We start from the raw sequence: 70399 nt of genomic DNA, 5'->3' as shown, positions 1-70399 counted from the left end.
TGTCACGAAGGTAAGGACACATGCGCACGTGTGCGTGCGTGTGCATGCATGCATGTTGGAGACACCGGGCCCTGTTGCACCGTACCGGTTACACCAGGATCCGGAACCCACAACTGGTGGGTGGGTGTATGTTTTAAAAATTCTCGGAAGTCTTAATCGAGAGACAAATCTCTAGTGACAGAAAATTGGCTGCATGAAGTCTGCACAACTGGAAAGTGTCAAATTAAGCACAACTATCCAAGAGAGAGAAGAATGAGAACTTTGAAACATCTGGAGTTCCCTCCACTGTACTTGCAGTCTTACCAGGTGTTAAAATGCTTCTCCCATGAGCTGCCATCCTGAGCCAGATAATTGCTATTTCCTCTGCTGGGGAGTTGTTGGCGGGGGGAGAAGAGAGTTAGGAAAGAAATCAGCGACAATGCTTTACTTTTCCTTAGTTAACACCGGGGATGTCCACAGCATGTGTGGATGTGCACGCCTATCAAAAAAGTCAAGATGGCAGCTATGACCATGTGATTGAACCTCTGGGCCTTTGTGATTCATATTGCACAAGAACCACTGAGGTTAAAAAAAAACCCTATGATTTATGAAATCACTAACTGATAACACGGCACTATCCTGGTATTTATTTATCCCAACTCTCCTTCCATGAACGTTGCCACAATTTCTAATGTTGGATTTCCCCCCTTATCAGAGGGCGGAGTACTGTGAAGCTGTTAGCATGGCAACTCCACAGCGCTGTACGGTAGAAGACATTTTAAGGCAGTACACTAGGAGCCATTTTAAGGCACAACAGGCTCTTAACCGAACACACACCCCAAGGGGTCTTAGGGGTGTCTTACCCACCACAGTATTTGTTTCCAGGGGGTAATTAATCAAGTTTGGTTGAAATTGCTCCATGTGTTTTAGACATATGCTGGAACATACACAAACACACACAGCCATTTTTATAGATAGATAGATTGTGTGAACCCAGAGAACTGTGGCTTATTCAGAAAGTTTAGTGTGAAGAGCAAATAAGGTTTTGTAACAATAATATTGTTTAAAAATGCTCATAAAACTTATTGGTGAGAGAACTAAGCCAAAAAGAGGACCTGAATGTAGATCAAATGGGTTGGATACGGACCCATGTTTCCTAGCTCACGTGACCAAATTTGTTCATCAACAAACAAGTAACCATGTGATTAGAAGGACCTAGAATTGAGTGGTGGATCAGGGGCCTTACAAGGAGAAGGTCTTTAGGAGAAGGTCTTTAGTTTCAAACCTCACCGTAATATTCTTGATTAATGGGACTCTTGAGATAGTTGGGCAGGGAAAGGCTGAAGCCTCAGACCTTGGACAGCTGCTTCTCATCAGGACCAGGGCTAGTATCACATTCAAAAGGACAGCAGCCCAGCCTGCCCCAACCGGTGCCAATTTCCAGGTGGGTTACAATACAGTAGAATGGCTCTCGTGTTGGCCACCTCACCCATACTGGCAGCAGATGCCAGACTCCCAGGAGAAGGTCTGAGGCATAGGCAGAGTTCTGATTTGAAGCTCAAGCAATGATAATGGATTTTGCAGTTCTGCTGTCAGTGCTTTGAGTTTGGTTGAAAAGGGATAACGTGGGGTGAACTGGAAAGCAAGACAGCTTGTTTCCCATTCGTTTCCCCAAACTCCAAATTGGTGGAAGGACTCCTATATCTTCTCATAAATCTATCTCAGTCAGGACTGTTGCCTTATCCCTTTCCCCGGGCCCGACGCATGGCTGGACTTTTTACACGTCAGGCACCACAAGGTTGTGCCTTCTGCTGTTGATCCCCTGCTCATCCTAGGGAAGGAAAGCCTAAACCCCCCACCCCACCCCAGACAGTGGTGAAATTCAAACATTTTTACTACCGGCTCTGTGGGCGTGGCTTGGTGCGCATGGCAGGGGAAGGATACCGCAAAATCTCCATTCCCACCCCACTCCAGGGGAAGGATATTGCAAAATCTTCATTCCCACCATACTCCTGGGGGAAGGATACTGCAAAATCTCCATTCCCATCCCACTCCAGGGGATGGAGATTGCAAAATCTTCATTCCCACCATACTCCTGGGGGAAGGATACTGCAAAATCCCCCTTCCCACTCCATTCTGGGGCCAGTCAGAGGTGATATTTGCCGGTTCTCTAAACTACTCAAAATTTCCGCTCTCCAGAACCTGCTGAATTTCAACCCTGCCCACAGGGCTGCCAAGCCCAGCACCGGGTCACTTGGTCCCCCTTCACCTCTCGAGCACCTGGGGCTGGCGGGAGAAGGCTGGGAAAGCCCTGAAAAAACGAGGGTTCCCCCCTCCGCTCGATGCATTGTTATTGGCGACTCTCAGACACCCACCCCACCCCTCCACCCCCCAACCCCCACGCGGGCAGACACACGCGCGCACCTACGATTTCCAGAGGTTTCAGACCGGCTTGCTATTGCGAGGACACAGGAAGGGGCTGGAGCAACCGATGGTGGTGCTTGGATTTGATGCCGAGAGGAGAGGAGGGGGAGGCAGGAAGGCGGGGAGGCGGAGGACCATAAAGAAAAGAGAGCCAAGAGCCGGACTCGCGCTGGTGGGACGGGGCTGCCTCCTCCCTGCCCACGGCCTCGGGCTGCCTCTCTCTCTCGCAGGCGGCAAGCGAGGGGGGGGGCTTCCCGGTCCCCCTTCAGCATCCCCCAAAGCCCGGGAGCTGCGCCAAGACGGCCCGGAGGGAAGACCTGGGGCCGGGAGGCGAGAGATTTCCTCATTGTTTGAAGGGCTGGAGTCGAGATCCTCGAGGGACCTGCAGCCGAAGAGGAGCAGGTAGGAAGAACGCCTGGAGGGGGAGAGGAGACCCGTGGGGAGAGACGAGGGAAGCGACCCTCTCCCCATGGAGCAGCCTTCGCTCTTCGCCCTCTCCCCGCCCCCTCCCACAATTCTCCCCATACACACACACACCGGAATGGGCGGAGGGGAGGGGGGCGGTCGATCAGCGCTTCAAAGAAAGGGGTCGGTGGGATCAGCCAGGATCATGACGGAAGAACCCAGGGAAACTCCGGTAGGAGCCCTCTTCAGGTCCCTTCTTCCTTCCCGCCCTCAATCGAACAATGGTCCAGCCCCCGCCGAGGGGAATTCGGTCTCCTTCAAAAGTTTCTCTTTGGAGAGCTGGGAAACAAGATGCCTTGAAGAAGCCCCTCCGCTCGCCGGGGCCAAGGTTCCTTTGTGCAATTCTGCACAATTCTGCATGTCTCACTCACACCTGGATCTGTAAAGGTGTTTGGAAAATGCAGAAAAAAATACCCCAAGGATGCAGAACAAGCCTTACGTCTTAATTGCTCTGAAATGTCTGCTATTTTGCACTAAAGATGTGAGGGAGAAAGACTGTAGGTTGATAGGATCCTGGTATTTTACAGAAATTCCTCTGGATAGCTTTGGATTCTGACCTCTCTCTCTCTCTCCCTCTCTCTCTCTCTCTCTCCCTCTCTCTCCCTCTCTCTCTCCTTTATGAAATGGGAATAAGAAGTGATCTCCTTCACCATCCTTTCTGAGATGGGAAGGACCCAGGGATGAGTTAAGAGCAAGGGGAACTAAACTGATGGAGGATTTAGTCCAGTTTTTAATAGAGGTAGGTAATTACTGCCAGGTATTTCCCTTATTTCCCTCCAGCGAGTCCCTTGGATTGCAAGGTGATCAAACCGGTCAGTCCTAGAGGAATTCAACCAGGACTGCTCTTTAGAAGGCCAGATCCTGAAGATGAAACTCAAGTACTTTGGCCACCTAATGAGAAGGAAGGACTCACTGGAGAAGAGTCTAATGCTGGAAAAGACTGAGGGCAGAAGAAGAAGGGGACAGCAGAGAATGAGGTGGCTGGATGGAGTCACTGAAGCAGTAGGCATGAGCTTAAATGGACTCCAGAGGATGGTAGAGCACAGGAAGGCCTGGAGGAACGTTGTCTGTGGGGTTGCGATGGGTCGGATACAGCTTCGCAACTAACAACAACATCATTTCCCTTATTAATAAAGTTCTGTACAGTGAGGTGATAAAGAATCTACCTATATTCTGTCTTAAATCAAGAGACTTTTACCTTTTTTGCCATACCCACAATAGCTAAGGTTGCTTTGTGGTTCCTCTGAATTTTTTATTTTAAAGTTCAGATCTGATTCACACACTATGATTAATCAAATGTGATTTGTTTGATTTTGGCAAAGCATGTTGTACGTTTTTTTTTTCAAATAAACATTGATCAACAAATCATGATTTAGAATGTTTGGAAGCCAGCCATCTGCTTCTGGAGGAAACAATTCTTGATGTGGACTGATCTCTCTTTTTTTCCCCAGGCATATTCATTCATTAAAACAAACCTCCATAATTGTCTGTGACTGCTTGCCTGGCATTTTCAAAATTATTCAGAGCCAAATGTCTTTTTTAATAGAAAATATGGCAATCTTGGATTAGGCCTTTGGAAATAAGGGATTCAATATATAAGGTTGATATAGATAATTATACATGTGCAGACACAAACTACGATTCAATTGTCTGACGCTCTGCTTTTTAAATCCCATTGTATGAGGATCAATAGAGGGAGAGAGAGATTTGGGCACTAGTTGGTCATTTCTAACTCCCTTGTATCAGGCAAAGAATAAAAACTCTTGAAGGGGACAGACCCTGGTAATCTCCATCACTATTGAAGACACTTCAGTATAAACCCCTCCCCCATAGACTTCTTGCTATGGTATTCATTACCTAGGCCAGTGATGGAGAACCTATGGCACGCATGCCACAGGTGGCACGTGGAGCCATTTCTTAGGGAACGCAATTCTTTGTCCTTTAGAGCCGAGGTGGTGCAGTGGTTTAAAGCTGAGGTGGCACAGTGGTTAAATGCAGCACTGCAGGCTACTTCAGCTGACTGCAGTTCTGCAGTTCGGCTGTTCAAATCTCACCGGCTCAGGGTTGACTCAGCCTTCCATCCTTCCAAGGTGGGTAAAATGAGGACCCGGATTGTTGTTGGGGGCAATATGCTGACTCTGTAAACCGCTTAGAGAGGGCTGAAAGCCCTATGAAGCGGTATATAAGTCTAACTGCTATTGCTACTGCTATTGCTATTGCCCTGTCAGCTGCAGCACGCATGTGCATGCTGGCCAGCTGATTTCAGCCTTCATTTTTGGCCATTTTTCACCCTCCGGAGGCTTCAAGAGGTTTCCCTCAAGCCTCCGGAGGGAGAAAAACGGCCCTACAGGCAACCTAGAAGTCCGTTCCTGAACCTCCGGTTTGTGCGTTGGGCCATTTTGCATCTTCTGGAGGGTGAAAAACAGCCCAACATGCAAACCGGTAGTCGGAAAATGGACCGTTTCCGGCCTACGGAAGGTCTCGGGGGGGAGGCCGTTTTCACCCTCCCCAGCCTCTGGAGCCTGGGGAAGACAAAAAACGGGTCCACCGTGCCTTTACGCGCCAAAAACGGTGGGGCGTGCACGTGCATGGGGGTGGGCGCATAAAATTATTGGTGTGGGCCCCCACATGCACGACCCCCCTGCACTCTCCCTGATTTTGGCTAACCATCACTGACCTAGGCATTTCCTTGTATGCTGTTTTATGGCTTAGCAAACGGCTTTCTTCAAATCAGGATAATCCTTAAGTAAAAGAGAAGTAGCCAGGTTTTCAGAACTGGGAAAGATATAGGTAGTTTTGTGTTCATAAGCATGTTAGACCTCTTGATTTCTCATGGGCCAATTTACCTGAAGGTTGATTAGAATGAATGAAATCACTGTGTATGTTGTCTGCTGAGTTGATAAGGAGTTTTCATCGGCTATGATTTATGTCCAATTGTCATCACTTGATGGCTGACTGGACCATCATAAGGTCTAGTCATAGCTTAAAGGATGGATTAAGGAAGCCTGCTGCTTCCTTTGATGTGTTGGGCTGCTATTCCTCTCCTTCAGGTTGACTGGGAATTAAAGGCATTATTATCTAAAACATTTGGAATGGCTACTACAAGTCCAGGAAGACTTTCATATTGCAGGTCTGTTCTTCAAAGTGGAATATGACACCATTGGAAGCTTGAACCTGAGCTAAGATACCGCCAAGATTTATCACTAAAAACAGCAACTTTCTTTTGCAGGGACTTGAGTACGTTTTAGTTCTTCCAGAGCTTTACCTTTTGGAACCTGGTCATGATTTTCACAGCATCCTCAATTCATTCTGGGGTGGCAATGTATAGCAAACTATCATTAACTAGACAATCCTTACTTGTTGGTCCAATGTTTCAGATATGTCCTTATCAGATTCCTCAATATTCCCAACAATGGCAGAACTTCTAAAATACTTGAAAAGTTCTAAAAAAAATAGGGAGATATTCAGAGATATACCTGTTTTTAAAGTGGCCCATGTTGAATTACACTGTAGAGTCAAACATCAGGAGCTGATCACAGGAAATGTTTTACGACATTTTATATGATGTCATAAAGCACTTCATGGTGATTTTTATATCATAAAATATTTTTATAAAATTTGCCAAATTTCAATCTCTTAGGAGACACGGGTCCTGGATTTTGGATGCATTCAGTAAGTTGGCTTATTTGATGTACCTTGGTTGAAAAAGAGCCGAGGTGGCACAGTGGTTAGGGTGCAGTACTGCAGGCCACTTCACCTGACTGTTATCTGCAGTTCAGTGGTTCTAATCTCACCGGCTCAAGGTTGACTCAGCCTTCCATCCTTCCGAGGTGGATGAAATGAGGACCCAGACTGTGGAGGCGATATGCTGACTCCGTAAACCGCTTAGAGAGGGCTGAAAGCCCTATGAAGCGGTATATAAGTCTAACTGCTATTGCTAACTGCTAAAAAGTGTTGCCCTATGATGCACTATTTCACCCAGTTAAAAGTTACAGACATGAGAATTTTGGTAGTATATAGATTTACTGATTGCTATCACTGATGTTGTTACCTAGTTGGGTAATGAAACGTTTGAAAGAAAACAACCAAACTCAAAGAACACCAAAGACTCCACAGATATACTGTTGATACTTCAACCCAAATCTTTGCATCTCATCCGAGCACTGAAATCAGGGCAGAGGTCCAATTCATAGGAGGCAGGACTCAAGCCTCAGAGAACCCTAAGGCAGGGGTGTCAAACTTGATTTCATTGAGGACTGCATCAGGATTGTGTTTGACCTTGGGACGCTGGGGTGGGCGTGGCCAGGGTGGGCATGGCCATCTTGATATCACTCGTGTTGGGGGTGCCTGTGGTGGCCTGAGCACTCTGCCAGCAAAAACAGAGCTCTGTTTTCACTGGCAGAGGGCTGCGGGAAGTTGTTGCAGCCGAAAACGGGGCCTGCGAGGGCTGAATGTAGTCCTCCCAAGCTCCATTTTTACTGGCAGAGGCACCATGGGCCGGTCCTTCACTGTTTCCAGGTCGGTCCCAAGGGCCAGATAGCAGTTAATAGCAGTTAGACTTATATACCGCTTCATAGGGCTTTCAGCCCTCTCTAAGTGGTTTACAGAGTCAGCATATTGCCCCCAACAACAATCCGGGTCCTCATTTTACCCACCTCGGAAGGATGGAAGGCTGAGTCAACCTTGAGCCGGTGAGATTAGAACCGCTGAACTGCAGATAACAGTCAGCTGAAGTGGCCTGCAGTACTGCACCCTAACCACTGTGCCACCTCGGATCTAAGCATCCCGCAGGCCAGATCCAGCCTCTGGCCTTGAGTTTGATACCCCTGCCCTAAGGCATTGTCAGATTCACTTCCTTATTCCCTGCCCAAATGGCGCTCCACATCTGTGTGAATGCAAGCAAAATAACCTGCAAAAACATCTCATAGCAGCCTGGTTACTCTCTTGCTAGGTAGAATGTAATGTCTAGTTCAACATCAGTGATGATTATGAACAGACTGAAGATAGGCTCTATTTTCAGCATATTCAGAATTAAAAGATCTAGCATTATCTTACCTCCATAAATAACTCCAACAGAACCAAGTGAGTTGGTTCTGATAATCCAGACGAAAACAAAAAGTTAGTAACTGTATTTTAAAAGACATTGTGTCCTGACTTCCAAGGGAGTGCTATTGCTGTTTTAGTTATTGCATTTCCCCGGTTATTAACCATTGCCAGAAGAAAAGATTGTGATGTGTCAATGGTGTGAATAACATTCTTCTTGTTTTAGGAGCTGGTTCATTGTCTGGAGGTGACTTGGGACTGAATGATGGAGAATCAGTGGCTAGTTGTAGATCCTAAGCAGAAGCCTTATAAAGAAACTCACCAGGAGGCCTGTGAAACTCTAGTGGCACTGAGTAAATATAATTTTATTTACTTACTATATGTATATATAACCAAAGGCCCATGGTGGTGCAGTGGTTAAAATGCAGTATTGCAGGCTAATTCTGTCAGCAGTTCGATCCTGACCGGCTCAAGAGTGACTCAGCCTTTCATCTTTCCGAGGTCGGTAAAATGGGAACCCAGATTGTTGGGGGAAATAGGCTGATTCTGTAAACAGCTTAGAGAGGGCTGTGATGCACTGTGAAGCGGTATTTAAGTCTAAGCGCTAATGCTATCAAGATGTAGAAAGCTATGGGGCAACTATTACTGGGATTGGACCTATAAGCCATCTGGTAATTAGTAGGTTTATGGGTAAGCATGTTGTGTAAACTTGGCCCATCATTAAGTCAGGGGAGTGATGCATTTTCTCTGGATGAACAAGGAAGTGGTCCCTGGGTTGATGTAGAAGCTGCAGCTATAGAGAAGAACCGTGACCCGTCAAAACCACGCTCGACTAAGCCGCGCCCGATTAAACCGCGTCGCTGATGTCATCAACAGGGCGACAACAGCCAGCACGGAGAAAGAAGGGCGCTTTAAATAGCGCTTTGAAAGCAAGCCGATTCAACTTAAGGTAAGGGTTAGGTTTAGGGTTAGGTTTAGGGTTAGGTTTAGGGTTAGGTTTAGGGTTAGGTTTAGGGTTAGGTTTAGGGTTAGGTTTAGGGTTAGGTTTAGGGTTAGGTTAAGGGTTAGGTTAAGGGTTAGGTTAAGGGTTAGGGTTAGGTTTAGGGTTAGGGTTAGGTTTAGGGTTAGGTTTAGGGTTAGGTTAAGGGTTAGGTTTAGGGTTAGGATTAGGTTTAGGGTTAGGTTAGTTTTAGGGATTAATTTTAGGTTTAGGTTTACAGCGTGCTTCTGTCTCCGTGCTGTTGTCGCCCTGTTGATGACGTCAGCGATGCGGTTTAGTCGGGCGCGGTTTAGTCGAGCGCGGTTTTGTGGTGGAACCGAGAAGAACAAATCAAAAAGAAGGATGGAATCAAGCAAACCAGCAAAGTTAATTAACATATTTTTCTTCTTTCCTTTTCAAGCAGGATCTTCAAGCTCCAAACCCAGTGAGATTTTCTTGGTGAAGGAGGAAGAGGAATCCAGCATCCTGGAGACTGGTAGTAGGGAGAACCCAAGAAGAGCCAATTTAGGTGAGGAGAGGAGTGGGGGGGCACCCAGGTAGCAGATCTCAGCTTTTCTCTTCAATATGTTTTCCTTCACACTTCAGTGGGTCCATGGGAACATGAGCCTTACCTCCATTTATGCTCCAGTCTGACATGGATCGAGTCAGTGGCCTGGAACAAGATTTAGGCAAGAGTACAGAATAGAATTTCTACACTCTCTGGCCCAGTGGGGAAATTCAATTTTTTTTTACTACTGGTTCTGTGGGCGTGGCTTGGTAGGCGTGGCAGGAGTAGAATATTGCAAAATGCCCTTTCCCACCCCACTCCTGGGGCCAGCCAGAGGTGGTATTTGCCAGTTCTCCAAACTACTCAAATTTCCACTACCGGTTCTCCAGAATCTGTCAGAACTTGCTGAATTTCACCCCTGCTCTGGCCCCTCAAAAGGTTAGAAAATGATCAAATCTGGGTTGCAAAAACCAAAGGAGGGATGGTGAATGAGTGTGTGTGTGTGTGTGTGTGTGTGTGTGTGTGTGTGTGTGTGAGAGAGAGAGAGAGAGATGCAAAATATTTTTCAAAGCTTTGCAACACAATGCATGTACATACTGTAAGATCTCTCTCACAAATATATTGCTGAAAAATGGTTATTTAATTATCACTTGCTTATTTGTTTTATTTACATCCCATCTTTTGTACTGGAGTTGAAGCCAGGGTACATAATACTATCTCATCCTGTTTTTCCCTATGGTAATACTTTTATGGACTTAGAAAGAGTGACAGGCACAGGGTCACTGTGAGCCTCTGTGTCTGAAGGTTAGCCTAGAATCCACCTCTCTCCTCTTGTAGTCCTAATACTCTTTCCCCACTAAACCAGATGGGAATCTTGAGGAACTGGAGATTCAGACATTTGGTGGAGGTGCCTTTGATTTGAGAGATAAGCTGTGAAATGTGGCAGTAATAATGGGGTGTTGTTGTTTTTTTCAAATTAAAAAGAGGTAGATGAATGGGGGGGGGGAGAGGAAATTACAGCTTCTGATCCCTAACTACAGTAGAAAAATGCCAGTTTGTTACCGGTTTTGACTTGCAAATTTATTTAAGTTTATCCTGCATTTCTGCTAGCTAAAATATATATATTAGGATGTCACTTGACTGGAGCTGACCACAACAGGAGCCAGAAGGTTGGACAGCAATAGCAATAGCACTTAGACTTATATACCACTTTACAGTGTTTTACAGCGCTCTCTAAGCGGTTTAGAGAGTCAACCTATTGTCCCCAATAATCTGGGTCCTCATTTTACCCACCTGGGAAGGATAGAAGGCTGAGTCAATCTTGAGCTTGGCGAGATTTGAACTGCCAAATTGCAGTCAGCTGGCAGAAGTAGCCTGCAGTACTGCACTCTAACCACTGTGCCACCACGGCTCATACAAGGAGGACTCTGGAACAAAACCTTGCATTGCAGAAACAATGTCTGACCAATCGGCCTTCGGTTACAACAGGGGTGGGTTCCTGCCAGTTCTAACCACTTCTATAGAAGAGGTTCTTCAAATCTACAGTGCCGTTTAGAACCAGTTCCAGCTCCCTCCCTCCGCCCATCCGCACATCATCAGGATGAAGAGCGAGAGGAGGAATTCTGGGAGTTGAAGTCCACAAGTCTTAAAGCTGTCAAGTTTGAACACCCCTGGGGATTTTTTTCTAAAGGGGTGCAAAGGTCTTGTAACTTGACAACTTTAAGACTTGCACACTTCAATGCCAGAGTTCCTGAGCCAACATGACTGGAGGAGGAATTCTGGGAGTTGGAGTCCACAAGTCTTAAAGCTGTCAAGTTTGAACACCCCTGGGTTTTTTTTTCTAAAGGGTTATGGGCATGAGGGTCTTGTAACTTGACAGCTTTAAGACTTGCGTGCTTCAAATGCCAGAGTTTCTGAGCCAACATTTTGGTTGCTAAGCAAGAGCGTTGTTAAGTGAGTTTCACCACATTTTACAAGTTGGTCACGCCCACCCAGTCACATGACTGTCAAGCCACTCCCACTTGGTCACATGGCCAGCAAGTCACTCCCACCCAGTCACATGGCCGGCAAGCCACTCCCACCCAGTTGCATGGCTGGCAAGCCACTCCCACAAAGCAGGCCACACCCACAGAAGAGGTTCTAAAAAAATTTGAAACCCACCACTGGGTTACAATCAATATAAACCTGATCACCTGTCAGATTATTTGCTGTGCCCGTTCCTGCAGTTTTTCACTTGGCATTCCTGAGGCCGAGATGAGGATGAAAAATATGGCAGTCCCTTTGGTTACTGCCTTGTGTTAGGTGAAGGAGGCGCCTTGTTTGCTGTGGTCTGTTTACAGGACAAGAATAGGGATTGAGAAGTAATGACCCGTACATTTCCTTGTTGCCGATTCCTTTATCCTTTTGTAACCACCAAGTCTCACAGCAAAGCCAGAAAGGGCGGGAAAAGAAAATGGCCGAATGCTTGCTAGCAAAGAATACAATTTGAAATAGGCCACCTCAGGGTTTAGAGCCCTTAGCAACTGAAAGCTTTGATTTGAACAAACCTTAAAGAATAGGCCCTGTACTCCAGGTTCTGGCCATCTCTTCAGGATACAGGTAGTTCTCCACTTACGACCGGTTGCTTAGCAACTTTTCAAAGTTATGACGGATTCCCTCCAAAAGCTACTTACACCATGGCATTGAAGAACCAGTGTTCAGCTCCCTTCCCTGCTGTCACGTGACCCCATTTTGTTCACTCCACAACTGGCCCACATTTACTGCCATTTGCAACGCCCTGTGGTCACATGACTGCAATTTATGGTTTTGCCAGAATTTATTTCCGGTTTGCTTAACAACCGCCACAAAAAAGGTCACGAAATAGGGTCTGGTCACATGACGACTCTCTTTTGATGACCATTATGAGTTATGACTGCCATGGCAGGACACAATTACAGTAGTAACTCGAGGATTATCTGTGTGGTCTATGGGAGATTGAGAGATTTGAGATTGAGATTTAATGAATTTGTATGCCACCCAATCCCGAAGGACTCTGGGTGGCTTACATAAAAACAAGTTAAAAATATTAAAAGAATTTAAAATACAAAGGCAAAGGAGTTAAAAGAACACAACGTACACTCAATCTTAGTGGGGCTGGAGCTCAATCAAGGATCAACAGCCCCAGGCATGCCGGAACAGCCAGGTCTTAATAGACTTCCGGAAGGCCAAGAGAGTGGGGAGGGTCCGGATCTCAGGGGGTAGATCGTTCCATAGGGCCAGGGCAGCTACAGAGAAGGCTCTCCCCCGAGGAGCTGCCAGACAACATTGTGTAGTCGACACACCCGGAGAAGGCCCACCCTGTGAGATCTTATCGGTCGCTGGGAGGTATGTGGCAGGAGGCGGTCACGGAGATATCCAGGTCCTAGGCCATGTAGGGCTTTAAAGGTGATAACCAGCACCTTGAAGTGCGTTTGGAGACCAATCGGGAGCCAGTGCAGCTCACGGAGGATAGGTGTAACATGGGTGTACCTCTGGACACCCAATATCACTCGCGCAGCTGCATTCTGGACCAATTGTAGTCTCCGGACACTTTTCAAGGGCAGCCCCATGTAGAGCGCAGAGGGAATATTGGAAAGGTGATGGCCCTTTGTGTTTTCTTCCTACCAGGTGAGGGGATGGGCAGTGAGGAAGAGGAAGAAAGTGAAGAGGAAGAAGTCCCACAGCAACACCAAGCAGAGCTGCTCAAGCTGGACGCCAGGGTGGTTTCTGGGAACTGCAAGAGCCTGCGCTGGAGGGTGGTGCAGCCGTCCAGCAGCAAGGTCCTGGCAGGGGAGGGGCCCCCCATCCTGGTTCTGCAGAAGGGCTATGAATGCGAGGACTGCGGGAAGGTCTTCAGCTGCAGCTCGCACTACAGCAAGCATCGGCGAACGCACACAGGCGAGCGCCCCTTCCATTGTGAAGACTGCGGCAAAAGCTTCAATGTCAGCTCTAACTTATATCGGCATCAGCGGGCACATGCTAGTGCCAACACCACCACAGGAACTCCCTCCCCGGCCCTCCTGCCCACCCAGGGCTTGCCCTACCAGTGTGCCGAGTGTGGCCGGTGTTTCCGGCGCAACACAGAGCTGGTGACTCACCAACGGCTTCATACCGGCCGGCTGCCCTTCCAGTGCAGCGACTGCGGCAAGAGCTTTTCCTGGAGTTCGCATTTTGCCCGGCACCTACGCATCCACACCGGGGAGAAGCCTTATCCTTGCAATGAGTGTGGCAAGCGCTTCAGCCGTAGTTCCCACCTCTACCGCCACCAGCGCACTCACGGCACCAACACAGCTGCCAACGTCACCCGTGCCTACATCTGTACCTACTGTGGGCGCAGCTTCAGCACCACACTGCACTTTGACCAGCACCAGCGTACCCATCGTGGCCGCAAGCCCTACAAGTGCACCCTTTGCGGTAAAGCCTTTGCTGATGGCTTGGCGTTGGTGAAGCACCAGCGTCTACACTTGGTTGGAGGGGACCAGAACCACCAGTGCTCAGAATGTGGACAGAGTTTTGGGGGACGGTCTCAGCTGGCCCGCCACCGCCGACTCCACGGCACTGCCGATAAGCCCTTTGGTTGTGGGGAATGCGGGCAAAGCTTCAGCGCTCGCACTCAGCTAGCTCAGCACCGGCGTCTTCACATCTCCACCGATAAGCCGTACCACTGTGGGGAGTGTGGGCTCAGTTTTACGTGGAGCTCCCACTGGGAGCGACATCGACGCATCCACACCGGCGAGAGGCCCTACTCCTGCGGGGACTGCGGCAAGTGCTTCGGGCGCACTTCCCACCTGTATCGACACCAACGCACCCACGCCGGGGGCCAGCCCCACATCTGCCCTGACTGCGGCAAGAGCTTCAACAGCACCTTGCATTTCCAGCGCCACCAACATGCCCACCACCACAACCCCGATGGTACTCAGCTCTCTGCCCACCCGTGTGGGAATTGTGGCGAGCCGTTTGCCGATCCCTCCGCTTTGCTCAAACACCAGTGCGTGCATGTGGAGGAGAGGCTGTATCCCTGCCCCAAGTGCAAGCAGCACTTCTGCGGGACCTCGCGCCTTTACCGGCATCTCAGAAGTCACGCCCGCCAGGCAGAAGAGACAGTACTGGGGTTGGCTTCCCCACAATACAAAGGGGTTGAACCGTGCTAAGGAGACAAGGGTGGAGGGGCTAGAGAGGTGTCCATGACTGTCTAGTGCCAACTGTCTAGTCTCCAGGCTAGGCTTCCCCAACCAAAGTCCAATGTAAATGATCCTGTTCCGATGGGTCTTTGGGCTTGATGTTTCTGAGGCATAAAGGAAGAATTAGATCCTCTAGAACAGTGTTTCTCAACCTTGGCCTACCTGAAGCTGGCTGGGGGATTCTGGGAGTTGAAGTCCACGCATCTTCAGGTAGGCCAAGGTTGAGAAACACTGCTCTACAACCTAGGCAGAATTAATAACAAGGCGGAAACAGTTTTCAGGGTTTTTATCGAAACGTTAAAAACAAAACCACTCATCCTGCTAGCAGGAACCGATGACCGTTTCCTCTGCTCCGCATTTGCTCTCCTTCATGTCCAAATGGCAGCCATAACCCTCTGAGAGAAGGGTGGACCCTCCATGGAGGGCCTGTATTTGGGGACCCCGCATTCCTTTGCAAGCCATGGATTAGAGGTATTTTACCGGTTCGGACCAGTTCACCCGAACAGGTAGTCCCACCCCCCTGCCCTGGCTCTACGGCATCCCATTTAGGCCCTTTTTTTCGCCAAAAGCACATGCACAGAAGGCTGTGCACACACACACATTTGCAAACCAGTAGGGAAAGTAAATGAATACCACCCCTCCCCTGCCATGGATCCTTGCAAACAATTTTCAGCACACACCTGCAGCAGGTGAAGGAATCTATCCTATAGTCAAGAAAGAAACCAAAGTCATTAACTCCTGCCGGGCAGATTTGGGGGGGGGGGTTGAATGAAACCACGAGGAAATCCTGCACAGCTTGCAGGAAATCAGTTCATCAGTGTTGACAATTTGCCTAACTGATTCAGAGGAGGGTGATATATGGGTCTTTGGATTATCCAGTATGTTTATAGGGCAAAGATGAGAGTAGATGTGGATAAGAAAATAAGTAATTGATAGCTATACCATTCAAATGGGAGATTCCACCGTGGTGGAATATCTGACTAGAATAGAAGGGTAGAAGAGTAAAGTGCCCAGCTAGTTCCTACAGCCTTTATCTGGTTGTTCTGTAGAGCAGGGGTCTCCAACTTTGGCAACTTTTAAGACTTGGGGACTTCAACTCTCAGCTTTGCTGACTGAGGAATTCTGGGAGTTGAAGTCCACAAGTCTTAAAGTTGCCAAGGTTGGAGACCTCTGCTCTAGAGAACGGAGGGAGTCCGGAGAGATTAATGCTGGGTGCAAAGAACCAGAATGTCACATGAGCAGTTCAGAGAAGTTTCTTTATTGCCTTTATTCACCTGTTTACAAGAATTTCGCCAGACTAACTGCACTCTCTTGGGAACAGCCAGATAAAGGTTTCAGGAGTCTGCCTTTGCCACCTTTTTCACAATCAACCAATGGAACAGTTTTGCCTTTAGAAGTTGCGAGAGCTTCATCACTGGAAGCTTTCAAGAAGAGACTCAACTGCCATCTGTCAGAAATGGTGTAGGGTCTGCGTGGGCAGGAGGTTGGAGTAGATGACCTTACAAGGTCCCTTCCAATTCTGTTAATCTGTACCTCCTCCCACAGAGCAACCAGCTTCTTTACTCCCTGATCTACTCTAGTTTGAAATTTCACAATAGTAACAGGAACCCTCTCTAGTGCCTATAAAGGTGTTAAGACTGCAGCTCTTGCAATTCCTAGCCATCATGGCCATTTAGCCATATCTGGAGGGCATTAGGTTGGAGGAGGCTTTCCTAAGCCAACTTATGCAGTATTTTGTCAAGGCTAACCTATAATATGTTGTCTCCTTCCAAGAAAAGTCCTTAACAGGGTTTTTCCTGAAGAGCCCTTGGTGCTCTTTGAGCCTAGATGTTGACTTGCAGACGTTTCATTACCCAACTAGGTAACATCATCACCTCTGCAAGCCAACAACCAATCAGAGCACCAGGACTCCATAGTTCAACTCTGAACTACAGATATTCCCTTCTATGGGGTGGATTTTTCTGCACAAAACGCATCTGCCATGAAAAGGAGTTCAGGGTGGTTTAGTGCAAAGCATGCTAATAACAAGGCTAACATGCTAATAACAGGGCTAACACGCTAATAACTTGCAGCCAATCGTCTCAGGTCTCCAATCTGGCCAATGGCACACCACAACCAAAGAGGGGTAGCTCTTCCTGTCTCCAAAGAGCAGCCTCTGCAATGCTGGACCTCAGCTATTCCCCATAGCTTTCAGAAATATGATATTGGCTGTGACCAATCCATTTGTGAGGATGACAAAAGTATGGGATTAATGCAGGGGTGAAAACAGTTTACCTTCACAACCGGTTTGCAAATGTGAGCGTGCGTGTGAGCAAGGACCTTCCGTGCATGCGCAGAGCATCATAAATGGGACATGATGACGTCCGGGTGGGTGGGCGGAGCCTCCCGCCACCACTGCTACTGGTTTGCCCGAACCGGATAGAACCGGCTGAAATGCACCACTGGATTAATGCCCCTAAATTTTCCCAGGTCCACCCTTCCTCATGCTCTAGCAGGGAGTGATTCCAGGGGGCAGACAGCACCACAGCAAAATCTCTACCGAAGTCATTTTCCCTTCAACTAAACTATGATATTATGCAGAAGTTATACTGCAGGATACTGCTCAGAGGCAAAATTGCCAGTTTCTATGACTAGTTGCATTGGGGATTTTTAAGTTAACAAAACCCCGTGTGAAATGGGCAAATATAGCCTATTTATTTTTGCAACCATTTGAATACAGAAACCCCGTGATAAGAACTAAAAGGCAGTCCTAACTCCACCTGTCGTCCTTCCCTTGCTATAATATGCTAGATTAGGGGTCTCCAACCTTGGCAACTTTACAATTTGTGGACTTCAACTCCCAGAATTCCTCAGTCAGCACTGGCTGAGGAATTCTGGGAGTTGAAGTCCACAAGTCATAAAGTTGCCAAGGTTGGAGACCCCTATGCTAGATTTGAAGGAAATCATATTTTAAAAATGGATGACATTAAACGGCAGATCCCTCCAATTTACATACTACTGTATGTTGTTTGAGCATCTGGGATTTACTGGAAAAACTGCAGTATTCAACTAACTCCACAGCATGTAATCCATCCATCATTCTCAGTTGGGATTGAATTTGCAATAGGTATTTATTTATCCTTAAATTTGCCCCTACTTAGAGGAAGGTTTACTTCTGGGAGCATCTGTATTTCAAAAGGAAATTAGTTAAAACCTTACCGAGTCTTATATACAGGTAGTCCTCTAGTTACGACCACAATTGAGCCCAAAATTTATGTTGCTATGTGAAACATTTCTTAAGTGAGTTTGCCCCATTTTATGACTTTTTTGCCACAATTGTTAAGTGAATCATTGCATTTGTTTAGTAACAAGGTTGTTAAGTGAGTCTGGATTCCCCATTGACTTTGCTTGTCAGAAGGTTGCAAAAGCTGATCAAATGTCTCTGGGACATTGCAATCGTCATAAATATGAGCCAGTTGCCAAGTGTCTGAATTTTGATCACCATGGGGATTCTGCAATGATCATAAACATGAAAAATAGTCGTAAGTCACTTTTTCCACTGCTGTTGTAACTTTGAACGGTCACTAAATGAACTGTTGTAAGTCGAGGACTACCTGTACATTAAAATACAGCTGCTGCTAATGGCTGTTGTGTTCAAAGCCTAAATACTAATGTAACTTAGACAAACAACAACATATGCTAAGAACAGAACATACAAGAAGTCCTCGAGTTACGACCATAATGAAACCCAGCCCATGATGATCATAACAGTATTAAAAGAGGCTGTTCACCCGACCATCCCAATTTTACAATGTTTTTTTTGTGGTGGTTGTTGAGAGAGTATTATGGTGGTTAAGCAAACTCTGTAGTTAAGTTAACCCATTGTTCATTTATGGCAAGGTTTTGGCAAAAACTGAAAGTGCCGGTTTTCGGCAAAACTGTTGTAAAATGCAATCATGTAATGACCATTGGAGCTTCAGACCTTGGTTGCAAGTCCCCTTTTTGGGGTCCGTCATAACTTTGAACGGTTGCTGAGCCTACGAGTCGTAAGTTGAGGACTACCCATACCGTGCTTCTTAACACCAGATTGGTTGTGGCATCAGTTTAGTGAAAAGAAAAATCACAGCAGACAAAAATAGGCTCGTTTTCCAACTTCAGGGATTTTATTTATCTGAATGGATGTAGTTTTTTAAAGTTATATACCCGTGATGACGAACCTAGGGCATGCATGGCACAGGTGGCACGTGGAGCCATATTTGGTGGCACGTCAGCCGTCAGCTCTGGCACACCAGCTGATTTTGGCCCCTTCCGGAGAGCCAAGAGAGACTGTTTTCACTCTCCCCAGGTTTCAGGAAAGCCTCCGAAGGCTGGGGAAGGTGAAAAATGGCCCCAATGGCTCAACCAGAAGTTTGGGAATGGAACCGGAAGAGGGGTTGCGCGTGCATGCATGGATGAGGGTCGTGTACGCATGCGCAGGTAGACAGGTAGATTGAGTGAGCACGTGCGAACAATAGCGCAGGCATGCACAATTTTGGCACGCCGTAAGAAAAAGGTTCCCCTTCACTGTTATATACCCTCCTACTTGTTGCAACCATTTCTGCTACCTCCTCCTGCTACATCCATGGGCCCAAAGCCATTGCTGATCAGTTCCTGGTAACCCAACTCCAAAGTACAATTATGGACCTTCACACGTTGCTGAGTTTGATTTACTTCATGACAGCCCCAAATATTCATAAGGATATATGTATATACCATATTTTTCAGAGTATAAGATGCAGCTTTTTCCCTCAAAAAGAGGGTGAAAATCTGGGTGTGTCTTATACACTGAATACAGCATTTTTGGTCTCCTGAAACCCCACCCCCTTTGCAAAAATGGCCATGCATAGCCTTTAGGAGGCTTCCAGAGTGCTCCTGGGGGCTAGGAAGAGGGAAAAATGAGCAAAACCCCAGCTGTTTTTGCTCGTTGCCCCCCCCTGCCCCTAGGAGCACTCTATAAGCCTCCTAAAGGCTATGCATGTCCTTTTTTTGACAAAAAATGGGCCCATTTTTGCAAAAAACGGGCCATTTTTGGGAGGTCTGAAGAGTACAAAAACTTTTTATTTAATTTGCTTCTTCAAAATCTTGGTGTGTTTTATACTCCGAAAAATATGGTATATGATATTTACACCCAGGTTTATACCATCAGCACAAAACCATAGATGTTTTTTGGACTATACTATAAGAGATTTCATCTTTGAATACATTTCCATGATACAAAGCATGTATATTCAGAATTTTAGACCCATTTAAAAATTGGGTTGAATTCTTCCCTGCTATATTAACTTCTGAATGCAGAGATTCTACTCAGTCCCCATGAGGGCATGTTCAATATGATTTCATTCATCTGCAGCCCAGCATAGTATACAGGTAGTCCTCAACTTACAACCACAATTGAGCCCAAACTTTCTATGGCTAAGTGAGACATTTGTTAAGTGAGTTTTGCACCATTTTACTACCTTTCTTGCCACTCTTCTTAAGCAAATCACTGCAGTTGTCAAGTTAGTAACACCGTTGTTAAGTGAATCTGGTTTCCCCATTGACTTGGCTTGTCAGAAGTTCGCAAAAGGGAATCAGATGACCCCAGGACACTGCAACTGTCATAAATATGAACCAGTTGCCAATTTCTGAATTTTGATCACATGGCAACCATTGGGTGGTAAAGGTGACAAATGGCCATGAGTCACTTTTTCAGTGCCGTTGTAACTTTGAATGGTCATTAAACAAGCCATTGTAAGTTGTGAACTATCTCTATTACAGGTTTCCCATTGGACAGAATGAACCCAGCTTCCTTCTGAGCCAATGTTCCAAAAAACGAGTTAAAATACGGAAAGTTGAGAACAAAACAAAGCTACTGTATTTTTTGGAGTATAAGACGCACTTTTTTCCCTCAAAAAAGAGGGTGAAAATCTATGTGCTTCTTATACTCTGAATACAGCGTTTTTTGGCCTCCCAAAGCTCTGCCTCCTTCACCAAAATGGCCGTGCATAGCCTTTAGGAGGCTTCCTGAGTGCTCTTGGGGGCTGGGAAGAGCAGAAATTAGCAGAAAACGGGCTGTTTTTTTGCTCATTTTTGCCTCCCCAACCCCCAGGAGCACTCTATAAGCCTCCTAAAGGCTATGCATGCTCTTTTTGTGACAAAAAACGGGCCCGTTTTTGCAAAAAATGGGCTGTTTTTGGGAAGACTGCAGAGTGCAAACACTTTTTTTAAATTAACCTATTCAAAATCTTGGTGCGTCTTATACTCTGAAAAATGTGGTACTTTATAGTAAACTAAATTGCAGGCCCATCTTTCACTGTATTTTTAATTATCACTAGCAGTTGTCCTTCAGTGTCTTCCTAAGTCCAGTTATTAGTATCGATGAATCTGTTAGCGATCAAACCTGCCCATACCCTGGAGGGATTTATGTATTCCTTTGTCAATGGATCTCAAACAGGAAGGGAGGTCATCATGGGTGAATAGATTGGGTAGAGAAGACATAGAAGGGATAGTGTTAGGGTCAAAGGAGCCATTGCCCAATGGAGGTGGATAATTTGTAGGATCACGGTCCCTAAGCCCTCTGGAACAACCACTACAATTTCCCATCAGGACTGTTGATAATGCCTGGCTGATGCTTAACTATTAACGTCCCTCATATCTGGAAATGGCAACCAAATGAGCAGGAAGAGCATAAGCAGGTCTATTCAAATCGGAACAGTTTTGATCCGATGTTGCTCAGCTTAAAGAAGGTGGGTGACCACATTCCCTGGAGGCAAAAGCTGTTTTCTTACGCTGTCTTTGCCAGAAATAGTTCCGTTTGCATTTGTTGCACTTCCAGATTATGCACGTCCCATGTTCGTTCCCCCTCTTAGGGAGTCTCTCTTCTCACTCCTTTTCCTTCCCCACTGATCCCCACTTTCCTTCTCATCTGCCATGCTGTCCTGCAGCAATATCTGGACATGCCATAGTAGAGCTGTGGTGGTATAGTGATTGGAATGCAGTATTGCAGGCTACTTCTGCCGGCTGTCAGCAGTTCGATTCTCATCAGGCTCAAGGTTGACTCAGCCTTCCATCCTTCTGAGATCGGTAAAATGAGGATCCAGATTGTTGGGGGCAATAGGCTGCCTCTGTAAACCACTTTGAGAGGGCTGTAAAGCACTGTGAAGCAGCTTATAAATCTAAGTGCTATTGGTATGCCAAGTTGATCATGTTTTCTAGAGTGAAAATTTACTGTGAATGCAATGGAAAAACCAATCAAGTCCTTAGACTTTATTCATGGATTTGTTAGGACTGCACCATAAGTCAGGGAATGTTCTGGTGCCAAATGAGGAAACCTAACTGGGACCAGTCAGGATATGTTAAGCTGATTGGTTCCTCCTGTCATCGAAGTTTAATGATCAGAGATCAGTCACCAGAAAACACCTGGGGAACAGATGCTGGCCAATCACTGCAAATCACAGTTAAAAGAACAGCCTTCCCTGAGCTAGTATTCTCCAGATTCAATGCATCATGCAAACCAATGGAATTTGTACTTCAAGCCACTTTCAGGGTCCTGCTTTAGGGAAGATCTGGCTGAAAAGATTGGTTAAAAAAAACCCCCGAGATCCTGTTCAAACTGGACATCTCTTCATTTTAAGGGGCATAGAGGGAATTTGAATGTGATAAAACACATGTAACTTTAAATGTGTCTCCAAGGGAAGGTCACCTTTGTATACTTGACTGCTTTGAACGAAGGCTATTTGGTGCCCTGTTCCACTTCATCTTGCTGGGTGTACACAATCCCATTTTGATTTGAAAGATCCAATCCTATATTTTATTCCCCATCCATTCCCGGTACTATTTTAGTATGAAGGTAATTATAGGAGGAAGCATAGGAGGTTGCCTAGCAAACAGACAGTTCTCCTCAATCGGCTACTGTAAAAATTAAGCAAGAAGTAGTTTGGTTGGGGGGCAGGGAGGGAAAATTCTTTCCTTTTCCTCCACAGTGAAGTGGGGAATAGCAATATCTGATAAAAATTTATGGTTGAAATGGATCTAGGAAAGTTGTATAGTTCTTTTGACTGCCTTGCCTGGGATCTAAATGGATGTCCACTATATTCTAGGATGAGTGAATTCCCAAAGGTGCTAGAAATTAGAACCATTGCCTTTACATAGGGTGTAGCTCATGTGTAGAAATTGTGTGCCAACTGCAGGCTGTGATCAGTGAATCCATTACTCTGAGGCTGTTGAGCAAGGAATTGATGGTTTATTGTCCATAAAATGGATAATCTCCAATACAGCCATGTTTGATATGAGCAGGAATCTGTGTGTTGTGAATTAAATAGACTATGGTAATAAACATGTTTCAGTAAACAGATCTTGTTTTTATGCTTACAACAAGCTTTGTTTCATTCATTCTTTGGAAATGCACGCATTGCCTTGTTTTGTAGCTAAGGCCCTGGCTGGTAGATCACTTTTTCCTAACTGGGTTTGCATATTGCACTAAATTCCAGCTTCTTCAATTATGGTTTGTGGAATAAGCCAGAGTAAGCTGGGTGCCTACAATATTTAATTAAATAACCATTTAAAAACCACAGTGGTGAGGTTCATATAGCAGGCCAAGCTATAACTTTTACTATGCCAATCCAGTCCTATCATCATAGTTATAAAGCTCTGATAAACCATTTAAAATATCCTTACTTTGTGTTAAATTTACTGTATTTCTCAGAATATAAGACGCACCTTTTTCACTCAAAAAAGAGGGTGAAAATCTGGATGCATCTTATACACTGAATACAGCATTTTTGGCCTACCAAACCCCATCCCCTTTGCAAAAATGGACATGCAGAGGGTTTGGGAGGCTTGTAAAGTGCTCCTGAGGACTGGGGAGGGCAAAAAAAGAGCCAGAAATGGGCCATCCCCCCCCCAGCACCCAGGAGCACTGTACAAGCCCCCCAAACCCTCTGCATGCCCTTTTTTATTTTGCAAAAAACACATCATTTTTTGCTTGTCCCCCCCCCCAGCCCCCAGGAGTACTCTACAAGCCTCCCAAAGCTCTGCATGCACCCCCCCTTTTTTTTTGCAAAAAATGAGGCTTGTAGAGTGGTGGCCCTGCAGAGTACGAAAACTTTTTGTAAAAAAATTCACCTCTTCAAAATCATGGTGCGTCTTATACTCGCACCTTACAGTCTGGAAAGTATGGTACTTTTTATCCTACTAGGTGATGGGCCACACACAGAGATGCAGACATTCATAGACAAAATGGTTCTTGTTTATCTTCCCATTGACAAAGTGGTTATTCAATTATATGAAATACAAGAAGACAATCATTTTCCAAGGATGGGATGATCTGCTAAGATTCCCCCCTTCAGGGAATCAATATACCAGGAGAACCATAAAACATCTGCTGATGAGCTGTGGAGATTTACAATCATCCAGATCATGGTTGTCCCAAAGGAGCTTTTTCCAAAAGGCAACTGGACTTTCTTGGGTTTTTTCCCTTTGAAAGCATTTCACTTCTCATCCAAGAAGCCCCTTCAGTTCTAACTGGTGGGGAATAGAAGGATTTATATTCTTTGCAGTCATCTGGTCACTTTGAGGATCAATTGCTAGGTCTCTGAGAATCATTGAGGCCGCTTGGAGATTAATCTGTATTCTCAGAGTCACCTGAGTCAGAGTAAACAGGTGTGGAACCTTCCTGCGACTGCTTAAACAAAGGACTGCATTGTAAACAGGAGATAGATTGCCTCCTATCCCTCCCCCTCTGTTGAGAGAGGGCTGTTCAATGTTAAAACTGCTGTTCTGATAGGATAATACAATACAATAGCAGAGTTGGAAGGAACCTTGGAGGTCTTCTAGTCCAACCCCTGCCTAGGCAGGAAACCCTATACCGCTTCAGACAAATGGCTATCCAACATCTTTTTTAAAACTTCCAGTATTGGGGCATTCACAACTTCTGGAGGCAAGCTGTTCAACTGATTAATTGTTCTAACTGTCAGGAAATTTCTCCTCAGTTCTAAGTTGCTTCTCTCCTTGATTAGTGTCCACCCATTGCTTCTTGTTCTACCCTCAGGTGCCTTGGAGTATAAGTTGACTCCCTTTTCTTTGTGGCAATCCCTGAGATATTGGAACATTGCTATCATGTCTCCCCTAGTCCTTCTTTTCATTAAACTAGACATACCCAGTTCCTGCAACCGTTCTTCATATGTTTTAGTCTCCAGTCCCCTAATCATCTTTGTTGCTCTTCTCTGCACTCTTTCTAGAGTCTCTACATCTTTTCTACATTGTGGTGATCAAAACTGGATGCAGTATTCCAAGTGTGGCCTTACCAAGGAAATATAAAGTGGTATTAACACTTCACGTGATCTTGATTCTATCCCTGTTTATGTAGCCTAGAACTGTGTTGGTTTTTGGCAGCTGCTGCACACTGCTGGCTCCTATTTAAATGGTTGTCCACTAGGACTCCAAGATACCTGACGCCGCTGTGACGACACAGGTTTGACCCCCCTGGTATAGGTGGTACCTGGCTCAATGGCAGTAACTGTGGGAGGGATTTTGGAGTCCTAATAGACAGCCCTAATCGTACCATTATTAATGTGCAAAGGATTATTGCATTCTGGGCCTCTAATTCAGCCTTCTGCTCTATGCCAGTAGAGCAGGATTTAATGCCACTACGATAACAACGAGAGGCGTTTCTCCTGATATTTTGCCCCAATTTTTTTACCCTCTGCCTTTGGATCTGCCTTCTGGAGCAACTGAAACTCTACCGTCTTCTTCTAATGGCACATCTTTCCATTATTTGAAGAGACTTTATTGTTGGAGTTTTAGGTCATCTTCACTATCTCTGCCCTTTTCCATCGTTCCTCCAGGGTTAAACATGGGCGTTTCCAGTCAGCAAGCAATGAGGGGTGGGGGAGCGTGTGAACGCTGCTGCCCGGAGTGTACATAGGACAAACCAGACGCGCGTGACTGGTGTTCTCCCCCCCCCCCCCGCCCGGAAGAGCGCGTGGATATCGAGGGAGCCAGCAGAGGGCTCCGGCTTGCCGATTTCCAGGCTTTTGGGGGCTGCGGTCTTCCCCACTCCCCTCTTTTCTTTCGCCGGCTGTATCCGGGGTTGAGCTTCCTGGGTCGGGAGCTGGCGGCTGAAACCCGAGTGATCAGAGCATCCCACCTCCCCAAAAGAGAATAGCCGGAGCTGCTCCGCCTCCGTGCCCCCCCCCCCCCGTAAGCGAGGAGGCAGCGGGGGCTTAAGAGGCGACTGCAAATCGCAAATCGCAACAACGACACGGCGTTCACGAACAGATAGAAACTCCGAGACTTCGAAGGAGAAACCTGGATCATTAGAAGAAGGGGTGGGGGGGACTAGGTTCTCTCCGGTGGGAGAAGAGGAAACGCCGAAAGGACCAGCCATAGGACGGAGGCAAAGCTGGAAGCCGCTTGACTTCCTTGGGAGCGAGTCTCGTTGAATTCAGGGTTGGAAGTTCATTTGAAAGGAGAGTATCCCATGCAAGATCCGATCGCTCATCTCTTCATCCTTGGTTCCTCCAGCGGCCAGTCATGCCCCTCCTGGAAATGCCAGTCATCAGAACAGCCTTTTTTCTCCTGCTGGATGTCCTCTGCAACTGATTTCAGAGGTAGCTTGCCTTTGGATATGGAAGCTCTACACCAGCCTCCTGACAGCGAGCCATTGACAACTTTCCATCTCCCATTCCACCTTAGCCACTTCTCGTGGGTTTGAATTCTGTAAGTTTATTATACACTGTGGGAAGAAACACTTGGCCTTCAAGCCAGGGGTGAAATCCAGCAGGTTCTGACAGGTTCTGGAGAACCAGCAGTGGAAATTTTGAGTAATTTGGAGAACCGGTAAATGGCACCTCTGGCTGGCCTCAGAGTGGGGAGGGAAGACTAGATGTGAGAACCATCAACCAATGGAACAGAAGTTGCCTTCGGAGGTTGTGGGAGCTTCATCACTGGAGACTTTCAGGATGAGATTGGACTGCTATTTGTCAGAAATGGTGTAAGGTCTCCTGCCTGGGCTGTGGGTTGGACTAGATGACCTACAAGCCCCCTCCCAACTCTGTTGATCTGTTAAAATCTATCTGTTAGATTTACCAATTTTCTAATGCCCCCCCAGGGCTTCATTTTTTATATTATTTCCTTATGGAAGAGAAAGTCCATTTGTACTCAGGCTCCCCATTGTCCAGGAGCAAATTCCTGCTCCTTGTGACCCCTGTAGTCCAAACCTTGAAGTTCCTAATCTTCGGTTGCGTAACGCAGTCATGGTTCACACAACAGGCTTCTCTCTCTGTCCTGCCACTTGGCTCAGCATACCGGATGTTGTCATTTCAGGGCTGGCGATATTCACAGAAGCACCTGATCACCCAACGTCATGCAGGAAAACTATGAGAATGTGATCTCACTGGGTGAGTAGCTTCTCCACCAGGACGTTGCTGTGTCATTTCTCCTGGCTCTGCTCCTAGTCTTAATCCGTTGCCGCAATTTCCATCCAAAAGCTGAACGTTGAAAATGGTCCTTATATAAAGGAAGCAGATAAGCCATGCTTAACATTTTGGGGTGTGGGGGGGCAGGTAGGTTGATTGAGCAATGCAGCATAGTAAGTGAGAGTTGGTTTATTGGTGGGGAGAACTTCCTTGATTTTTTTATTAAATTGTGATCTGTTTATGGCAACATAGAAGAGACTCTGGGGGCTGCCGAAAGGAACCCTGACAGCCAGATACATTGCTGGGCTATCCCATGGGGTGACACAAAATAGCAATAGCACTTAGACTTATATACTGCTTCACAGTGCTTTTTACAGCACTCTCTAAGCGGTTTACAGAGTCAGCATATTTCCCCCAACAATCTGGGTCCTCATTTTACCCACCTTGGAAAGATGGAAAGCTCAGTCAACCTTGAGCCAAGGAGAATCGAACTGCTGGCAGTCGGCAGAATTACCCCGCAATACTACATTCTAACCACTGTGCCACCACGGCTCAAAAACCACAAAAGTCTATCTGGTGGTTATCTCTCAACTTATGTGACACTCCCTTGCTTGAGGCTGAGGGTATCTACCTCTGATCTAAACCATAATATTATTTGCTCTGATTGCCACAACTCTGGAGTATCTTAGAATAAAGTTCTCCCTGCTATCTACTCCTTTAATTAGGAACTGCTGGGACTTGATCTCATGAGTGCTTGCATGTAAAATCTTTGGACTCACTTAAATCTGAAGTAGTGTGTGGCTGTGGAATCAATGCAGAATATTATTAGGGCATTGGACCGGGTTCAAAATTCCCATTTGATCATAGAACTCATTGGGTATCCGTTAGCCAGTCCCTATTTCTTTCCAACCAGTCTCACAGATTTATTATTGTAGGTATCAAATGGAATATCTCATGTTTGCTTGCTTGAGTCCCTTGATATCAATGCAACAAGTGGTGTGCCTTTATATCTTCTGACCTGTAACCTTTATTTCTCCCTCCTGCAGCAGAGGAAATTGCAATCAGTTGGCCTCGGATAACTGCCTTTGCTGAGTCCCACAGAAGAAGAGGACTTGGGCCTGGTAGGTCTGCAGGAAGGAGGCAGAGTCTCTCTGTCTCTGAATAAGTGCTCAAATGCCCTGAAACCTGAATTCCTTTCCCCTGTAATTAGAGAACTAGTTTGGTGTAGCAGTTAAGGCACTAAGCTAGAAACCAGGAGACTGTGAGTTCTAGACCTGCCTTAGACATGAAAGCTAGTTGGTGACTTTGGGCCTATCACTCTCTCAGACCAACTCTCCTCACAGGGTTATTGTTGTGGGGAAAATAGAGGGAGGAAAACATTAGATACGTTTGCTGCCTTGAGTTATTTATAAAAAAAATAATAAAGCAGGGATATAAATTAAATACATTTATCCAGGACATACCAAAAACAGTTGGAGCAGGCTGCATTTTATCTTGACGTTACTATCCCGGGTTAAGGCCATTTCTGGAGTTTATCTTTGAAAAAGGAACTTTTTTTCCAGTCATATTTTTTGTAATGCTACAAAGAGTTTTCAACCTTACAAAACATCTGCCTACATTGCTATTAGGATACTGCAATAGCAGTAGATAGATTTATATACCACTTTACAGTGCTTTATAGCCCTCTCTAAGTGGTTTTACAGAGTCAGTCTATTGCCCCCCAACAATCTGGGTCCTCATTTTACCCACCTGGGAAGGATGGAAGGCTGAGCCAACCTCGAGCCTGGTGAGATTTGAACTGCCAAATTGTAGGCAGCATGCAGTCAGCAGAAGTAGCCTGCAGGACTGCACTCTAACCACTGTGCCACTGAGACTTTTATTGCATCTGATTTTCTTTGTAATATTTTTCTGATGTGGCTTCTTTTTTATATTTTACTTTTACCCTCGTCAGCCACATGGACATTGTATCTAAAGTGGAAGGAAAGGCACTGTGCCAACACAAATAGTATGACCCAGAGGTGGTATTCAGCAGGTTCTGACCAGTTCTGGAGCAGAAATTTTGAGTAGTTTGGAGAACCGGTAAATACCACCTCTGACTTGCCCCGCCCCCATCTATTCTCTGCCTCCCAGCTGATCGGGAGCGAATGGAGATTTTGCGATAACCTTCCCCTGGAGTGGGGAGGTAATGGAGATTTTACAGTATTCTTTCCCTGTCATGCCCATCAAGCCACACCCACCAAGACATGACACGCCCACCAAGACACGCCCACAGAACCGGTAAAAATTTATGAATCCCACTACTGGTATGACAGCAACATCAGTGGATTGCAACAGCAGTTATGCCACCACGATTTATCTGAATTCAAGGCCTTTCAGGCATACTGACTTATGACTTCCATAATCCTTACCCAGCGCAACTTGGATGCTTTGATGGGAATTATTGGAGTTACTATCCTAACAGCATTGGAAAACATCAAGTGGAAGAGATTGGGCTAATTCGATAGGAATGTGGCCAACTTCCCCCCCAGTGTCCTGTTGCTCTTGTATTTGGCTGCCATTTGGAAATAAGGTTTGCCAACCCTTTTAGCTAGCCTTTGTAGCTGTGTCTCTACAGACAACTTTATACCCAAAGCATTTTTCTTTCCTTCTCTTCAGTCATGTCCAATTCTTGCAGACTCTGGACAGGTCCCTGCAGTTTTCTTGGCAAGGTTTTCCAGAAGTGGTTTGCTACAGCTGAGAGAAAGTGACTGGCCCGAAGTCACCCACTTAGCTTTGTGCTTCAGGTGGGACTAGAACTCACAGTCTCCCAGTTTCGAGCCTGATGCCTTCACCACTACATGAGATAGGCTCTCCATCCAAAGCATAAGTCCAGAATAATTTAATAATAACCATGCTCTGAAAAGGTTTTTCTGGCTGATTTGTACCCGAAGCAAGACATTAAGCCTTTAGAGCAATTCAGCACTTTTTCCTAGCACTACCTGGATTGGTTGTCAAAGCTATGCAGGAACTCTCTGTTTGCATTGTTTCTCTGTGGTGCAGTCATGGAGTCTGAACGGAGCCAAGCACAGCAGGCCCCGTTGCAGAGCCAAGCAGTCGGCCCAAGCGAAAGTGGACTCAATGCTGACCTCCGTCGCCAGCTGGGCTTCATCCTGCAGACGGCGGGCAGGAGCCAAGTGGAGAAGATGCTGCGGGAACTGGTGAAGGAGCAGAGCCAGGAAGGGAAGCGGAAAGCAAGGAAGAAGGCACCTAAGAACCACAAAGTTGAAGGTGAGATGGTCTCCATGCAGGAACTGTGGGAATGCTGAGAATGAAGGGAGACGACACTGCAAAATAACAAGAAAAGCATCAGGAGTGGGATTCAGCCAGTTCAGACCGGTTCGGGTGAACTGTATGCTAATTTTGCATCCGGTTCGCCGAACCGGTTGTTGCAAGGACCGGCTAGCCCCACCCACTATCTGGTAACAAAAAGCCCCTAGATGGTAGCAAAGAGACCCCAAAAATTATCTTCGCTTGTGCCTAGTGGTGATCTGGATTTTTGCAACCCTTTTTGTATCTGTGAATGATGGAGCTGGTAGGAGGGCTACTCCCAAAGCCTTGAATCCCCATTCCCTCCGCACTTGGGCAGGATACTGCAAAATCCCCGTTTCTTCTCCATCAGCTGGGACTCAGGAGGCAGAGAATAGATGGGGGCGGGGCCAGTCAGAGGTGGTATTTACCTGTTCTCTGTGCTACTCAAAATCTCCGCTACCGGTTCTCCAGAACTAGTCAAAACCTACTGAATACCACCTCTGATTTGGAGTTGGTCCTGCTGCTTCTTATCTCCCTTTTTTTTAAAAAAAAATAATTTTTATTTATTTTTTAGACAAACAAACACAAAGAAAACATAAAACCATCTTCCAGTTACATACAGTGTGTCGATTGGTTACAAAACTTTTGTGCATCCTCTCCATAGTCCTCACTTACAATTTATATAAAATCTTATATTATCAATTAGTAAATATGTATACATTATTATCATTATTAATCATTTATTTGACTATATTATTACTTCATTTTATGTGAGATATTCTGAATTTTGAATTAATTTATATTATGGCATTTCATTACATCATCCTAAATCCACCCAATGGTAGTACATCTTTATATTATATTCTGTGTCATTCCATTATCCTTGTATTGTAAGATTCTCTAGTATATTTCATTTCCATATTTTTTTCATCTGACCATTGATAAAATAAATCCCATATCTTATAAAATTGTTTATCTTCTCGTTCTCGGATTTCAAATGTCAATTTACTCATTTCGGCACTTTCCATTGTTTTCTGAATTTATCTTCCTATTTCTATTCCAGCTGTTGAGGATAATGAAGAAGAGCTGCAGCCAGAACAAGACTGTGTGGAGAAGCGGGCAGCACCCTCAAGGAGATCTATTAGCCCAGAGGAGGCTTGCACCAGCAGACATTGGTGCCCGCAGAGCCTAAAGGACCAACAGCCTTATCAAGACTTTGCGGTGCATCAGCAGGAAGGGAAGAATTCCAGCAGCCAAAGGTGCCTGGAAAAGTCGGGGGTGTGGGGGGAGTGTGGGAAGAAAAGCATGAATGTTCGGGGCCACAGTATGCCCACCCCAGAGAGACCACACCAATGCACCGAATGTGGACGTTGCTTCCGGCAACACTCCATCCTGCATAAACATCAGAAGATTCACACGGGGGAGAAGCCCTACCTGTGTGTGGCTTGTGGCAAGAGATTCAACCGCAGCTCCAACCTGGTGCAGCACCAGCGTGTCCACACAGGGGAGCGTCCCTTCCCCTGCGCCGCCTGTGGCAAGGCTTTCACCCAGAAATCAGATCTAGAGCGTCATCAGCGGGTGCACACAGGGGACCGGCCATACATTTGCCAGGACTGTGGGAAATGCTTCTCCGTCAGCTCCCACCTCGACCGGCACAGGCGCACCCACCAGGACAACCCTCTGGAGAAGCCTTCAGCCGCCGCTCTGGTCCCCGCTACCCATTACTGTCCCAACTGTGGGAAATGTTTTGGACAACGTTCTGCTCTCACAAAGCACTGTAAGACTCATTCGGGGGAGCGCCCGTACCCCTGCAGCGCCTGTGGCAAGCGGTTCAGCCGCAGCTCCAACCTGGCGCAGCACCAGCGCATTCACACAGGGGAGCGCCCCTTCCCATGTGCTGACTGTGGCAAGAGGTTCATCCAGCGTTCTGACCTGGAGCGCCACCAGCGGGTGCACACCGGGGAACGCCCGTATACTTGCGCCCAGTGCGGCCGGGGTTTTTCCGTGAGTTCCCATCTCGACCGCCACCAGAGAGTCCACCAAGCCCTCGCGGTGGCTGCAGCTGCCCACTGCTGCCCAGAACATGTAAAAGGGTTCCTCCTCAGCAATGGGGCCAAGCAGACCCTGAAATACCAGCTGTATGGCGGCAAAGGACGTCTCACTCGCAGTGGCCATTGCTTAGACTGTGGGAAAAGCCTGAGCAAGCTTCCCGCTCAGCCCCCGGGGATTGCGGTCGAGAAGCCGTACAAGTGTGAGGCTTGTGGGAAGGCCTTCGCCCAGCGCTCGGCGCTGATGAAGCACCAGCGCATCCACACTGGGGAGAAGCCTTTCTCCTGCGGGGAGTGCGGCAAGGGCTTCATCCAGAAGTCGGATCTGACCATCCACCAGCGCATGCACACCGGGGAGAAGCCATACCGCTGCGACACCTGTGGCAAGTGCTTCAGTGTCAGTTCCAACTTGCTGACTCACCAGCGCACCCATCTGGGGGAGAAGCCCTACGCCTGTGGGGAGTGTGGCAAGGCCTTCGTCCAGCGCTCGGAGCTGACCATCCACCAGCGGACCCACACGGGGGAGAAGCCCTACAAATGTAGCCTCTGCAGCAAATGCTTTAGCCGCAGCTCTCACCTGAACCGTCACCGGCGCACCCATGGCGGCCAGACGGACTCAGCTGCTCCAGTCCCTTCCCCATTGCTTGCCCCCAACCCACACAAGCCAAGCATTCCTCTGCCCAGCTCCGTCTTCTCCGCCTCCTTTTCCTCTCCCAGCCCTCTCCCTCCCTTACCCGCCTTCCCTTCCTCACCTTCCCCTCTTCCCCTCCCTGGTTTGGAGCTGCCTTGGACTCTCCCCTTCCCATCCCAGGGTTTTCCCCATCCAACCTACGTGCCCCCTGCTCCAGACACAGCCCAGGCTTCTCTCACCAACTAGTTCTTCCCCTTCCAGCCTCTTCTCTTTATTCCTGCTCAATGTCCTCCTTCTCTTCCTTCTAGTTGCCCTCCCAAATCCGTTCTGGTTTTGCTTCTTCCTTCTCCTTCTCTGTTCACTGAGCTTCACTGTTCCCCTGCTCTGTTTTCACTGGCCATCCATGGGGAAGCTAGAAAGGAGAAGCCGGCAGAAACGGTGGGCGTACATCGGTGAAGCAGGTTGCACTAGGGCTATACAACAAAGGGGCTTGGCCCTTTCCTTCTTCCTGCCTTCTGCATCATCGCGAGACAGTATCAAACTCTCCATCTTATCACCAGAGCTAGAACCACCCTGGGTACCAGCTCAGCTGGGAGAGAAAGAGGAAGTTGGCAGCTGCAGTAGCAAGGACGCTGGTAAGCCTTGTCGGGTTGGGAGGGGGATATTAGCAGCTGCATGATCAGGGGTGATATTCACTTACCTTCCCTAGCAGTTTGCAAATGTGAGCATGCTCACATGTGCCACCTCCGTACATGCACACAACCTTCCGTGCCAGGGGTGGGTTCCAGCTGCTGCTACTGCTGGTTTGTTCAGGGATGTGCTATGCACACATGCGCATTAATAAAAATGGCTTCTGTGCATGCACAGAAGCAAAAAACAAGATGGTGCTGCCTATGGTGCCGCCAATAGAAGTAGTTTGGGGGCATAGTGGGCCGAGTTACTACCTACTTGGTCAAACTGGTAGGAACCCACCCCTGTTCCACTCATGCGCTTTTGGTGAAAAGATGGCCTAAATGGGATGCCATAGAGCCGGGATGAGTGGGCGGGGCTGCTATTGGTTCGGGCGAACTGGTCCAAACCAATAGAATACCACCTCTGTGCCCGATGATGCCAGCTTGGTCATTAAGCTATCCATATCCCAGATTATTGAATGTTCATTCCTGTCTTTCTAGCCAACCTTGTCTACACATCTGGCAAGACCAGAAGGAATGAATCACAATAGGGTGCAACATGTCCCTTTGCAGAATTCATGGCAAGGAATCGCATTTTTGAGGCTGCTTGATACCACGATCTCTGTTCAATTGGAAAGCATCTGGGGAAAAACTGGGTAAGAAGTTCTTTTTATCGGACATATGAGCTTCTGCCCTGCTGTGTGCATGTATGTGTGTGTGCGTGTGAGTGTGTTGGGGGAAGAGTTTGAATTTGATAATATCTTTCACTACATTCTGACGTTGTCAATTCTTCCACTCACAGGTGGTGTCTGCAGGGAGGGTCAAAAAAATTACGATGGTAGACATGGATGGAAGCTCCACCCATTTCTATGAGCTGTGTTGGTGAGGGATTAGAATGCAGTATTTCAGGCAAACTCTACCCACTGTCAGGAGTTCAATCCTGACTGACTCAAGGTTGACTCAGCCTTCCATCCTTCTGAGGTCAGTTAAATGAGGACCCAGAATTGTTATGGGCAGTATGCTGACATTATAAGTCACCCAGAGAATACTGTGAAGCGGTATATATACTCTAAATCTAGTGCTATTGCTTATGTGCATTGCAACACCACTAAAAAAGGAACAGGGCTTCAGATGAGTGGTGGTAGCCACCATCTTGACTTTTGTGACCTGCACGGACACCCATGTCCCTACCTCCTCATCCTGTGGTGGATACCACTCAGGCCAAATCTTCAATTCTTTGCAAAGATTTGGAAATCCTGAAGAGCAAAGTTTGAAAACGCATTGCTTGCCGGAGGATGCTAAACTACAAGTCCCAACAGCTTCTACGAGCATGGACAGTGCTACAGTCAGGGAAGCCTCTTGTTGTAGATCAGCAATTCCCTCTTTGGGTGAATTCTAAGCGTGTCACCAAACGAAGCCTCGGGAGCCTTTGTGAGAGAAGTGCTGCCCAGTTCAACAGATCCAAACCTGCCTTTTAAGTTTTGTTGGAAGAAATGTCCTTCTGGGTTCAGTTCCAAGTGGGGAGAAAGACACTGGAAATATGGAGGCTGCTTGGAAAGATGGTTTAATGGTGGACAGGACCCCACATGGCTTGAGGTCCTGGGCAAAGTGAGCACATGTGTGTGTGTGTGTGTGTGTGTGTGTGTGTGTGTGTGTGTGAGAGAGAGAGAGAGAGAGAGAGAGAGAGAGAGAGAGAGAGATGGACGTATATCTTCTCTTGGGCTTTGAATTTGAACTTCCTGTTCCTGTGAAAGAAATGTATTCTGATTGGTTGTCAGACTCCCATGGGGCCAGGCAAGGGTAACTTTGTAAGTTGTCTTGAGTCCCAGGCTTGGTTGAATCTTGCTGGGTGATGATGTAATGATGGGGCTTTGGGCAATTCCTGTTATGGCTTAATGGCTTTGTCCTGGTTTGGATCTTGAGTGAGGGCTAATCCTATCGCTCCGGAGCTGAAGGTCTTTTGTGTTGTAGATAAGCTGGCCCAGTCTTTCTGTTTTGTTAATACAAAGGTGGGGACTGCTTTCCAAAAACATGTTTCTCCTTTTCTCATCCAGGGAGGTATAATATTCTGCCTTTTTAGTATTTCCTAAGAGTATTTCATTCTTCTAGGAGAGGGGTGGGTGCTAGCTTCCTACGGTTTCAAAGGCAGATACATCCTCACCTGTGTGTCCCATACTGTAACAGTATCTTTCTTCTTTGATGTTTTCCCACTTCTGACCTTCTTGTTTTGTCCTCTCCCAATTTTCATTTTGGTGCTGCAGATTATGGTGCATTTCGTAAAAGGGAAACCAGAGGGAGATGCTCTCGGAGGACAGAGAACGCAACATCTGGTTCTGCAAGACAGAGAAAAATGGGACAATTTGGGGCTGGCAGCTGCCCAAGCTAGAGACTGAGGTGCAGCGCCCTCTAGTGTATGTTTAGCAAACCATCTCATGTGCCTTGTCTTCACTTCTGTGATGGGAAAAGCTGCCACGTTTTCTGGTTCATAGTTGTCATCATAATCAGAAGCCAACGGTTTAAATACTCTCTATATACATAGATGCACACACAACACAGGCACACACAGGTAGTCCTCGGGTTACAACTGAGACCAGAATTTTGGTTGCTAAGCAAGGGGGTTGTTAAGAGAGTCACACCCAATTTTATCACTTCTTTTGCCATAGTTCTTAAGCGAATCATGTGGCCATTAAGCAAATCTGGCTTCCCTCACTGACTTTGCTTGATGGAAGCCAGTTGGGAAGGTCAGAATGATGATCACAGGACCCCAGGATGCTGCAGCCATTGTAAATACATGTTGGTGGCCAAGTGCCCAAATTTTGATCACATGATCACGAGGGGAACTGTTGCAAATCACTTTTTTAAGTGCCGTAACTTTGAACGATCCCTAAATGAATAATTATAAATTGCTGTACACAATTTGAAAAATCATCTTTTTTGAATTTAGTGAAATAATTATCACAATTAAGCATTTTTACAGTAGTTTTAAAATGTGAAGATTTTTAAAAAAAACAAAAGAGGAAGAATTTTTTGAAGCGATTTCCAGGAAGCAAAAAATACTTAATGTCTAGATTAATAAATAAAGGGAGAGAACATCCCTTCCTCACTTTAAAATTTGGTAGGATCATAAAGCAAGAAGATAACATGAATTGTGCATTCCTTCCTGTTAATTTCTATGTAACCTCATTACTATTTAAATCTATGAACATTCAGCTTTTTAAAAATCAGCCCCCTTAAGAATTTTAAGAGTTGCCATATTTAATAACTGACAGAAGATTCAGAGAAACAACTAATACACCAGAACATCCCAAAGGGGCTTTTTCAAGACACAACTGGACTTTCTTGTTTTTCTTTGAGGACGTTTCACTTCTCATCCAAGAAGCTTCTCAGCTCTGACTGGATAGTGGGGAATGGAAGGATTTATATTCCTTGCAGATAGCTGGTCATTTGCCTCTTTTTAGAGATTCAGTGAGGTCACCTGAGATATATCTTGTGTCCTCAGGGCCACCTGAGTAGTGCAAATAAAGCAGAATGTCATCAAAGAAAAACAAAGCCCATTTGCCTCCTGAAAAGGCACCTTTGGCCTGGATAGCGGAGAATCTCCATAGACAATACATCAGAACCTTTACCCTTTTCATTACATTATTTCATCTGAAAAGTTGCTACTGAAATACTTCTGATTTTTGGCTGCCATGGACTTGTATGGTCCTCCTCCTACAATATGAAACTTACCAGTCCTTAACTGGTATTTCCTGCTAAAACGGCATGCAGGGAGCCAACGTCCTTTTGCTGATTTTGGAGTAAATGAAGAAAGAACGCATGTTGTGGGATGTGAAAGGAAACATAGCTACAGTATGGAGCCAAATTTATGCCACTGCATTCCTCAAGCAAGTTAACTACACCACTTTCTCAATAAAACTGGTAGAAAAGTGTGATGCAAATACATAGCAAGTTTTGTTCCCAGTGGAGGTGGGACTTGTCAAGCTTGATATTAGAAAGCTTTGGTTTTCTTGCCCCTCTGCCTTCTGTCCAGTCTCTAGCCACAGAGAGTCCTTGAGGTACAACCCTAATGGAGCCTGCCTGAAGTCATAATGGTCGTAAATTGGATCAGTTGTGTGACCAACCTGATTTTATGACATTTTTTGCAGCAGTTCAGAAAATGAACACTGGTTGTAAATGCAAACCTATTGTTCACTATGAGCAGAAAATTGTTGTAAAACAGTTACTTGACTGCAGGATGCTGTGTAAAAAAGATTCATAAAACATAGTTGTGATCTTAGAATCCAGGTTGTAAGCTCCCTTTTTCCAGTAGGTTATAAGTGAACATTACTAAGTGACTGGTTGTATATTGTTGTCAACTACATGCCTCTGAGAAACTCTCAATTAGAATATGAAGATTAAGGTCAGATCACACAGAGAAAGTTTGCATCTAAATGGAAAAGTCTTAGATTTGGGGCTAAACATACCTGTAGAAAAAAATTACTTGTATCTCACAAGGCAAGGAATTTCACGGCTGTGAAGTCACAATCAGTTCTGGGCTGAACCCGCCCTTCCTTTTTGCACATCAGATAGCAAAGAGTTACGAAAAGCAGGTTGTTTATCCTTTGGTAATTGTTATAAGGAGGATTGGCTTATATACACAATGACTTACAATGAACCAAATGTCGACACGTGTAAAGCTTCATGTACACATTTGTATAAGTGTGTTGCATAGGCCTTAACTGGTGATACTTACTCCCACCCCAAACCTTCATTTACTAATCATATATCTACTATGTATGATGTGGATAGTTCAAGAACAGGCCTGAATGATTATTTTTCTTTCTCATCTGTTGATAATGTAGGGTATTAAGCATGCATAATATTTTTGAACTCGATAGCATTCATCAGTTGACCTTAACTGAGATGGTTCCTTTATCTCTGTCCCAAAATGTAAGCTTACAAATACTGTATACACCTCTGCACATTCCTGGCTCCCACGCCTAGCCCCACATGTTTGTTAAAACCAATGAAACATCTCCCTTGTTGTGATGTACTTGCTTGAACAGGTTCTCTTTAATGTATGCTGAATTGCACACCGAGCCACCCTACGCCCTAAACACCATCAAAGCACTGTAAGCTAGGTGTGATGGTGGTGTGCCTGTAGTGTTCTGCCCTAGGAAAGAGCATGGCTCAGTCACTATTCCTAGTCAATGTCTTCCTCTTCTTCTTAGCCGTGCTGCTCCTTTATCATTTTAGCAACATCTTCAGATACTACTACAGGATTTTCTTTTTAAAAGGCTGGATACTTGGGTGGTCCTTTTTTCTGCTTCCGGTCCTATCTCTCCGTGGAAGGAATGTGGCAAATATGAGGTAAGTCACATAGCACTATTGCATTAGACATGAACACATACGTAAATGCACTTTCAATTAGAATAGAATAGAATAACAGAGTTGGAAGGGACCTTGGAGGTCTTGTACTCCAACTCCCTGGTTAGGCAGGATACCCTACACCACTTCAGATAAATGGTTACCTGATCTTTTCTTTAAAATGTCCAGTGTTGGGAGCGTTCACAACTTCTGGAGGCAAGTTGTTCCACTGATTAATTGTCCTCACTGTCAGGAAATTTCTCCTTAGTTCTAAGTTGCTTCTCTCCTTGATTAGTTTCCACCCATTGCTTCTTGTCCTACCCTCAAGTGCTTTGCAGAATAGTTTGACTCCCTCTTCTTTGTGGCAACCCCTGAGATATTGGAAAACTGCTATCATGTCTCCCCTAATCCTTCTTTTCATTAAACTAGACATACCCAGTTCCAGCAACTGGTCTTTATATGTTTTAGCCTCCAGTCCTCTAATCATCTTTGTTGCTCTTCTCTGCACTCTTTCTAGGCCTCAACATCTTTTTTACATGGTGACGACCAAAACTGGATGCAGTATCCCAAGTGTGGCCTTACCAAGGCATTATAAAGTGGTATTAAGACTTCATGTGATCTTGATTCTAGCCCTCTGTTTATGCATCCTAGAACTGTGTTGGCTCATATTTAAGGAATTGCCCACTAGGACTCCACCAAGATCCCTCTCACAGTTACTACTATTAAGCAAGGTGCCACATATACTGTACCTGCACATTTTGTTTTTCTTGCCTAAATGTAAAACTTTACTTTTTTCACCATTGAATTACATTTTGTTAGATAGCACCCAATGTTCTAGTCTGTCAGAATCCTTCTGTATCTTAAGCCTATCTTCTGGAGTGTTGGCTATTCCTGCCAACTTGGTGTCATCTGCAAATTTGATGAGTTCCCCATCTATCCCTCGTCCAAATCATTAATGAAGATGGTGAAGAGTACTGGGTCTAAAACAGAGCCTTGGGGTACTCCACTGCATACTTCCCTCCATATAGATGCAACAGTTCCATTGAGGACTACGTGTTGAGTGTGGTTGATCAGCCAGTTACAAATCCATCTGGTGGTGATGCTGTCTAACCCACATTTTTCTACTTTATCTAGTTGTAGGTTATGGTCTACTTTATCAAATGCCTTACTGAAGTCCAAGTAAACTATATCGACCGCATTCCTCTGGTCCACTAATTTTATCACTTTGTCAAAGAATGCAATAATATTAGTCTGGCAGGATCTGTTTTTGACAAACCCATGTTGGCTTTTGATTATTATTTTGTTTGCTTCTAAGTGTTCTCTGATTCATTGCTTGATTACCTTTTCCAGAATCTTCCCTGGTACTGAGGTGAGGCTAATAGGTCTGTAGTTTCCTGGATCTATTTTAATTCCTTTTTTTGAAGACGGGAACCACATCAGCTCTTTTCCAGTCCTCTGGCAGTTCCCCAGTGCTCCAGGATCTCTGAAAGATATACCATATTTGTCGGACTATAAGACACATCCCCCCCAAAAAAAAGTGGGTGGAAATGTCTGTGCATCTTATAGACTGAATATGGGCCATTTCCCGAACTCTCCATGCATCCCATTTTCACCCTCCCCAGCCCCCAGAAGTACGCCACAGTGTTCTGCATGTCTCATTTCCACCAAAAAGTGGGTGCTTTTTTGGTCTCCCGAATCCTCCGCACATCCCATTTTTGCCCTTTCTGGCCCCCAGAATCAGTCTGCAGGCCAAACTCAGACTCATTTTTGGCAAAAACAGGCCCATTTTTGGTGAAAACAGGGCACGTGGAGGGTTTGGGAGACCAAAAATAGGCCTATTTTTAGCCTGCAAAGTGCTTTGTGGGGCCAGGAAGAATGAAAATGGGACGCACGAAGGCCAAAAATTATTTTTTTCTTGTTTTCCTTCTCTAAATCTAGGTGCGTCTTATAGACTGGTGTGTCTTATAGGCTGAAAATATGGTAGTTCTGAGATCTCATCAGCCAGTTCTTTCAGAACCTTAGGGTGTAATCCATCTGGTCCTGGTGATTTGAACTCCTCTAGGGTAGACTTTAAGTGATTATCCAGTGTTAAACAGAGCAACAGGGAGAGTTGCTCAAATACAGTCAGGACAACGGAAGAAGAAAAGCAGAATTATAGGGAGAAGAGTAGAGTTACTTATTTGCTTGTTTTGTTTACTTTATTTGCAGCCCGCCTTTCCTCCAGAAACTCAAAATAACGCCCTTGTAGGTCCCACTTCATCTTATGTCCAAAGACATAATCCTAGGTTAGATTAGGCTGCAGTTGATTGAAATTGTGTGAGGTCATCCAGTGAGTTTTCATAAATGAGAGCTCTAATTCAATAGCTTTACTATTAGGCCACATTAAGAGAACAAAGAAAAAAGCAGAACTGCTTGAGTACTATGTATAAGGACTAGCAATCTGAATCAGGTGGTTAAGCAGAAAAACCATTTGTAGAGATTGTTGCTGTTTCTGGATCATATGAAGCAACTCTGAAATTCTAGAGTTTCCCAATCTTGATAATCTACATGTATCCTCAATTCCCAGAATTCCATAACCAGCATAGTGATTGATGATAATTCTGGGAGTTGAAGTCCATTCACCTTCAATTTGGCAACTATAGGAAACACTGTTCTAGGGCAAATGGTGGCCCACCGTTTACAATCTGAAGTCCCCTGATAGTTCAGCCTGCCAACGAATAACCCAGGATGAGAAATACAACTGAACGTTTGAGTTAATTCCTCAGACATGAGTATCACAGAAGAACTGCCCACCAGGAAGAAAGAAATACGTTACAATGAAACCTAGAATTGATCACATTTTCTAACATAGATGGCTGGGGAATTCTCAAAGTTGAAGTCCTCACATCTTCAAGCAGCCAGGGTTGAGAAACACTGTTCTATAGCATAAAAATGTAAGAGGAAAAGATAGCAAAATGGTGTCAGACAATAATGACCAAATTGGGCAAATAGGACATTCTGGCTGTGCAGTATAAAAGTCATCTGATCTCACTTAGCCTAGGTTCCTTCATAGGATTGTTAGGAAGGTGATGTTGAGAAAGGGCAAAACATGAATGTGATTGTTCATATTTATCCTCCTTACCTTAGTATATACAATTGTGTCACTGGCTGAAGATCGCACACGTTTCATGGAAGAGTGCAATTCTGGACACGTCTTATTTGAATTAGCTCTAGCAACTTCCTCACCTTCTTTTCCTCAACCCTTTTAATGTTTCTGAAATAAATCTGTTCTCATTCTTTGTTTCAGAGTTCTGCGTTTCACCATGCTGCCCTTGAAATTCCTTTATGGCATTAAGATTAAAGTGCAGGGAGCCACAAACTTAAATCTGAAAGGGCCTTATGTCATCATCTCTAATCTGCAGTGCTCCATGGACTTGCTTGGTGAGTTTGTTGATCTTTTGGTGCATACCACGTTGGGAGGGCCCTGAAAATATGTCTTGAAATAGGAATAACTTATCTCCATCTTTATCCATGTGAGATTAACTTGAGGAAAGGTGATCCCACAAAGAATAATCTCATGCACAAAAAGGTGGATCCGCAAAAAATGTGTCCATTTCATCATTTAATTTTATTGATCCTTTCATGTTGTATTTTTTGAACTTCATATTTTGCTTGCATTGTTTAGGCACACTGTGTGCTAGCCAGAGTAGAAATGTGGCATGCAACTTAACTAAATTAAAAGCAGAAAAACAATAATAGTAGCAACAGTAGGATGGTAAATGGTAGTGATGGGTCTAACTGCATTTCCCCTTGAATAATGGGTGAATACACAAAATATTTAAAACATTATTATTTACTGTGTTTAAAGATGGACAATGTGTAGCATTTGGGAAGAAAATAGGACTGAATTTGTCCGAAATATATTTTATTCACTTGTGCAACTGACTATTTTTCGTTATCTCTGGTAGAAAATAAAATGGTTTCAGAATTCTTCCAAAAGACAGTTAATATTTCATGACGAGTATGAGTATTTTGCCTATCTTTCCTTGTGCCCTCTTCTTTGCAGTCTCTGGGCTTTTCATGCTTCACATGAAAACAGGAGAGAACAGCAGGAGGCTATCCTCTCCTAATCCTTTTCCAGATCAAGAAGCATGAACAGCTAGAGAACAAACTGATGCACCTCCCTAGAATCAGCTTTCCATATCTGCAAACAACAAAGCAGAAGGATCTATATTCTGTGGAGAAAGATAGATGGGCTCTGTCAGGGGAAGGAGGAGAGCTTCTGCTGCAGTTCTTAGCACCAGATATTTTCTGCATGGGAGACCAGTGTTTCTCAATTTTGGCAACTCTAAGATACATGGACTTCAACTCCCAGAATCCTGGGAGTTGAAGTCCACACATCTTAAGAGTTGAAAGAATTGAGAAACATTGACTTATATAATCATACCATAATCCATGTATGGTTTCCTAAACACAAAATAATCAACAGAGTGCTGAGAAACAAGATTGTGTTTGTCCCAATTGCTTTCCTTCCAGAAGCTCACACCCAGCACATGCAGGAAATTCCACTTTTCCTTAAAGGAACCTGAAATTAGCTTTCCTCACTGTTAACTTCCACATTCCACATTTGGGAAACATTGCCCAGAAATGTTCCTGTAACCCAGTATCACTCTTTTGAAATTCAAATCACACCAACAGGCATGTTAATCTAGGTCTGCTCACTCCATCTGATGCTAATCCCGCCCTAACTACATTCCACAACGGGGGGCTGGGGGAAGGGGTGAAATTCAGCAGGTTATGGAGAACCAGTAGCAGAAATTTTGAGAACTGGCAAATAATACCTCGGGCTGGCCCCAGAGTGAGGTGGAATGGAGATTTTAAGGTATCCTTCCCCTGGAGTGGGGAGAGAATGGGGATTTAGCAATATCCTTTCCCTGGAGTGGGGACCAAGCCACGCCCACAAAACCAGTAGTAAAAAAAAGTTAATTTCACCTTTGGCTGGGTGGATAGGTGGCAAGAACCAACAATTGACCTTCTGATCCTTTTCTTCTTCTGCAAAAAAAAATTCCAGGGATTTTTCAAATCTTGCCCAAGCAATGTACCCTTTTCATCAAGAAAGAAGTCCTGTATATGCTTACCGTTGGTGCTGTCCTGTGGCTATGTGGTTTCATTTTCATTGACCATAAAAAGGAAGCAGAAGCTGTTGAGATAATGTCAGCAACTGGAGACACCATGCTCCGGGACCATGTGAGTAGGGGAGGATAGCAATACATAACCACTGCATTGCTTTCTGTATTCATGGAATCATAGAGTTGGAAGGGACCTTGGAGGCCTTCTATCTAGTCCAACTCTCTACCCAAGGCATTCCTGATACCTGGGGAAACTATTGGTTCTTCTAACAGCCCAAAGGTAACCTTCCCCAAGAAGATGCGCAACGGATATTACACAGTGCATTACATATTGTGTGATATTCGCTGAATATGAATTAGCACAGAGAAACATTGTGTTAGGTGCTATTTGGATACTACTGGCTGTGCCGTGTAAGTAGGAATCACAATTACTGGATGAAACTAGACTCTCGTGACTAATAAACATTCAATTTTATGGAAAGTTTACTTATGGAATAAGGCACTTTTGCATAATGATGCAGTAAAACTAACATCCTAAATGCAGTTAAGTGGAAACATCCACTCTTCTATCAGCACAAAATATAATATATGTTGATGGAAGATAAGAATTGGACAAAGTAAAAAGAATAACATGGAGAAGCATGAATGTTAATCCTATTGCTTATTTCCAATACCTGTGTGTTTCTCTGTGCTAATTGCTAGCTTGTTCAAGGTTCAAGGTTCAAGGTTTATTACACTTGTATGCCGCCCTATTCCCAGAGGCACTCAGGGCGGCTAACAAACCAAAAGGGAAGGGAATAATACAGAAAAAAGCAAAAGGCAAACAAACAAAATACGGAAACAATTTAAAAACAGTCAACAGCCACACAGTTCGAGTGGGGATGGGAACTCATCAGCCCCAGGCCTGTCGGAACAGCCAGGTCTTGGCAGCTTTGCGGAAAGCCTGAAGGGTGGTGAGGGTCCGGATCTCCACAGGGAGATTGTTCCAGAGGGCCGGAGCAGCCACAGAGAAGGCCCCCCCTCTGGGTGGTCGACAATCGGCATTGGCCGGTGGGTGGAATTCGGAGGAGGCCTAATCTGTGGGATCTAATAGGTCTTTGGGAGGTAATTGGCAGAAGGTGGTCTCTCAAGTACCCAGGTCCAATACCATGTAGGGCTTTATAAGTGACGAGTAGCACCTTGAAGCGTATCCGGAGACCGATAGGCAGCCAGTGCAGCTCGCGGAGGATAGGTATAACGTGTTCCTTGATTCTTATTCCTGTCCCTGTGGATTAGTTATATAGTAAATTTGTAGGTCCTTATGTCATTTCAAATATGCAGAATTTATGGTAGTGGGGCCAGTTGAGAATATGATCTTGATAGTACTCCCCTCCTCCCTGATCTCTTCAATCTTGGAAGGGCTCTATTTAAGAAAGTGTTGGTTTGGTGTAGTGGTTAAGGCACCAAGGCTAAAAATCAGAAAACCATGAGTCCAGGTTCTGTCTTAGTCATGAAAGCCATTTGGGTGACTTTTGGGCCAGTCACCCTCTCTCAGCCCAACCTACCTCACAGGGTTGTTGTGGGGAAAACAGGAGGACTTTGTGTGTGTGTTGGATATATTCCCCACCTTGAATTATTTGTAAAAATAATACAGATAGGATATAAATCAAATAAGAAATTAAGTGAACTAATACCAATGTATTTATTAAAAGAAATGCTGCATATCCAGCAAGAAATATTTTTTATTAAATAAAAATGGTTAGTTTCCAGATCAAGATGAGAAGCCACATTGTTACCTTGTTCCTCTAAAATAGAAACAGGCAAAATAGAATAGGTCGAATTACCACAGGTCCTAAAAAACATGTTTCAACCCAGTAATGTTACAGATAAATCTGGACTTACAACAATTTATTAAGTGACTGTTTGCAATTACCACAGCACTGAAAAAGTGATTTATGACCAGTCCTCGCACTTATGACCATTGTAGCATTCCCCACAGTCACATGCTCAAAATTAATTGGCAACTGGCATTTATTTACCATGTTGCAGCATCCTGGGGTCATGTGATCATTATTTGCAATCTCCCCACCTGACTTCTGACAAGCAAAGTCAAATGGGAGAGCTGGATTGTTAATGACAGCATGATTCAATTAACAACTGCAATGATTCACTTAACAACTGTGACAAAAAAGGCCATAAAATCCATGACAATTCACTCAACTATCTTGCTTAGCAATGGAAATTCTGCTTTTGATTGCGGTCGTAAATTGAGGACTATCCGTATTGATTTCCTCGGCCTGTTTGAATAGGGCCACATGACAGGAATATAGAGCTTAGCTTTTTAGAAAGTGCTATTAGAACTGATGGAGTTGAGAGAAATAGTGTGTTACAGGAATCAAAGATACTCCCTTGTCAATACTGTATACATTGGCTGAAGAAGAAAGGCCTAATGTGTTCATTATTAAACTTGTTCTTTCCTGTCTAATTAGCTGAGAGTATGGGTATTTTCTGAAGGCCACAGAACAGGTGAATCCACGTTGGAGCCCTTGCAAAGAGAGGCCGTCGATCTCGCAGTGAAGGCCCAGGTAAGAATGTGACATTTCCACACTTCTTATCGTATTTCTTCATTTAACTCGGACAGAAATGCAGATAGGAAAGCAGTGCTATTTCTGTGAGTCATTCAGTTGTAGGAACCAGAACCATGGCAAGCTAAGCAATGTATAATCATAATCATTATTGGAGCACAGCAGGGGTGGGTTCCTCCCGGTTCGCACCGGTTCTTGCGATCCGGTTCGTCAGTGAACCCGGAAGTAATTAACTTCCGGGTTCCTAGCCCCTGTCGCTGGGTGCCTGCAGGGTTTTTCTTTTTAAAAAACACCTCTCCGGAGAGGAAGCCCTGTCAAAGCGCACCTTTCCTGCCTCGGCGGCTGCAGGGACCACCCCGTCGCTTTCTCTTCCTCCTCCTCCTCCTCCCCTTCTGCCATGAGCAGCAACAACGGCAGCCGAGCTGGGAAAGGGGTGCTTTAGCAGGGCTGTGGAAGCCCTGTCAAAGCGCACCTTTCCTGCCTCGGCGGCTGCAGGGACCGCCCCGTCGCTTTCTCTTCCTCCTCCTCCTCCTCCCCTTCTGCCATGAGCAGCAACAACGGCAGCCGAGCTGGGAAAGGAGCGCTTTAGCAGGGCTGTGGAAGCCCTGTCAAAGCGCACCTTTCCTGCCTCGGCGGCTGCAGGGACCGCCCCGTCGCTTTCTCTTCCTCCTCCTCCTCCTCCCCTTCTGCCATGAGCAGCAACAACGGCAGCCGAGCTGGGAAAGGAGCGCTTTTGCAGGGCTTCCGCCACGCCCCCAAGGACCGCTGACCTCGCGCCTCCGTTTCTTCTTCTTCCCCAGCCTTCCCAGTTAGCTTGCTTGAAGCTCCGAGGAGGCGGGAGGAGGGTCGCAGGAGTGGAAGTGGGGGGAGGTCTTCCCGGCTGGGAAGAGCTGAGAGGCTGCCGGCCCCTTTCGCAGGAAAGTTAACTTTTCTTGGCGAAATCCTGCCCCCCCCCTGCGTGGGTGAGTGGTCGGCTGTCCTCTTCCCGTAAGCCGCCCGGAGTTACCTGTGTGTGAGGTGGGCTGCCCTATGCATTTGCGTGTGTGCGCTGGAAAGAGAGTGAAAAAGAGAGGGAGAAATAATTATATTAATTAGATAGATCAATCTTTCTCCACCTTGGAGACTTGAAAGTGTGTGGACTTCAACTCCCAGAAAGGGAGTTGGGAGAAAGGGAGAAAGGAGGAGAGAATGAAAGGAAGATGGGGGAAAGAAGAAAGAGGTAAGGAGAGGAGGATGGAAAGGAGAGAAAGAGGGGGAGAGAGGGTAGAAAGGGGAAGAGGAAGAGCGGGAGTAAGAGAAAGGGAAGGGAAGAAGGAAGGGGAAGGAGAGGAAGAAGGAGGAAAGTAGAGAAGGGAGGGAGGGTGAAAAGAAAGAGGTAAGGAGAGGAGGATGGAAAGGAGAGAAAGAGGAGGAGAGAGGGTAGGAAGGGGATGAGGAAGAGCAGGAGAAAGGTACAGGAAGAAGGAAGGGAAAGGAGAGCAGGAAGGAAGAAAGTAGAGAAGGGAGGAAGGGAGAAAAGAAAGGGAAAATAAGGTGGTGTTATAACAGGAGGAAGGGATGGTAAACAAAGCAACCCAAACTGTATATTATAACCTATTAAATGAAATAATAAATGTATAAGAATGATAAATGTTAAAACACTTGTAACCAAACAACATGCTATATGTGATGATGGGTTTTTTTCTTTTTGTTTTGTTTTTTTATTGTTGTGGGTATGTGTCGTCTATGTAACAAAAAAAATAAAAAAAATTATTTTTATAAAAAGGTGGAGAAACACTGAGATAGATGATAATGAGGGAGGGAGAGGGAGAGAGAGAGAGAGAGACCATAACTAGATAGACAGATAGGCAGGCAGATAGACGGATGGATAGAGAGAAAGAGAGAGAGATAGGTAGGCAAGCAGATAGATGGATGGAGAAAGAGAGAGGGGAAAGAGGGAGAGGGATACCATAACTAGATAGGCAGTCAGATAGACAGACGGATGGATGGATAGAGAGAGAGAGAGGATGTATATAATTAAGGTGACCAGACGTCCCTAGCAAGGTCGCAGGCTGGCAGTAATGGTGTCCCTCTTTACCAATCTGAAAATCTGGTCACCTTACTTGTTTAGGTAATTCTGAGGTGGTTGATGGTTCTGTGAGTGCCTGTCCTTTATAATTTTCCACATTGCCTTGATGGTTTTTATTCCAGTGACTTTGTCTTTCCTGTTCTTAGGCTTAGGAAAAAAAAACTGGTTTCATTGGCAGTCTTTCTTTTTGGGGGGGGGGGGATTTTTATTTTTTTGGTGTTTTCCTAGCACTGTCATAGTTTGTGGGTGTGGGTGGGTGTGTAATGTCCCACAGTTATCTATGCATTAATAATGATCTAGTAATATTAATAATATCTAGTAATTAGTAATATCTAGTAATAACATCATCTTGGCCCCTCCCATCAGGTCACATGGGTGGCAGGCCACTCCCATCCGGTCACATGGGTGGCAAGCCACTCCCATCCGGTCACATGGGCGGCAAGCCACTCCCATCCGGTCACATGGGCGGCAAGCCACTCCCACAAAGGAGGCCACGCCCACAGAGGTGGTTCGAACAATTTTTGAAACCCACCCCTGGAGCACAGTAATAATTATTACTGACAACTCAGCTACCACCCAAAGCAGCAGAGTAAAAAACAAAATCATCTCATATTTAAAAGAATATTTCCTTACTAAGTACGATGAATTCAAGACTGGAGGGAGCCGTTTTATCTTCCTTGCCCAAAATGCCAGCCCAAAGCTAGACTGAATTATTTTCTTTCAGTTTAATAGGTAGCTATTAAAAATGTGATGGGACACGGTGGCTCAGTGGCTAAGATTTTACTGTAAAATCTCCATTCCCTCTCCACCCCACTATCCTGCTTTCCCGTTGCGTTCTCCTGTGCAGGGCAACAGAAGAAGACCCAGCCGATCAGCTGGAACTCTGATCAGCTGGGACTCGGGAGACAGCAAATAGATGGGGGCGGGACCAGTCAGAGGTAGCATTTGCCAGATCTCTGAACTACACAAAATTTCGGGAGAGAGGAATGGTAGAGGGGGAGGGGAAGTAGGGTAGAGGGGAATGATGGAGGGAAGAAGGAAAGTTGGAGGGGGGCGAAAGAAAGGGTGTATGGAGGGTCGAAGAGGTACATTGGGTTTCTATTTTGGGGGGTATTGTCAACAAGAGGAATGGCTGTGTTTATTGTTTAATGTTATATGGCCCCGGTTATGCACAGTATATATGTGACTGTACGAAAATGAAATGGAAAATAAAAACACATTTAATAGCAATAGCAGTAGACTTATATACCGCTTCATAGGCCTTTCAGGCCTCTCTAAGCGGTTTACAGAGAGTCAGCATATTGCCCCCAACAATCCGGGTCCTCATTTTACCCACCTCGGAAGGATGGAAGGCTGAGTCAACCCTGAGCCAGTGAGATTTGAACCGCTGACCTGCTGATCTAGCAGTCAGCCTGCAGTGCTGCATTTAACCACTGCGCCACCTTGGCTCTTTACAACGAAAAGAAAAAAAAGAATAAAAAAGAAAGAAAGAGAAATAATAATAATAATAATAAAAAAATAATAATTTCCACTACCGGTTTGGCAGAACCGGTCAGAATTGGCTGAATACCACCTCTGGTCACAAAAACCAAGATGGTGGCTGTGATGGTAGGATTGAAGTTCCTCTTGATTTTATGTCCAGCACAGCCATCATCTATATGTGTTATTCTGCTGACACCCTGGCAGAGAGGTTAGCGTCATGATTCCACTTTTGTAATGCAATGGTCACAATGTCCCTCTTCTGGACAGTGATTGTTTTTCTTTCTTTGTAGGTGCCAATCATTCCTGTGGTGATGTCCTCCTACAAACCATTTTTCGACATGAAGACTAACAAATTCACCTCTGGTATTCTATTGCACTGGGAATAATAGCTAAATCAATACTTGTCTGGGTCCCCCCCCCCCCCCCCGCTTTAGGTAGCAACATGTCAGCTCTCAAGGGGAGGCCTACAAGTGCAAGTGACCAGGATAAAATTAGGTCAGCCCTTCATCACACAGCACTAAGAGGCAGATAATAGTTTTGGACTGGAGACATCACTTGATTTAACCCTACTGGAAAGGACAGGGCCAAAATGTTCAGCCTTGCAGTCAGGGGCCGATTTTCTTTCCCCCTTTATTGAACAGGAGAAGCTTCCAGGATGAGAAGCAAAACGTTTTCAAAGAAAAAAAAATCCAAGAATGTCCAGTTGCCTTTTGAAAAGTATCTCCGGGACCTTTATTAGAGGATTTCTTTTAAAAAGCAAAAAAAGTGGAGCTGCAATTAAACTGTTGCCACATTTTAGCAGTATAATCATGGTGTTCTAAAGGGCACCCAAATAGACTGGGGCATATGATGCAGTATCACTGGTTGCCCTCTTTTGGTTAGAAGCCAGCAATAGCAATAGCAGTTAGACTTATATACCGCTTCATAGGGCTTTCAGCCCTCTCTAAGCGGTTTACAGAGTCAGCATATTGCCCCCAACAACAATCCGGATTCTCATTTTACCCACCTCGGAAGGATGGAAGGCTGAGTCAACCCTGAGCCGGTGAGATTTGAACAGCCAAACTGCAGTCAGCTGAAGTAGCCTGCAGTGCTGCATTTAACCACTGCGCCACCTCGGCTCTAGATTCAGCGTCTCTCTGAATCTAATAGGAGAACTTCTGAATGGCAGAGGAGGTCTATAACAGTGTTTCTCAACCTTGGCAACTTGAAGATGTCCGGACTTCAACTCCCAGAATTCCCCAGCCAGCGAATTCTGGGAGTTGAAGTCCGGACATCTTCAAGTTGCCAAGGTTGAGAAACGCTGGTCTAGAGCAAGGGTGTCAAGGACAAGGGTGTCAAACTCTAAATGTGGTAGAATCCGACCCATCCTGGAAAATGTAAGGGGCCGACCTGGTCTATAATTTATGCAAGCTATACTTCTAAGGACAGGTAGTCCTTGAGTTATGACTGGTTGTTTAGCGATGGTTCGTAATTACAATGGACCTCCCCTAAAAGGTATTTATGTCCCAGTTGCGAGTTCTGATGGCCAGGCTGAAAATCGGTGTTTATTTCCAGCTTTTAGTAAAAATGCCGCATAGTAAACAATGGGTTCGCTTAACAACTGTTGTTTTTCGTTAATGATTGCGGTGTTCGCTTAGCAACCATAGCATTTGCTTTATTGCCTTGCAAAAAAAATGTCCAGTCACATGATGATTCACTTCATAACTGTTATGACTTTCAGCCATAATGGGCAGGCTGCATTGCGGTTGTGAGTCAAGGACTACCTGTACTAAGTTAAGATGCATTAGCTGCAAAGTCAAGAGATAAGACACCATAGTTCTTGTTTTCTGTTTCTCAATACGCAAGTCAGCATTGTGTTTCCGCCCTGTGCAAGTTAGGGAAGGTCAGGCCTTCCAGAAACCAGCTTTGACCCCGAGAAGCTTAACTCTGGTTGTCTGGATGAGACATGATTGAGATCAAATGCATTTGGATACTTATGAGCCATGCCACAATAGATGTCTTTGTTTTCTCTCTCCCCAAGGGGACATCACCATCCGCATTCTTCCACCCGTGAAGACCGAAGGATTGAGCCCGGGTCATATCCCAGACTTAACAGACCGTGTGTGGGAGACCATCCTATCCAACTTCTATGAGATCTCAGGAGAGCCTGAGAAACAAGCAAGCATGGTGGTCAAAGAAGACACCAGACCAGCCCCCAAGGCACTAAGGAACTACTAGTTCAACCAAGGAACTAATTCAATCCCCCTCCCCATTTCATTGCTTCTTCTTGGGCTTTTGTGAATCTACCCATTTATGGGTGGCTGTCTTGGGTGTCGTAACCTTTATGACCTGGACTTCTTATGAGAAGAGAGCAATTTCCTTTGGGAGAAAGCTGAGAGATCGTTGGGGAGCCCGTAAAAGTGGTTCTCCTCTTTCCCTTGGGTTCTTTGAGTCCTGCTTCCCTTTCCCAAACACTTTAAAGGGTAGAAAACTAAAATCAAAGAGAGCTCCATGCAGCGCAAACCGGAGTAGGCCGGCTGTGGCTTCCAAAACAGGTTTCTCGGCTACGTTGCTTCTAGAGCTAGAACTGGGGCCAGAACTGGGGAAGGCGGCAGCAGGCATTGTGAGGCAAGCGCCCGTTGCCACAGCAACTGGCATCTCCGATGCAAAAGGGACAGCTCGCTCCGAGCCAGAGACAGCCCGTTGGGAGGAAGAATTCACAATGTGATTGGGAAGCCAAACACGTGCCTCACGAATCCTCCCAAAGGCTGGAGCGGAGGAGGCCTGTCTCCTTAACTCGGAGATCTCCGCTTCTTTTGCACACAGGTAAATATGGCGCAGGAGGACCATTTCATCGGAGGCTTCCTTGACTCGCGTTGGCCATGCAATGGGTTGTGTTACATAAACCGGGAGATTGGATTAAATCATCATGGGGTTGACTGCTTTAGGGAACGGCCAATTTTGTCAGCATAGCCATTGTATTTTGTTAACTCAGTGAGTTGTGTGAATGCAGCCAGAGATGGTGGGGCTACAGGGTAATGCATCAGAGTTTTCCAGGGATAGTACAGTGTATGTTGGTGGGAAAGAAAATTTGAGGGAACTTTGTCAATTAACCGTGTCTTATTGTGGCTTTCCCAGTGGAAGACCAGATCCCGCGACAACACTAGCTATTCTTTTTTGCCTTGGTAGTCTAAAATAAATGTCATATATTATGGAATATTATGTATTTCCTTTGAATATTGACCTACTGCAATAATTATATATCTCTAGCCAGTTTACAAATCAATTCATGAAAAATATCGGTGCTGCAAAAAAAAAAATCAGTAAAATTTAATCAGGTAAGGAACAAAGGGTATCCTTTGTTTGGATAATCATATCCAAAGACTTGTCTAAAAAGGCTATTTCCATCGTTTTCTGAAAGGGGATCAAAATGGGATTTACCCAGATCTTTGCTGTGGGGTGGGGAGCATATTCTAAAGGTTAAAGTGTGGAGTATAAGAGAAATATTGTTTCCAGGTTCTGGCCTCTTCCACGGACACTCAAGGCTTCCTCCATATGTTTTGCTTGTCCAGAGAGTTTATAATAAACTCACGTGACATTTTCATTTCCCTTTCCTTTTATTCTTTATTCTTATCCAAACCCTCTCAATGGAATTCCATGCTCAGTTTATGCTCCCTTTGTACACAACACAACTTCTTTTCTGTTCTAGATTGTCAATGGTACCCCCTATTAGCTTTGGTGTTGCAGCTTTCTGCTAATCTGTTGGTTTTTAGAAGAAAGTGGACAACCTTTTGTCTGAAATGGTATAGGGTCTCCTGCTTGAGCAGGGAGTTGGACTAGAAGACCTCCAGTGACGTGCGGTGAGGTTTATGGCTGGTGAGGCAGTCCTCTCCCCCGACATCCTACTGTCTAAAGCGCTTTCTTTCTTTCGCCCGCCTGAGCTCTGACAACTGCCGCTTTCTTTTGCCTGGCTGCCACTTTCTTTTGCCCGCCTCTGTGTCCGCAGCAGCCGCGGACACAGAGGTGGGCAAAAGAAAGTGGCAGCCCGCCAGCTCACCCACCTGAGCTGGCGGGCTGCCGCTTTCTTTTGCCCAGCTGCCGCTTTCTTTTGCCCGGCTGCCGCTTTCTTTTGCCCGGCTGCCGCTTTCTTTTGCCCGCGGACACAGAGGCGGACGAAAGAAAGTGACTTTCGCCCACCTGAGCTGGTGGGCTGCCCTCCCTGCCTCTCCTACCCCCTTCCCTCTCTTCACTCAAACAAACTCTCTCTCAAATTGGGAAAGTTTGTTTGAGTGAAGAAACAAACAAACACACACACACACAGTTGCACCAGGAGGATTAATTTTGAATTCCTCCCTCTCCCTCTGACCCACATACCTTTTCCAGCTGTTTCACAGAGGATTTCAACTCTGCTCTTGCCTGCCATCATGAAAATGTAAAAGGAAAAAGGCAAGAGCTGCTGAGGTCAGGCTGGGCTAGCTGCTGCCAGAGTTCCCAATGGATGACTCTGCTTAACTGTTTAAAAAAGCCTCTAAAAAACGCCCTCTACAGGAGGAGGCAAGAGAACCACGTGCCTCATCTACATAAGGAATTTTTCGGCTTTTAACCCTTGCTTAACTCTGCTCGAGTGATCATAAAGTCAGACTAGATGAGGCACGTGGTTCTCCTGCCTCCTCCTGTACAGGGAACTTTTTAAGAGGCTTTTTAAAACAGTTAAGCGCTAAGCAGAGTCATCCACTGTGACTCTGGCAGCAACTACCTCAGCCTTTTTCCTTTTACATTTTTTTTGTTTTCTTAATGACAGTGGTGAGGCTCTGCCTCCCCTGCCTCCCCTGACTGCACGTCACTGAAGACCTCCAAGATCTCTTCCAATGCTGTTATTCTGTTATTATTATTCTATTAATCTCCAATCCTCCCATGGAGGCTTCGGTATCTTCCAACTATTTTTGGAAGGCTGGGCGGAAGGGGCCAACTTGTAGCAGCCAACTCACTGCTGCCAACTTGCTATGATCAACTCGCCACGCGACAATTCAACAATTCACATTTTGTCCCTCCTTGTTCCTCCCTTCCTTAATGATTCCATTCTACCATTTCTTCAATATTAGTGTAACTCTTGTCCCGCAGTGAGTTGTCCTGCAGCGAGTTGGCTGTGGCGATTTGTCATAGATCCAGGCTGGGATTGGTCAAATTTGCTCAGGGGGTAAAGAATGATCTACTACAGCAAGAGCTTGGTGCCAGTTGCTGAGCTCAGTTGGGCCTTAATACTGATTTTCTGACTCCTCAGCAGAGGTGGTATTCAGCCGGTTCTGACCGGTTCTAGAGAACTGGTAGCGGAAATTTTAAGTAGTTAGGAGAACTGGCAAATACCATCTCTGGCTGGCCCCGCCCCTATCTATTCGCTGCCTCCTGAGTCCCAGCTGATTGGCTGGGTCTTCTTTTGTTGCCCTGCACAGGAGAACGGAGCTGGAAAGCAGGTTAGTGGGGTGGGGAGGGAATGGGAATTTTGTAGTGACCTTCCCCTGCCATGGCCACCAAGCCATGGCCACCAAGCCGCACCCTCAGAACCAGTAGTAAAAAATATTTGAATCCCACCACTGCTCCTCAGGATTGTGTGCTTCACTTGTTTGCCTTTCCGTGGGACTCACTTTTTTGCTCCTCCTAAGAAACACCAGCTATTCTACTGAAGACACTTTCATGTTCTGCAACACTGACATATTGCAGCATAGAAACTAAGCCTTTTACTTTCTCCAATAAGGACACAAGCTTTCAGTTCCAACAGGCGTAGTCTTTGAGCAAGAGGACAAAGATTACATCCACCTTGGAAATCGCTGAGAAGCTTCTTTTGTTCTCCACACTGCTTGGAGTTTATTGGAGTCTCCCTCCGGCCAACTCTTAATATGGTCTCCTTATTTGCTAGCTCATTGATCAAGCAGAAAAATAAATTACATTTAGGTCATCCTGTCAGAGTATGCGTGTCTATGCGTACGTATATTTCAATCCAACCAACCTAATTATGAAGAATTTTGTAAATGTAGCAGAACTGTAGCTTTAAGCAAGAAGCAAAAATTATATCTGCAATAGCTTAAAAAAAGAAGCAGCAGTGGCTGAGGAAGCAATAAATTATTCAAAATGTAAGAGATTGTAGCAGTTCTAGAAACCAAGGAGGGAGTGGAGAATCAGACAAGTGATGAAATGTTTAAGAACAATCAAGCTGATAACAGTGAGCGTTGAAGAAAGAACAGCATATGAAACAGAGCAAATTATAGGAAGAATTTGAAAAACCTAGGCTACTGGCTACCCTGTGAAGATAAGAATTTGAATCATTCCCTTGCTGACTGTAACACATTAAAAAGTGGACTTTAATATCTGAAAAGTTGATTGTTCTATTTTCAGCCACTCATTTTCTGGGCCCTCCAAATAAGTTTACCTAGCTCAGATTCTGGTACCAAAAAAGTAATTTCTCTGAAATGTCACCGTTCCCACATTGCCAAAGCCACAACTGCAAATCAAGGAAACATTTGCAAATATTAAAATAGAGATGGACTTGAGGATATTCCAATTTTTAGAATGAGTTTGGTTGTCTACTTGCAGACATTTCATGATCTGACTAGGTAATATCATCTGTGCACTACATAGATTGTCTTCTATTGGGAGCTTTGTGTTGAGGGCCTGGCTTCATGACTTATCCTAAGATATTTTAATCAGGTGAAAAGGTCAACATGCCAAATTTTGGTTTCCTTCTTTCCCATTTCAGATCATTATGCCACTGATTGCAATTCCCTTCTATGACCTCAATAATTTGAATGCCTCATCTGCAGGGGTGAAATTCAACAGGTTCTGAGAGGTTCTGGAGAACTGGCAGCGGAACTGTTGAGTAGTTCGGAGAACCAGCAAATACCATATTTTTGGAGTATAAGACGCACCGGAGTATAAGACGCACCAAGATTTTGAAGAGGGAAATTAAAAAAAAGGTTTTGCACTCTGCAGACCTCTCCAAAACGGCTCATTTTTCATGAAAATGGCCCCATTTTTTGTCAAAAAAGTGCATGCATAGCCTTTAGGAGGCTTGTAGAGTGTTCCAGGGGGCTGAGGGGGCAAAAACAAGCCATTTTTTTGCTCATTTTGTCCTCCCCAGCCCCCAGGAGAATTCTGGAAGCCTCCTAAAGGCTATGTACAGCCATTTTTGCAAAGGGGCTGGGGTTTTGGGAGGCCAAAAATGCTGTATTCAGTGTATAAGATGCACCCAGATTGCCACACCTACCAAGCCACGCCCACAGAACAGAAAAAAGAAAAAAAAATCACTGCTCATCTGCACACTTCATCCTTTTGGTGGGGAATCCTTTCCTGCTAAAATGTAACATTTACTTCTCTTCCCTGACAGCCCCAGGATTTCAGTCATGGGACCTCCTGCTCACCTGCTGACAGGTCAGGTGGGTGCTGAGAAGTGGCACAAGGACACACATGCAACAGTACAAGAAACCTCTACATTGACAAAGCGATGTGGCAAGGATGCCCTCGAACTGTGGCGTCCTGCCAAGGTCCCCGGCCAGGCTGAGGAAACACCATACGAGCGCAAACTGAAGATTGACTCCTGGAAATTCAAGATAGATGTCTCAGATTCTGGAGAGGTGAAGAGAAAACCCCCGGAGGGGCCAGGGGTGACTCTATGGAAATGCAAAATAAAGCCTCCCCCTTGGGTTGGAAAGTTAACCTTGCCTTGCACCCGGGACTATAGCAACACAAAGAACAATGAATACGTGGCTCAGTACTTCAGGGAGACACGCCTGGTAGTAAGTCGCCTGCGCCAGGCTCTTATTGAAATCAACGAGCAGTTCAAGGGAATAATGCGTATGCGGCAGCAACTAAATGCCATGTTGGATAAAATCCGCCAGGGCCTCATGACCAACAAGCAGAGCAAAGCCATCCGAGAGCACCGGGCAGAAACAGAAAAGGTGAGACCTGCATTCCTGTCAAATCCGTCTCCTTCTTTGATTTGTTGTTGTAGTTGTAGTTGTTCAGTTACTAAACCGCATCCAACTCTTTGTAAGCCCATGGACCACAATACGCCAGGTCATCCTGTCCTCCACTGTCTCCTGGAGTTTGCCCAAATTCATGTTTATTGCATTGATGACACTAGTTAACTATCTCATCTTCTGCTGTTCCATTCTCCTTTTGCCTTCAGTCTTTCCCAACATTTTTTCAAGTGAGTCCTCTTGTCTCATTTGGTGGCCAAAGCATTTGAGCTTCAGCTTCAGTATCTGTCCTTTCAGAGAATAGTCATGGTTGATTTCCTTCAGGATTTTTTTTTTTTTTTGACTGATTTGATCTCCCTGGTGTCCAAGGAACTCTCAAGACTTTTCTCCAACACCTCAATTTGAAAGCATCAATTCTTTTACTCTCAGTCTTCCTTATGGTCCTATTCTCACAGTCATACGTTACATGCGAGGGACTCACTCACAGTTCATTTTTCTTAATGCATTATAAATACCAGTTTTTCAAACTCTGATCTTCTTTTATAAGGTGATCAGTATTAGTAATGGCGTTTGTCAGAGTTTGTTGCAATAATCAAATCCAGAAAGCACACACTTCTTTATATACATAATAATACATGAATAAATGTACAATACCAACAGCAGATTCTTCCAATGTGGTAGAAAGGAGAGATCAGTTTTCAATTTAGAGTTCAGCATTGCAGATAGACTAGATTCAGTTTCAATTCAGAGAGCAGACTAGATTAGTTCTCTTGCACAGACTCAGAGCTACATAGGTAAGTCACGCCCAGGTTCCAAGTGGTCTGGCATGGCTCTCAGTCACCAAATAGTTCCCATTGGCTGACCCAGTTGCCATGCTTGATTCTACGTTAGTTCAGAATCAATTCAACTATTTTAAATTGTAAACTGGAGTTGTGGCCTAATGCATTGTATGAACCCAGCTTATTGGGTGGGCAAACCATGATTAAACTATTAATAGCTCAGAAAAATGAACTGTATCAATATCATCTAGGAGGACAGTAAGCACTTAAGCACTTAATATTAGTACAAGGAAATTATTTTGTTGTTTTTAAAGAGTGTAGGTGCAAAAATATTGCGTTCTTGGCATGGCACATCTAATCATGAACAAACTTGTTCTGATAACTAATGATTTCCAATGTGTTTCCAATATTTGTTATATTTAATACAGATGTTCTACTTAATCACCTACACTATTATGTATTTCTTTAATTAATTTTTATAACTTGTTCTGCATTTGTGAGCGTTATCTTGAGAACATGAGGCAATGTGAATGACAGAATCAAAATGTGCTTTCTTTTATCAATCTTGAAACTAATATTTAACTGAATAAACTTTGTTATTTGATGATAAACTTGTCTAAAACTTTCATAAGACACTTTATAATTGTATGCCTTTCCAGCTTTCTCCATTATCATAGATATCTACTTCCATAAATAAAACATAGTAGAAATATTATATACATACATACATACATACATACATACATACATGTTACATACATACATACGGAGATAGTGAAAAGAAAAAGAATAAAGAAAATTGGAATAATAATCACAATAAGTTGCCCATTTTGTCTGATTTTATTTTAGGAAGATTTTCCCCCCTAGTCTTCTATTTGTGTATCCTGACACACACAATTTAATCAACAATTATATCAACAATTCTTGTCCTGGAGGGTTATGCTCAATGCCTACTCCATTTTTTAAATCGGTTATTTGATGTGCCAGATTCTGATGCATTCTCCGACGATCTTATTTATATTTACATCTAATCGTTTTAGTGGTCATTTAAGACTGTTTTAATTATTGGTTTTATTGCATATCACCATTTGTGAGATGGGTGGCTATATAAACTTGACAAACAAGCGAAGAAGCAAATAAATATCTCCTTCCTGGCATGTAGATATCTGACAAAGTAGATGCACTCATGAAATGGGAAAAGGAGGAATTTACAAAACTGAAAATGAAACTGCAGGACATGATGGCCTGGTCAGGAGATCATCTTAAGGTAAGGAATTAAACAGACGGGAAAAAAAGGAAGGCAGAATCCCACGATACATACCGGTGGATACTAAGTGGTTATTAACAGATGAAATAATCAAAGCAGAAAATATAGGGAAGCTTTAGATTTGTCCAAGATTTGTGTATTTCATGGGAAAGAACTAACAAAATTACTTTTTCAAAATCTGCAATTTTCTGTACCCCCAAGATTGAAAAACAGATCATGAAGGATGAAATTCTGATTTATTAATTTGTATGGAACTGAGAATCACAACTGGTGGGACAACAGAGTTAATTTTTTACTTAGCAAACTTAAGAGTTGTGTGGAACCCAACCCAAAGTAAAGGGACTCCTCTTTGCTTGGCTTAGAGCAGGCAGGGGTGCTCCTAAAACACAACTCAGCCAGATCAGCTATTTGGAAGAACTGAAGCTAATTGCAATTTAACTTTTTCAGATTTTCAGGCCCTCTAATCTTTGGCTTATCATATAGGAGCCTGCTGAAGTACAGGTAGTCCTCAATTTACAACAGTTTGTTTAGTGATCATTGAAAGTGACAGTTACAAAGTTACAAGACCCATGGTGGTGCAGTGGCTAGAATGCAGTACTGCAGGCTACTTTTGCTGACTGCCAGCAGTTTGGTAATTTAGTTCTCACCGGCTCAAGACTGACTTGGCCTTCCATCCTTCCGAAACCAGATTGTTGAGGGCAATAGGCTGACTCTGTAAACTTCTTAGAGGGGGCTGTAAAGCACTGTGGAGCCCTGTATAAGTCTAAGTGCTATTGCTATTGCATTGGAAAAAGTGACTTATGACTGTTTTTCACCTTTACGATTGTTGCAGCATCCCCATGTTCAATCATGATTCAAATTCAGATGCTTGGCAACTGACTCATATTTATGACGGTAGCAGTGTCCCGGGGTCAGGTACCGTTTGTGAATTTCTGACAAGCAAAGCCAATGGGGAAGCCAGATTCACAATCACTGTGTTACTAACTTAACAATTGCAGGGATTCACTTAACAACTGTGGTGAGAAAGGTCATAAAATGGGGCAAAACTCACTTAACAACTATCTCACTTATCAGCATAAACATTAGGCTCAGTTGTGGTCGTACGTCGAGGGCTACCTGTAACTATTACTAATGCAATGTTACCGACAATTGGATTAATATGATCATGCCATCTTCCTGATCAGTTGTAAAAATGGTGCGTTTTAAAAATCCTCTGTTTGCCATCTAATAATGGCTAACGTACTTGGTGGCTCAGTGGCTAAGACGCTGAACTTGTCGATCAGAAAAGTCAACAGTTCAGCGGTTCAAATCTCCCATTATTTGTCCCAGCTTCTGCCAACCTAGCAGTTCGAAAGAGCGTAAAAAATGCAAGTAGAAAAATAGGAACCACCTTTGGTGGGAAGGTAACAGCGTTCTGTGCGCCTTTGGCGTTTAGTCATGCCGGCCACATGACCACGGAGACGTCTTCAGACAGCACTGGCTCTTCAGCTTTGAAACAGAGATGAGCACCACCCCCTAGAGTTGGGAACGACTAGCACATATGTGCGAGGGGAACCTTTACCTTTAATGGCTGAGGAGCTCTGCTGGAAAAGTGAAACTGCCATTGCAGAAGGCAGTTTACTGAGGAGAGAAGCCAAATCACTGCTGGTGTCAGCTAAGCCAGAGATAGAGCTTCTTTACTTAACTTTGGGGGCTACAGCCAAGTGGAAGAGAACTGTGCTAGGTTTATATCTAAGCCTAGATTTAAGCCTAGCAGGCTGAATAAAAGTGGTCGTTTCATCTTTGGTTTCTTCATTATCAGCATCCAATTTCTTGCAGCAACTAGGTACATGTAGGGAAACCCTCAACACCCTGTGTGGTGAACGTGGCCGTGTGCTCGACCTGGTGCCCCAGCCTCTGCGCATGGTTCTCTTAGGGGCTGGGCGTGATTCCTGGCTTGGCCTGGACCGGCCCTCATCCCCCTGGGTGGAGCGAAATGAAACCCCAATTCCAAACCCCGTGGGAGCATTCACAGCAGGTAATTACTATAACTTTTGGGGGATGTACAGAAATAAATTCTTAGACACATAGTTTGATATGGCTTACTGGCTATCAAGTAATAACGCAAAGGAAGAAACAGGCTAAATGCATTTCACATATTAGCAAATACCGGTACTCATCATTTCTTATCATATCAGTGGCATTTCAAGAAAGAATTCAAGAATTTGTTAAAAGAATTCAAAGAATTCTTTTAACAAATTCAAACAAAGAATTCAAAGAATTCAAGAATTTGTTACCTGCAGAAGAAAAGGCTTCTACAGTCTATCTGGATACATATTGCGGACACATTTGTCTGCCTATTCCTTTATAAAGTGGGAAAATTTATAGGCTCTTTGATTGCTTTTTTCTACCCTGTTTCCTTGAAAATTAGACCTCCCCGGATAATAAGCCCAATCGGGCTTTTGAGCGCATGCACTAAAGTAAATCCTCCCCCCAAAATAAGCCCTCCCCCAAAATATTGCAACACAGCAGCAGCCATGAGGTGACCACGCTCACCACTTCCTGCACCTCAAAAATAATAAGACCTTCCTGAAAATAAGGCCAAGCATTTATTTTGGGGGGGGGGGCAAAAGAAAATAAGACCCTGTCTTATTTTCGGGGAAACACGGTAGAATTTCTTAGAAGTTCCACAGGCAACTAATGTACACCTCTTAAAGACCTCCGTAAGAATTCATCAGAATCCTCAAATGGTGTGCAGTTGCTACAGCATCTCACACAAAGTAAAGGGGCTGTGGCAATCTGTGTACAGAGATTCAAAGTCAAAAACAATTCGCAGACAGGAAAGGTTTGCTAAGCTGACAGCCTGAGAAATTCAGCACTTCAAGGAAATTAGGAAGATTAATGAGCTAATTAATAAAGAAGGGCTACAGGATTTATCTCAAGTCTCTAGATTCTGTACTCTAGCCCTCAATTTTTGGCATTAAAACTAATTAAGGAAAGTTGGGGGTAAGTCTTTTTTCTCCAATCATGCTCTGCAGTTAAACAGCTTGGTGTCTATCCTGACACTGAAAAGACAAATGTCCCTCAGAGTCAGCCCAGTATGCTCTCAGATTAAGTGTTTTTCTTCACAGATCAGGCAGCAAGCTAGAACATGTATTTTCATAAGTGGATCATCCTATAACCTCGTCAATGCTGTCTCTCCTTTCCACTTTTTAACACTTATTGTTATTTCCATCTCCTCAAATCCACAAAAAAGAAAGAAGGGCAAAGTGAGAGGCAAAGTTAAAACCAAGAAAATGAAGTATAGATATGATATACTTTTGTCAAACCAAATTTCCAAATAGATATACTGTATTGTATTAGGGATGCACTCATTTTTAACTGGGTTAATCTAGCTGCCCCAAGAGTTGTTGGCATATTCAAGATTCTAGAATTCTTTCCTGAGAAAGAATTGCAGGTAGATTTAGGAACTTGCAAATGGCAATGATGTCAGTCCAGAGACTTAGCCCAGCACATAACTTTTAGGCCAATTTTTTTTTTTTTTAGTTTTTATTTTATTTTAATATAAACAATCCATCTTCCATTAAACAGTGTGTCGTCTGGGTATAAATATTTTATCCGAACAATTAAGATTTACAATCATATTTAATCTATTCCTAGCTTAATACCAATACCTTAAATGTCTAATACGATAACAATCCTCTTCATGATTTATTTAACTCTATTCATTATATTAACTATTGGTACATTTTCTGTATTTTACACGATTCCTGTTACTGCTAATTCTTATAGTCATTCTCTAACCATCGATAAAATGATTCCCAAATAGTATAATAATCAGTCTGTTCTTTTAGTACAATTATATGATTTAGAGGTAAACCGCACAAGCAACATGGGAGAAACTTCAATTAAACAAGAGTAGAAGTGTTTTTTATGAACAATCTATCCTTGCCTATTACACTGAGAAAGAAAAAGAATGAAAGCTGGCTCGAATTGTAAATTGCATTCAACAAGCAGAGCAGATTTGAAAAGAACTCTTTATTTCCTCTTCGTTTCATTACTGCTGTTCTCCAGAGTGTGCAGGAGCTCTAGAAGATGCCCGGCGTCTTACTACTATCACCAAAAATGTGATGTTTCAGTTACAAAAAACTATCAGTGAAGCACAGAACACCCGTAATACTGTGCACGATGCCATTGAGAACCGATTGCAAGGCAAGATGGAGGAGACTCTCGGTCATAAGGTAAATGTCTTGATAGGTTTGCTGTAACATAGGTGAAATTAGTCAGACAGACAATCAATCAATCAATCCACTGATCTGCTCAAAAAGCAAGCAAATTCTGAGACAACAAATACAAATTTTAATAAAACTAAATGATTACAAAATGGAAGTGGTCTAATGTAAGTCAGACTAAACACACACTGCTTTTGTAATATCCTATTCTGTTTCTTAGCAGCAGTATGCCATTAGCTCGTCGGGGCCACACTCTGGAAAAGCCAATGTCTGGGTTCTAGTGCGCATACGCCAGTGGTGGGTTTCAAATTTTGTTAGAACCTCTTCTGTAGGTGTGGCCTGCTTTGTGGGAGTGGCTTTGCTGGCCATGTGACTGGGTGGGAGTGGCTTGCCAGCCATGTGACTGGGTGGGCATGGCCAACTTGTAAAATGTGGTGAAACTCACTTAACAACGCTCTTGCTTAGTAACCAAAATGTTGGCTCTAGAAGCTCTGGTATTTGAAGCACCCAAGTCTTAAAGCTGTCAAGTTACAAGACCCTTGCACCCCTAACCCTTTAGGAAAAAAAACTCCAGGGGTGTTCAAACTTGACAGCTTTAAGACTTGTGGACTTCAACTCCCAGAATTCCTTCTCTCGCTCTTCATCTTGATAATGTGCGGACAGACGGGGAAAAGGAGCTGGAAACGGTTCTAAATGGCACTGTAGATTTGTGGAACCTCTTCTATAGAAGAGGTTAGAACTGGCAGGAAACCACTTCTGGCATGCGCGTCTGACAATCAACTGGCCGGCGTGCATGCACACACTAGTTTTTGACACTGCCTCGTGCTCGAAGGGATCGTGCTCCAGAAAAGCCAAACTTCTGGGCCTTGCCTGTTTGCCTTCTGGATTTCTGGCACGCATGTGCGTGCGAAAATCAGCTGTCCTTTGCGCATATGCACACCAGTTTTCAGCACTGCTGCATGCACGAAGGACAGCTGATTGTCGCACGCACATGCGTGCCAGAAACCCAGAAGGCAAACAGGCAAGGCCTCGCATACCAGGCGACATGGCTTCATGTGCCACTTTGGGCACACATGCCATAGGTTCGCCATCACGGCCCTAGTAAATATTTAGAAGGGCCCCTTTAGAATTTCTAGGACTGAAAACTAGACTGGAAGGTTGAAAAAACATTTCTGAAGACGACAGAAAAGGTAAATCGGCTTTACCTTTTTAGTCGTTGGTTTAGTTCATTTATTTGTTGTTTATTTACCTAATTTACATGGCTGCCCATCTCACCCAAAGCAACTCTAGGTGTCATGCAACAAAGTTGTTGTGAGGACCCAGCAATTGTTTTTCATGCTTTATTGTTACAGAAAACCAGGAGATTCGGACTGCGAGATCAAGAAAAAGCTTTATTTGGCCAAATAGTTCAGATAGAGATAGCAATTTCTAACAACTGAACAGTGTTCTAATCCAAACATGCGTTCTTATAGTATGTGCAAAGCATCGAAAACACGGAAATATGTTGAAACATTTCAATGGGTTAAGTTCCTTATTGCTAGGCAGAAAAGCATACAGGGAACACTAGTTTCATTCTGGGTTTTGTAGTTAAGCTATATGCCTGACTCGCAGGCGAGACCTCCAACGGACTTGGCCTACTTACAACAGGTGTCGCGGTTTGACATTTCAAACTTCCTGTGTTCAAACTTCCTGTTTTTAATGATATAGAAGGGATACATGGGGCCCCCAAGAAATCCTCAAGTCTGACCCTGTTTCATGTTCACTCTTATGTCCAAATCTCGCTTTATGTCCTGCCAAATATTCAGCAATATTTGCTCAGGCAGGTTAAGTGAGTGCAGAAAATACATACATACATACATACATACATACATACATACATACATACATACATACATACTATCTCCAGATTTAGACCTTAGTGTTATATTAATTGGGAGTAGAATCTCTCCTATCAGTTTTTAATGGAAATTAGTGGACTTCTACTCCCAATATTCCCCAGTCCATATACTGCCAAGTTTGAAAAACACTGATCTACACAGGTAGTCCTTGACTTACCACAGTTCATTTAGCAACTGTTTAGTTATGGCACTGGAAAAAGTGATTTACGGCCATTTTCACACTTAAAGACCATTGCAGCTTCCCCATGATCATGTGATCAAAAGTCCAATGCCAACTGACTCGTACGTATGATGGTTGCAGTGCCCCGGGGGTCATGTCATCCCCTTTTACGACCTTCTGATAAGCAAAATCAATGGGGAAGCCAGATTCACTTAACAACCGTTAAGGTGAATCTTAACCGGAAACCGTGTCCCTAACTTAATGACCTCAGTGGTCCACCTAACAACTGTGGCAAGAAAGTTAGTAAAATGGGGCAAAACCTGCTTTAAAAATGTCTCAGTTAGCAATGGAAATTTTGGGTTCAAGGGTGTTCGTTAAGCCGAGGACTACCTGTACTTCTTAAAACAGAGCTTTTAATCCTGTCCTGTTCTTCTCAAGCTTTGAATCTAGACAAGTGATGCATAGTAAGGATTCTAATGATAAGGTAAAGGTAAAGGTAAAGGTTCCTCCCGCACATATGTGCTAGTCGTTCCCGACTCTAGGGGGCAGTGCTCATCTCCATTTCAAAGCTGAAGAGCCAGTGCTGTCCGAAGACGTCTCCATGGTCATGTGGCTGGCATGACTAAATGCCAAAGGCGCATGGAACACTGTTACCTTCCCACCAAAGGTGGTTCCTATTTTTCTACTTGCATTTTTTTAATGTGCTTTCAAACTGCTAGGTTGGCAGAAGCTGGGACACGTAACGGGAGCTCACTCTGTTACAGGGTGCTAGGGATTCGAACCGCCGACCTTTCTGATTGACAAGCACAGGGTCTTAGCCACTGAGCCACCACGTCCCTTTTTGATCTTAGGATACGGTGCTTAAAAAGTTTTAAAATTATATTTGGAAATTTAGCATGTCTGATCAGCCTCATTCAATTATTCCTTTATTTTCTCTCTATCTCTCTCGCTCTCTCTCTATCAGGAAAAATTAGATATAACCCTGGGAGGAACACGTAGCACTCTGCACCGCTGCCAACGTTTCCACCATGAGATGCGTCTCACTCGTGGATTGACACTGGTGAGATATGATGGGCTGGGTGCCACCTGTGCTGTAATTCTCTCCCTTAGCCCACTCCAAATCTGATTATTTATTTAAAACATTTATGTAGCTGCCCATCTTTCAACCAATTCTGGGTAACTCCCAATCAAAAATAAAAAAAAATCATTGAAAATTATGAAACACAATATTTACTTAAAATATTTACATAGCCGGATTAGCTGGAGTTATTTTTCTATCCATTAGAATCCACCTTTGCTTTGAATTTATACCTACAGGGCCCTGAGAGCATGAAGTACCTGGAGACAAGGGAAAAGCTGACACGGCCAATAGTGCAGACGTATCAGAGACATGTGGGAACACAATTGCCTGAAGCTACAATCCTTGAGCAGGTAAGGTTATTACAGTCTTTGTGCAGGATGTATAATGCAGTCTTCCAGACCATGAATTTTGGCCTGGGTAGAAAATACAGGAACTTTCTTAAAACAGCAGTAACGCCATTTTTAGCAGGTGTGCTTAAATGTTCTACTTTGGTCAGTGGACTTGCAGTGTTTATGCTATAAAATGCTAAACTGAATTATCTGTGGGGTTCTTGGTGCTCTCTTCTTGGTGGCTTTCTTACAGACATTTCATTATCCAACTAGTAACATCATCAGTGCTAGAAGAGAGTGTGGTTTGTTCACTGTTTATATATAAGTGACTTGCCCCATCACTGTTGATGGAAGTTTTTTTTTATAGTTTCTTGATTAAAACACCTCAACAGCAGTCAACACCCAGATAATTAGAGATTAACACCAGGATTAACACCAAACCAACAGTCAAGCAGCAAACAATATCCCAAATGAGGACCCGCCAAACAATCAAAGAGTAAACAACACCTTTATCAAGGAATTACCAAGAATTAAACAACACTCCCATCAAGATTGACAGGACAAATCACTTGTATATAAACAGAAAGCAAACCCCGCTCCCTCTAACACTGATGATGTTACCTAGTCAGGTAATGAAATGTCTCCAAGAAAACAACCAAGCTCAGAGAGCACCAAGGGCCTCACAATTCAACCTTGAGATACAATATTCTCTTCTGTTGAATTAATTGTACACCTCATTATGATGCAAGTTAACTCTGTGGCAGCGGTGAGTTCTGGCTGCTGCTACTGCTGATTCGCTCAGGGGCGCTTCATGTGCGCTATGCGTGCATGCACAGTAATAAAAAAATGCTTCTGCACATGCGCAGAAGCAAAAAAATAAGATGGTGGTGCTATGGTGGCACCAAGAGAACCTGTTTGGGGGTGTGGCAGGCTGAGTTACTACCTACCTGGCCGAACTGGTCTGAACTGGTAGGAACCCACCTCTGCTCTGTGGATACAAAACTGATTTGCAAATATGTTTGCAAATCCTTACTTACTTTTTCTTCTCCGCTGTTGCTTTTTTTTTTATCCAGTCCACTACAAAGTTAGATAGCAGCATGGAAGATACGGCCATGGATATCCAACATCTAAAAGCCACTCAGAAGTACTTGCAAGAATGCATTCACAGCAAGCAGACAGGCTATGAAGTCGACGGTAGCATTAAACGCCTGCGGCAGCGCCGCATGCATCCACGCACCAGCATGAATGAGATTTTTGAATTGGTCTATACCTAGGAAGTCTGGCAATTAATGAGTACTAAAATAAAACCTGGACACTTATAGTAGTCAACTTCTTTCTAGTTAAGAAGGGGAAAATATTTGATGGGCAGTGATAATAGAATGGAGTACCAAATTCAAAATACTCTTAACTTAGTCAGATTCCTAAAATAGACGGGAATGTGGCTGCTTAATGTAGAATGTGGTGTAGACATTAAGGTAATAGAGGTTAAGTTAGTGGGAAGACTCGGGTTCAAATACACCCTTAGCTACGGAAGCTTACTGGGTGCCTTTGGGCTATTCAGTCTCTCTGTTTTATCTAGTGCACAGGACAGTTGTGAGAAAATACGAAATTTGGATTTAGTAATTAGATTTACAATATGAGAAAACAGTAACAGTGACCTTTGATTGAATTATCCCCTGCCTTTGTTCTAGGAGCTAGATAGCATACCCTATTGAAGCCCGGTATCCATATAACTAGCACATTAGTTTTTTTCAGCAGAACCTCTCTCGACCAGCTGCCCTGGACCTGTTTTTAATATACACATAGCATCAGAGAGGTAGCTTTATACTGACTGTTGTTGTGGCCCATCAGCTGCCAGCAGAGCTAGCAGCAGAGTCAGAGAGGAGGTGGTGGAGGGTCAACCTGGGCCAGCTTCGGTGCCTTTGGAAGGATCTGCTAAGGAAACAACCAGAGCCAGGGCCTTCTGTCCTCCCCCAGATGGAGAGGCAGCCTGAGATGAGTGAGGGGGAGGAACAGATGGACCCCATCCCAGATGTGTGTAAGTGCAGAGAGGAAAAGAGAGAAGAGCAAAGAAAAGCAGTAAGCCGGCTCTCAGGGAAAGGCAGACACAGACAATAGCCGGCCCATCCCTGGCTAGGAAATAAATAGCAGAGGCTTGGGAGTGGCCGGTTGTCACAGACGACCATTCATTTTTAGTATACAGCAAGCAATTCAGATTTCTTGGCTAAACCTAGGTTTGTTGGGACTAATTACACTTGATTTTTTGTTTATCCATGTGAATAAAAGACTGTTTCTGCCCTTTTATAAAAAGGGGTTTGTTTTACTCATGAGTAAATGTCTTATCACTATTTGCGAAGGCCGGGTCAGAACAACTGCCAGAAGGCAAGCGCTACACAGCTAGCTTGGGACTTCATTGAGAATTCTCAGTAGTAAATAGATAAATGTTATTCTATGGGATTCAAACCTCCCACCAGAAATTGAACTCGTAAAGTGCAATTTGGATTGCATAC

At 44.6% G+C, this 70399-nt stretch overlaps 4 protein-coding genes across 5 annotated transcripts; all 4 read left to right on the top strand.

Annotated features, from left to right (window-relative positions):
- The first annotated feature begins 8176 nt into the window (after positions 1 to 8176).
- On the top strand, positions 8177 to 14566 carry LOC116524034 (zinc finger protein 436-like). Its single transcript, XM_032239132.1, has 3 exons — positions 8177 to 8264; positions 9315 to 9419; positions 13044 to 14566. The coding sequence occupies exons 1-3, from the start codon at positions 8177 to 8179 to the stop codon at positions 14564 to 14566; spliced, it is 1716 nt and encodes a 571-aa protein (XP_032095023.1).
- Positions 14567 to 25864: 11298 nt separating this feature from the next.
- On the top strand, positions 25865 to 33605 carry LOC116502969 (zinc finger protein 345-like). Its single transcript, XM_032209037.1, has 5 exons — positions 25865 to 26311; positions 26918 to 26991; positions 28056 to 28130; positions 30049 to 30276; positions 31361 to 33605. The coding sequence occupies exons 2-5, from the start codon at positions 26958 to 26960 to the stop codon at positions 33220 to 33222; spliced, it is 2199 nt and encodes a 732-aa protein (XP_032064928.1). The 5' UTR covers positions 25865 to 26311; positions 26918 to 26957; the 3' UTR covers positions 33223 to 33605.
- Positions 33606 to 38811: 5206 nt separating this feature from the next.
- LOC116504654 (1-acyl-sn-glycerol-3-phosphate acyltransferase alpha-like) lies at positions 38812 to 52378 on the top strand. Of its 2 annotated transcripts, XM_032211819.1 has the most exons (5): positions 38812 to 38996; positions 42280 to 42413; positions 44044 to 44219; positions 46570 to 46665; positions 50506 to 50601. In XM_032211819.1, exons 1-5 carry the CDS (start codon positions 38812 to 38814, stop codon positions 50599 to 50601), a joined length of 687 nt encoding a protein of 228 aa, XP_032067710.1. The 2 variants fall into 2 exon arrangements, 1 of the variants encoding a protein (XP_032067710.1); XR_004254835.1 differs by lacking the exons at positions 38812 to 38996; positions 42280 to 42413; positions 44044 to 44219; positions 46570 to 46665 and adding exons at positions 47638 to 47682; positions 52236 to 52378 and having other exon boundaries at positions 50506 to 50578.
- A 5210-nt stretch (positions 52379 to 57588) lies between these two features.
- Positions 57589 to 69163, top strand: CCDC105 (coiled-coil domain containing 105). Its single transcript, XM_032209378.1, has 7 exons — positions 57589 to 58143; positions 60106 to 60210; positions 62029 to 62227; positions 64264 to 64430; positions 67444 to 67539; positions 67797 to 67910; positions 68963 to 69163. Exons 1-7 carry the CDS (start codon positions 57589 to 57591, stop codon positions 69161 to 69163), a joined length of 1437 nt encoding a protein of 478 aa, XP_032065269.1.
- Positions 69164 to 70399: the final 1236 nt, after the last annotated feature.

Source organism: Thamnophis elegans, chromosome 2, assembly GCF_009769535.1.
Source record: "Thamnophis elegans isolate rThaEle1 chromosome 2, rThaEle1.pri, whole genome shotgun sequence".
Taxonomy (NCBI): domain Eukaryota; kingdom Metazoa; phylum Chordata; class Lepidosauria; order Squamata; family Colubridae; genus Thamnophis; species Thamnophis elegans.
This window is presented reverse-complemented; position numbering and strand designations above follow the sequence as displayed.

Coding starts and splice junctions, on each gene's coding strand:
- LOC116524034 (XM_032239132.1), top strand. CDS start 8,177: ATGGAGAATCAGTGGCTAGTTGTAGATCCTAAGCAGAAGCCTTATAAA. Junction 8,265..9,314: donor TGAAACTCTAGTGGCACTGA/GTAAATATAATT, acceptor CTTTTCAAGCAG/GATCTTCAAGCTCCAAACCC. Junction 9,420..13,043: donor CCCAAGAAGAGCCAATTTAG/GTGAGGAGAGGA, acceptor TCTTCCTACCAG/GTGAGGGGATGGGCAGTGAG.
- LOC116502969 (XM_032209037.1), top strand. CDS start 26,958: ATGCAGGAAAACTATGAGAATGTGATCTCACTGG. Junction 26,992..28,055: donor TGAGAATGTGATCTCACTGG/GTGAGTAGCTTC, acceptor TCCCTCCTGCAG/CAGAGGAAATTGCAATCAGT. Junction 30,277..31,360: donor TAAGAACCACAAAGTTGAAG/GTGAGATGGTCT, acceptor TTTCTATTCCAG/CTGTTGAGGATAATGAAGAA.
- LOC116504654 (XM_032211819.1), top strand. CDS start 38,812: ATGGCTCAGTCACTATTCCTAGTCAATGTCTTCCTCTTCTTCTTAGCC. Junction 42,414..44,043: donor GTGCTCCATGGACTTGCTTG/GTGAGTTTGTTG, acceptor AAAAAATTCCAG/GGATTTTTCAAATCTTGCCC. Junction 44,220..46,569: donor ACACCATGCTCCGGGACCAT/GTGAGTAGGGGA, acceptor CTGTCTAATTAG/CTGAGAGTATGGGTATTTTC.
- CCDC105 (XM_032209378.1), top strand. CDS start 57,589: ATGGGACCTCCTGCTCACCTGCTGACAGGTCAGGTGGGTGCTGAGAAG. Junction 62,228..64,263: donor CGTGGGAGCATTCACAGCAG/GTAATTACTATA, acceptor GCTGTTCTCCAG/AGTGTGCAGGAGCTCTAGAA. Junction 67,540..67,796: donor TCACTCGTGGATTGACACTG/GTGAGATATGAT, acceptor TTATACCTACAG/GGCCCTGAGAGCATGAAGTA.